At 40.1% G+C, this 60,948-nt stretch overlaps 1 protein-coding gene across 7 annotated transcripts; it reads left to right on the top strand.

The window, feature by feature from the left end:
• The first annotated feature begins 1,012 nt into the window (after positions 1 to 1,012).
• LOC107309995 (uncharacterized) lies at positions 1,013 to 24,914 on the top strand. 7 transcript variants are annotated; one of them, XR_014943707.1, is made up of 7 exons: positions 1,013 to 1,451; positions 19,098 to 19,156; positions 20,013 to 20,072; positions 20,167 to 20,251; positions 22,584 to 22,722; positions 23,043 to 23,214; positions 23,885 to 24,845. XR_014943707.1 is itself a non-coding variant. In XM_085540873.1 (6 exons), exons 1-6 carry the CDS (start codon positions 1,421 to 1,423, stop codon positions 23,071 to 23,073), a joined length of 405 nt encoding a protein of 134 aa, XP_085396999.1. In that variant the 5' UTR covers positions 1,013 to 1,420; the 3' UTR covers positions 23,074 to 23,266. The 7 variants fall into 7 exon arrangements, 1 of the variants encoding a protein (XP_085396999.1); XR_014943708.1 differs by lacking the exon at positions 23,885 to 24,845 and adding an exon at positions 23,324 to 23,859; XR_014943709.1 differs by having other exon boundaries at positions 1,016 to 1,451; positions 19,098 to 19,395; positions 19,936 to 20,072.
• The last annotated feature ends 36,034 nt before the right edge of the window (positions 24,915 to 60,948 follow it).

Genomic DNA, 60,948 nt, shown 5'->3' with positions numbered 1-60,948 from the left:
GTGCTTCAAAGACGTTTGCTCTAAAACATGGGCTCAACAAAAGCCATGCAGTTCACTCTCTCCTATCTGCTATAAGCAATCACATAGTGAGAGCTTTCCTAAAAAAAACAAACACTGCATTATAAATGCTGAGTACCTTTATCAAGGTGCTAACGGGAAAGTGTGTTTTAAAAGAAATCAAGTTAGCAATATTCTAAACCTAATTTTTAAGCATTTTGAATTTACAGCTCAATTTAAGTGGTAAGGCTGGAAAGTGAGGGTGAGGAAAAGTATCTCCTCCTTCTCTCTTTTCAGCTTGTTTACTCTGTCTATGTGCCAGCACAGTGTGGTATTCAGTTCCTCTCTTTTCCTAAGAGTTTATACGGACGTGCACCAATTTTATTTCTGTCATTATTCCATATGGCAGGAGGGGAGGTGAAACCTGTCATACTGATCTGCAGGAAATATCCGATGGGATGTGGAATTTGCTCCATTGTAAATCTAAAGATTGGGTAAAATTCAGTGTTACATAGAGATAGCTTTGCAGAGAGAGCTGCAACAGCCTGTACATCCATGGGCTGCTCCAAGGGTGGCTTTGGAGCATGACAAACAACTCCTGGCTCACAACAGGAGTAGGTTTACAACTTCTGAGTCCAGCAGCACACACCCCCTTCTCTTCGTGTATTCTGGGTAACACACAACCAGGGGAACAGAGTAATGATTCTCTAAATATCTGATCAATCACAGGAAATAGCTGGCACACAGTCGCTGCTAATCTTCAATCTGAGATCGGTTGCATGGGAGAATTTTCTTACTTCTTCTCTCCATGGTTATAATCTGGCCGCGAGGTTTTTTTTAACTTGAGATCACATCTGATATGAGATTAAGGACGTGATAAGAAGCTGTTTTATATGAAATTTAAGAGGCCATTAACATTCCATTGAATTGTAAAATTGTCAAGCTAAAAACAGCTCTCCTGGTGTTCTGCACAGATGCAATAGCAGATCACTGAGTCACAGGAAATGATTCAGTCAACATTTCTAAACTTTCAATGTGTGTTTTATGGAAGAAACTTGATGTAAATGTTTAGACAGTTATGGTTTTGGAGATAAATATTACAATTTTATGGAGTTTGGGGTCTGACGTACCAGAATTGTGATGCATGGTTGTCAATTTGCTGAACATCTAAAGCTGTTTGATTGTTGTATCCAGCTCCAGCGTGGGATGTACTTTCTTTGGCTAATGAAATACAACGTTGTATTTGTGTATAACAGATTACACATCAGAAAGTCCAAGCTAGATTAATGACCTGGGATTCCCTCTGCACTGCTTCAGGAGAACTTGTACAGACCTCCACACAGCTCCCTCGAGCTTCTTGTCACCCTGTAAATACAGTGCTTCAGTGGTACGACCTCCCACAGCAGGTTATCCTCGGCCCTCAATGTCCTCGCTGGGTAAACTGCTTCTGAAGGGTAAGTTAAAATGTTTCCTCTCTCATTTAAATTGCATTAATTGCAGCAGCTGGAGTTCTGAAAACTCAGAATTCATTTCTTCTGATGTCAGTTTCTTGCAGCTAGAATGTTTACAGTATTTTTCAGTTATTTTAATTCAGTAGGATTTTCTTAAATGCTTTACTTTGTAAGAAGCTGAATATACCTTCAGTGTGCTGTGATTTAAAGGACATGTAATCAGTGATATTATTACTGTACAAAACTGTTGTTCCTTTGTATATTTTTGTGAATCTGAAGCAGCTCATGTAGGATCTCTGGATCTACAGTGATTTACCTGAAAGCATTCTAGGCCTAAATGTTAATATGCATGATTACACAAGCAGCGAGACAGAAACTTAAAGTCCTTATTATTTGTTGTCATTAAGTATCCCATAGCAGGACACTCAAAGAAGACCTGCCAGCACCAACACACCAAACCAATTCCAGCTTCAGCCATGTAATTTTCATGCACCCAGCTCGTCCTTAGAGAAAAATAATCCCCTGAGACAGTTTGTGCAGGTGAAAAGAGAGACCCCTTTGAGTGTCGCATCAGTGCTGGACAATCGGGATATATCAGTCACTCTGAAGAGCATGGGGTGTGTGTTGGCCAAGGAGTTTGACTCAGTCCAACCATTGCTGTTTCGGGTGTGGGTGCTGCCAAGACCCTCTATGTGGTGAAGCCAGGGCTGCCTCATTCTGGACACAGCTAGTGCCAGTCAACTACAATGGCCCCACAGCAGGCACAGCCAGGCCTTGCTGCCAGCGTGACAACACCCTGGGGAGAACGTGTATAAAAGAGGGGAAAAATTCTGTAGTGAGGAGTGAGGCAAAGAAATACATGAGAAGTGGCCCTGCAGCTACCAAGGTCAGTGCAGGAGGAGGGTAGGAGATGCTCCAGGTGTGAAGCAGATGCTCCCTGCAGCCCAGTAGAGGCCCATGGAGAAGCAGGCTGCCCCTCTGCAGCCCATGGACACTGCGTGGAGCAGATCTCCATGTGCAGCCATGGAGGCACACATATTGGAGCAGAGGAAATGTGTGAGGGGGAAGGAGTGGCAGAAAAGGAACTGTTATGGATTGATGGAAGCACGCATTCCTCATCCTGCTGTGCTGTTTGGAGAAGTAGGGTTGTAAGTGAAGGAGCGAAGCTGAGTATGGGAAGAAGGTGGTGGGACAAGTCTTTTAGTTTCTGTCTTTGTTTCTCGCCAACATACTCTATTTTTAATTGGCAATACATTGAATTATTTTTCCCCAAGCTGAGTTTGTTTTGCCCATGATGGTAATGAATGAGTGTACTCCCTGCCTTTGTCTTGACCCATTTTCTCCTGCTGTCCTGTTGAGGAGGGTAAGCGAGAGTGGCTGGGTGGGCACCTGGCAGCTGCCCAAGGTCTGCCTGTCACCATTGTGTTTTATTATCTGTGCTAATTGTGGATATTTTAATTCGTCCAAATACCTGCTGTGTAATTTGGATGATGAGATCTTTGATGTCAGGCTGTTTTCAAGGAAAATGTAAAAAGAATCAGAGAAGGGAAGCAGACATAATGTTGAATAGATACTCAAATGGCAAACTGAACACAAGTAGCTTTCACTAAAAATTGTCTTGAAAGGATTGTAATGACAATGTTTCTCGATTTTTTTTATCTTGAGGGTGAATTTTAAGTAAAAGGCAATAAACAGTTTAAAAATCACAATGTCAGTGACGTAACACTAAAATCAAAGCTTCAAGAATGAAAATAAGTTTCCTTTGTTCGGCAGCCTGTAATGGTTAGCTTTGAAATTTCAGTCCTGAATCTTTTGCATTTCCTTTTTAAAAGTTTAAAGTAAATGCTACTTCAGCCATTTGGATTTGGTCTCCTTGAAGGGACAGAGAAATATATCTTTGTGGGGCTTATACCAAATGTCCTTTTGCTGTAACTTACAACATCTTCTTTGAAAACTATTACATTGTTTGTGAAGCTCCCCAGGCAGCAGGTGGTCAGAAATATATATATATATATATATATATTTTAACAACAAAATCAAAATCTCCTTTGTGGTCACTGAAATGTGTAATGGATGGAAACTTAATGAACCTACTATTAGTTTTTTTGTCACTTTCCTTTTTTATCTTCAAATCCTTTTAGATACACCTGTTTCTAAATCATGTTCGCTTTTCCTTGGCTTAAAGTAAATAATTTAAGGATTGTTATAACGAAGTTTTAATAGTGAAATCATTGAAAATATGTACATACAGAAAGTACTGTGACCTGCGGTTCCTTTGACTAGCTAAAGAGTTTGAATGTTGATTTATTTTGGTGTATGATTTACGCTGTAAATTCTTATGGGTCTATTAAAGCCAAAGTAGTTACAGCAGTAAATCTAAAATACATATAAGGCAAATGGAAGACAGTGAAAAAATAATTCATAATGACAAACAAGACAGGCTACTTTATCTCTCTTTTTTGTCTAATCAGATTTTAAATGTATCCGGAATTGTGTAACCCACCTTTCTAAGCTCATTTGTAGTAAGATGACTCTGCAACGGTAGAGCTGAACAGAAAGGAGAAAAATGTGAAACTACAGTTTCAAAAACATATAAGGAGTTATCTATAGTAATGAAATGACTGGAAATTCAGTAAGGATGAATGCCAAGTCCTGCACATGGGAATTAAAGGATATTCAGGTTGGAAATTAGGAACAATTTCTTCTCAGAAACAGCGGTGAGGCAGTGGCACAGACTGCCTGGGGAGGGAGTGGACTCACCATCTCTGGAGGTGTTCAAGAACCACGTGGATGTGGCACTGAGTGACATGGTCTAAAGTGGTCACAGGTATGAACTGATGATTGGCAGATGGTCTTGTTCTTTCCAACTTTCATAACTCTATGATTCTATAAAAGACCTTGTGTAAGAGTGCAGACTGGGGGCAGAGGAGTGAAAGCAGATCCATGGAGAGGACCTGGTGGGCAGCAAGCTGGACAGAATTCAGCAGTGTGTCCTTGCAGCACAGCTGGCTCCTGGTCAAGCACTTGTTAGATCATGTTTGCATAATCTGTTCAGTTTTGGGTCACCAAAAGCAAGAGAGAAAGTGGTAAGCTGGCACGAGTTTGGTGGAGGGCCAAAGCAAGGGGGCTGGAGGGAGGCTGAGGAAGCATGGCTTGCTTAGCCTTGGGAAGAGACAGCCTTGGGGGGCCTTAACAGCAGCACTCCCATGGCTGCGACAGGGTCATCAGGAAGATGGAGCCTGGCACTTCTCAGTGGAGTGCAGCATGGGAGAAACAGAGGGAATGAGCAGATGCTGATACTGGATTGGTTTGCAGTGGGGGCAAGGAGAAATCTTTTCACCATGAGGATGTTCATACTGGAACAGGTTCTTCAGAGGAGGTCGTGCACTCTCCATCCTTGGATGGTTGAAACTGGATGGGTTAAAGCCCTAAATAACCTTATGGCTTGCTCTGCTTGGAGAGGGACATTGGTCTCAATGAAGTTGTTAAATCCCTTCATCTGAATTTCCCTGTGAGTCTATGTGATTTTATTATTGCTATTTTTTTCTTTTCTGTGAGAAGATGAAAGGCTGCTTAAAAAGTGTCATTTGCAGAGTTCACATTCGGTCTCATTTCTATCTTAAAGACTTTTCACTTGTGCTACATTTGAGCTGATACATATGAAAAAGTTGCTTAATGCAGAAGACTTCAAAATTCTTGATTCTATGATCTCAAGACATTTAGATTATAACATATTTTTGCTCAAGTGAAAGTAACTCCCTTCTTATTTTGGCAAATAGTTATTCTTCTCTTTTGTTTTAATCGGGGACTGAAGGCATGAAGCGTGCCTTCTTTATGAAATAAAAGCTTATTTTACAAGTTAAGGGTGTAATTTGAAAATAAAAGACAGATTTTGAATGGCACAGATTACTTGTGTTGAATTGCTATTCATTACCTGTTTTCAATTTATGTTTTGGCTGTTTGCAAAGACCTAAGAGTATATTCCTAAACTCAGCGTTAGGTGCAGTAATTTCATTTACTGATTGGGAAGTTAAGTTCTCGAACAGACCTTACAATAGGCTCAAGTGAGCTAAAAATAAACTCCAGGCAGTTCGTATTAACTGGGTAATAACAAGCAACAGCAAAAAGCTATGATGAAAACAGGAAGTTCGTTACACAAGCTGCCCTTTCCAGATAGGTATGAATTCTTCAAGGCTTAACTAAAATAATAATCCCTCAAAGTTTTTAATAAAAGCGGAGAGTTGCCTATTGTTCATAGCTCAGTGGAGATGAAAAACATGCACCCCAGTACATTGTGAAAGATCTGCTGTGTTCTGGGAAACAACACTATTTCCATTTAGTTATTGGTAACCCTGATTTCAATTTTAAGTTGCTGTGGATTTGACTCTGCAGAAGGCTGAGCAGCTGAGTCCTATCTGGTAAAGGTGCATAACAGCATTTAGTCTGTGGTGTGCTGAGATTGAAATGTGGAAGTTGCCCCTGATTGACTGGTGTTCTGGGCTCTTCTTGATGCTGAAGCTATCCTCAGCACCGCCCAGGAGATACAGTCCCTCTATGAAGCCTCAGTTCCTTCTTCATTCTCTTGGCCAGCGGAGGTAATGCTTGTCCTTAGAAGTGATGAGTGATGCAAAGGTGTTATCTTGGCCCCTCCTAAAGATGTTTTGCTGCTTTTTTCATTCCGTGGCTAAAAGTTGTTAAAAGAGCTCTGGCCTTTCTTCTGTCCTGCAGCACTTGCTAATCCCTGGCACTCTTTCATCACCACACAACTGGGGCCACTCCTCAGTAAAGCTCTCCCATCTCTTAGGAGCCCACTTGTTTACAGTGTGGCTTTGCCTCTGAGGTTTTTAATGTGCATGTGATAAACATGGTGCAATGTACAACTCTCACTCACCCTGCTATGTTTGCATGACAAAAGAAATGTCAGCGTGTATTTCTCTTGCCAAATGAAATCGTGTTAGACTTTTATGTTTGCTCTGATTTGGATGCTTTTTATCTAATGCTGCCCATCCAATAAAATGACCTCAAATTAAGATTTTTGAAAATCAGAATTGACTATTTCCACTCAGCAGGACAGAACACAGTCAGATTATTAAATAATTACAATGTCGATTTACTGTTAAATTCTTCGTAGAGTCTAAACACATTATACAGTCTGTACAGATGATACTGGTATAAACCCATGGATAGACTGTAGCCATTATGACCTTATCACACAATTCTGGTTCTCAAACTGGAAAAAGCTGGTATTTCTTGTGTAGTTGAATGACTACATGGTCTGCAAAGCCCCCCTATCACATTTCAGAATACATTACTTTAATAATTTTTGCAATATATGACTGGAGAAAGATTCTTTGTACACCTATGATATGTTTCCTCGTGAAATCTCTTCAGATTTAAAAATTCAAAGTCATATAATTCTCTATTTGACTCTGTTCAGCTTATGGAAGGAGTGCTTCCACATTTAGAGTCCCAGAATCAAGTCCAACCATCAGTGCACCCCCACCATGCCCGCTGCCCACGTCCCCCAGTGCCACATCCACACGGGTTCTTGAACATCTCCAGGGATGGGGACTCCACCACCTCTCTGGGCCGCCTGTGCCATTGCAGCACCGCTCTTTTGGAGAAGAAATTTCTCCTAATATCCAACCTGAAAACCAACCAAGTTTTGCCCCAGTATTTCAAATTCAGTTGGAAATTACTGATTAAAAACAAAAACAAAACAAAACAAAACAAAAATCCAGCTTTGGAAACCTCCTTTTATTACATTCTCTAGTTTTGCATTCTGCAGTGCAGATTGATGTAGTTATTCTATTCCAAGCACTAAATTCTAGTCTTTATCAAATCTAATATTGTGTCAATTAATTCAATTCCACAGACTAATTAAAGTTTTCCCTACCATTGAACTTCAGTGCTAATCATTTAATGTTTTTCCGTGGTATTGGTGTAATACACTCTTATGTCTTTCTAAATGATTCTACTAATGAATGAATGTAAAGTTTAGACATTTTAAATATTGGTTGTAGATGTAATATTAACTTCGCTGTCATTTAGCCAGAACTGTGTAAGTATTTCTCTTTTCTTTTAGTTTAGTATCCTCAAATTGCTTTTGTAGCTTTTCTCTGAACTTAATCCAATTTGTCTACAATTTTTTTTCCCCCCTGGTAATTAGTTAGATATTGATAGCATAAAAACACTGGAACAAATTCCACCTGTTATGTGTAGAATCATCTCCTTTTACTTCTTTGAACCTGTCTCCTGCTAGCTCTCATCAATGGATCCTACTTCCTGTGTCTGCAAAAACAGCAAGCACTTGATGCCTAGCTGCCTTCTCTACACGTAGTGTGATGGTTTCATGTTCCATAACTCTCTTATGGATGAAGAGTGAAGTCTGTCACATTGGTAGAAGAAAGAGTTTGGTTTTGTTATTTTCATGTGTAGTTTTGTATTTTCTGCGATCTGAACCATATGAACATGTATATCTGCGTTGATTTTAGGGGTTGTCCTGAGGTTGTCTACAGAACCAGTGCTGGTCTCTTGCAGTGAGCTGCAAGGGTGGCTTGTGGTGAGGGCAGATGGATTCGTGCTCAATGTGCAGAGCTCTCCCATGCAATGAGTGTGTGCAACTGCCATGTTGGACTGGCAATGTGTAACCACTTTGCGTGTTCCCCATTTACTAACATACCTAGGTGATGCCACACCTAGGTGTGGTACACTTGCTCTGCTCAATAAATCTTGGACAATTTTAAAATAAATCTTTCCTTTTCTTACCAAGAGAAATACCTATTGCGAGATGGACTATGCTATGACGTGAGACACATATTGATGTTCTTTCTCCTCACTGGACCTTCTCTTTCTCATTCTGAATTCAGCCACTCTGTGGCAATTATATGCTTGGACTGTGCATGACTTTGCATGTGGTTACACATCAGTTTCACAGTGCTACTCTTGCTATTAAAGCAGTGCCTGTAGGTGCTTCATGCCTTCTTGCCTTCTTTCCCCTGTGAAACTGTGCCCCAACTGCTGGAAAGAGCTACGATGCAAGAGGAATGGGGAAGGGAAAACTTAGTGTCAGGTGAGTACCCACCCATGCAGTCAACAAAGTGCTTGTTTATAGAAATCATATGGTCATTTCTTTTCTTTGTTTGCAAAAATATCAGACACCATAATGGCAGAACTTACAAATTCATACGTAAAGCCTGGTTAGGGTCTGATAATGGAATGATTCTCTGAAGTGGTGGGATTTCTTTCATCCCACAGTGGTATCATGGCCCATGTTTTATCAAAGGTGAGATGAGAATCTGAAGCTTTGCTTCAAGACAATATGTTTTTCTCAACCTGTGAAAGACTATCAAGGTTCCAAGCAGTGCAACAAAAATTAAGAAGTGTTCAGAAAGGCTTTCAAAATCAGATATTGAGTACAACTCTATCACTGAGAAATCTGACAGAGAAACAGAACCTATTATAACTCCTACAGGCCATCATGATAGTCGAAGGAAGCCTCTGATCAAGATTGTTCCTTACAGATTATAGCCACAGAAGGAGTCTAGGAAAACTAGGGAAAGTTTGTATACAGTGACATTTGTAAGAACAGACAATCAAACAAGAACATTTCTCCACTTATTTTGTGAATTTTTCATTAACAAGAGTTTGATTTCTGTAAATTGTTTTTAGCAATGGAGATTTTGGCCATACCAAATAGTTTATGTTATTTTTCATTGCTTGTGGCTCTGCTGCAACAAAAGAACTTGATCTTTTGGCATTCAGTAATATTTTTGCTTTGATCCTGTAATTAGTTGATGCTAGCCACAAAATGAGTTTAATTTTGTTATGAATGCACTTGGGATATGCAGCATTCATTTTTACTACATCAAAACTTAACCCAAATAAACAATTATATTATTACGCTACTGTCAAATGATATTTGGCACTTATTTTGCTGAATGATTCAGGGAGGTGCCCAACAGTCTTCCTTGACTGCATATGGGAACAACTCTGAGTTTATGAAAATTGAATTGCAAACTAAACAGGAGGATCATAGAAACTATAGCCTTTCATTACTATTTGGGTTTCATTGGAAAACAATACATAAGAGATAAGAGGAGAATAACAGGCCCAGTAATTCCTATCAGAGAAGCTAAGATGGTGACTGAGTGAGACTTTTTGCTTCAGGCTTTACATTTCACCTTGATTCTGCTTCATGTTAGTGTATTAGCATACATAGCTGGTGCTTTGCAGCATCCTTGAATGGATTCAGCCTACTGTGGAATAAAAGAAATTGATTAATTGATGTGTGTTTCTCTACTTGAGGCCACTCATGTACTGTGATTGCAAGGGGAGAGAAAAAAGCCAACTAAAGCTGTGTATAACTAGGATGTATAAAAATCAGGTCTTGAACTTTTTCTTGACCAATGAATAAAAGAGAGATTATTTGAAAACACAGACATCCTGGGAGTACAGGTGAACAAACAGGCATGCAAGCAAAAAAAAAGTGCATTATTTTGAAAAGAACAATCAATTCTATTCAACTGAGCACACAATACACAAAACAATTTATGAAGAAAAATAATTATCTGACCATTTTTATTGATCTTGATAAGAGGTGAGCAATCGGTAATATTACTGGAATGTAAGAGTCAACAAAATGTGGGACAGAATTGAGAAAAGGTATTTGGTGAGGAGAGATGATAATTAGCTCAGTGTTTTTACTATGGTTAGACTGAATTTTAAATATCAAATCTTTATCTCTTCTCAGTTTATGTCTTTTTAAGAATCAACCAATATCAATTTTTATACACTATAGGTAGAATAATAGAGTGTTTTCTGAAAAGATATGTAGTATCGTCTAGGTGTTGTTAGGTGATGGTTTTAGTTTCATTAGTATGGTGATAGATATTACTATGATGATTATTGTTGTTACGTGCTAATAACTTCTTCCAGCTCCTAATAATTAAGGGTAGTGGGTAGGCGCACACATTACAGTTATTCAGTACTTTTCCTGAGCTCAGTAACTTCCATTTGAAGAGGGAGAAAATACAATCATTGCTGGAGACTGATTCTCTGAACTACAATTTACTGTTCAGTGTATTATCAGATTCATGAGTTTTGCTCAGCCTTTTTTCAAGGTAAAGATACCTTCAGTAACACCCACTGGAGATTATTTAAATCAAACGTGCTGAATCTCACACAGTTATGTGCTGGAGAGATACATGTTTTGCTGAAGGGGAATAGCCTTTAGAGTTTGCTATTTAAACATTTATTCAAATGTGTATAGTTCTGAATATTGTAACTTCCACATGGGAGAAGCACATTTATACTTTTAAAATATTATAGGAGACAAAAAAACCAATCTGCCTTCCTCAGATCTTTTCATGTGCCTTCCTAATTTTTGTCTTTTTCTTCATCTCCAGTAAATCATCCTGCAGAACAGAAAAAGAATGCTGTCTTGGGGGGTCTGTGCTTTCTCTGTAGTCTCATAAGGATGGTAGACTATCAAGTGCGAGAACTGCTTGCAGTTGTACTGGTGTAGGAGATGATTTATGGGTCAAAAAATTGTTGGGTGGTGTACGTATAGAGCCTATTCTTTCATGACCATTTTGAGAACTTAAATGGGGCTAGGCTGCACAAAAAAACTTTTGGGATAGTCTTCTAAAGACAGTGAATGTCCTCCTCTGCTTCTTCATTTCCTCTTTAATTTTTCTAAGGTTATTTCCTTCTTGATGCTTTTTGAAAGGTCAAGGTGAGTACAGTATTGATCTATTCTGGCATCCAAACATTTCAAACAGTATCTACATTCAAGAAGTCTTATTTTTCGTTGAAGTGTATTTGTTCTTTTATTGATACCTTGTTTAACACTTTTTCGATCATTCATAGTCAAATTGTTGAGTATTCAGTGCTCAGTATTGTTAAATTATCATATTTTTAATGTAAAGTTTTGAAATTTTAGTTTATCTTGAAGACAGAAATGCATTTATTTCATAGTTTGCAAACAAGAAAGTCATGACACACTATGTGAAATGAAGGTAAATCCCTAAATGAGGTGTATTCTCCATGGGAATGTCTGAATGGGGTTAGTTTTGCTGTGGTAAATTCTGAGTGTTATTTTTACCCAGTACGCTAAACATTTTATAAAAACCTTTTCCTCATGACCTATTTCAGTGGAAGGACAGGTTGTCTGAAACCGTATAGGTTAGCTTTTGCTGATCAATTCTTTTGATAGATATTTTAATTATCATAACTGTTGGCTCCAGGGCTAATCTTAGAAATCAGAAAAGAGACGTATGATTGTTAAATGATAGATGCTTTATAAAAAGCCAAACAAGCATTAGACATTGAATTAGGCACAACAAAACTGTGAGCGTTAGGCACCAAATGTATCTGCCTTTTATATACATGTACTTGGTGCACATGTAATTTTCAAGAACAGCTTTGCATATACATGAAACTGTTGCTATTCAGATAATACTTGTCTATGACCACAGGTTTGAGAAGCTTGTCTCACTTGTTGTGTGAAAAAGCCCTGGGCAATGCTTGCAGACATGGACGTGTCAAAACAGTTGCTTCTGCTGCTAGGAACAGCGTAGTTCCCAGTCTGCTCCCAGGTCAGCTCATTGACTTATGTAGTAAACCTCTGGATGGCCTTGAGCATCTTGATTATGTAGGAAAGATGATATAGTTGGAGAAGAGGTTACAGCAAATAACTTATCCTGCAGCAAATTTAAGATTCCCCGAACTTCAAATAACTAAATTATATATTACTTCAAATTGCAGTCTCATTGGACTCCTATGCCCATTTCATGAGACTTCTGAATATTTAACTTTTTTTTTTTTTTTTTTTTTTTTTTTTTTTTTTTAATACCAACAAGAAATTTTGGAGTCCTCCCTTAGGAAAAAAATTGTAATTGCTTTTCTGACATTAAAACCTCAGGTAGTAGTTCTAGTTGAATGTATTGCTTAAGAAAAATTGTTTTTTTAACTAGATTTCAAGAGTTTTGGAAGAGACTTATGCTGTGGCATTGTCTCGTCCAGTCAATTCTACTCTATTCTGAATTTGTTGGACAAATTCAACCAATTCTGAGTTACCTGCAAGAGTTCTGGGTTACTTTATGTCACATGAAAATTAGGGGAAGCATGGAAGAGAGAGACTTGAATTAACAAACTGCTGAAGAAAGGGCAGGTAGGGAGCAAACAAGGTATTCTGCTGGGTAGTTGTGGACTGAGTTTGGGTTTGGACTGTCTAAAGTACATGTGTTGTCTTGCCTGGTGACATGATGAAAAGGGTGGTGTCAAGCAGCTTTACGGAGTGAAGGGAACCATCCATTTGGCTGTCATTGCTATAGCTGCCTCAGTTCAAAAAGAGATCCTGAAAACCAATATCATATGCTTTATTAAACTCAAGTCTTAAGTAAGACTCTATATAATCATTTTAATTTCTGAGGCTTCAAAGTTATCCTGGTTAAATATATAAAGAAAATTTATCGTAAGATGTTAGCACCATTTTTCTTGATTATCACTTCTGAAGTCTCAAAGTACTCATTTCAAAGTGCTTATAAGCCACTTTTCCCCCCCCCACTTTGCCACAGCATCCAGTAACTTAATAAAAGGTAGATTATACTGATCTACTGTGAGGATTAACTAAAATATTTGTTTTTTTGCATGTCTACTCCATACGATTTTGAATAATTCCGGGACTACAGGTGGTGTATATAATTGTGTAGTACAGGTACAGAATGCACATTTCTTTAAAAATAATATTTTGTTTCAGTATGACAAAGGACATGCCAGAAAGCGAGCTTTCACACTTAAAGCCATAAAAGACTCATGCACATTTGGCTTTTCTGCCAGCAGAATCTCTCTAAAGATCTGGTCATTGATGAAGCACCGTACTTCATGGTTTTTGGTAGGTCTCCACATTGCTGTTACACAGCACAGTCTTCTGCTTCTGAATGTACTGCTATTTTATAGGTAATCTGAAGCTGATCTAAAGCTTCTAGTCTGACTGTACCTGGTGTACCGGCAAGGTACATAGGGCTTTTGCTGTGGAAACTGTAGTGCATTTATTTTAGTGGAGAAAATATTTAAAGTACAGTGGAGATTAGTGTGGTGACAAAGATAGATGTTTTTTAGTTCCTGTGAAAGTGCAGATACAGGCAGGTTAGAGAATCCCAATTACAGCTTAGGTTACATATGCAAACAAAGGGATAAACTTATCAACCAGATTATTTGAAGTTGCTATGTACTAGATCTTTAATATCCTGGTGGTTTGGAAGGACACGATGAATTTTCTAAAGCAGGTCTGCGAAGTCATTTGGAAATATAATTCTTATTAACTAAGCAGTGCTGCATGGAAGAAGTTGTAGTCCACCCTCCGTGTCTTCTGCTGCAATGTGCCTCTTTTGCTGCGTAACCTCACATGACTTTTGTTGCAAGCTGACTCCTCAGCAGGTAACATGTCCCACATAGGTGTTCCACAAAGTTTCTAGACTGATTCAGTGCTCCGGAGAGATTTGGGAACTGTAGATGGAAGAAGATTATCGAAGTTCTTAAACCATGTAGCTGGCAGGGTAAAAAGCCTGATATCAGAAGAGACAGCTTTCATGGAATCACAGAATAGTTGAGGTTGGAAGAAAGATTGCCTGGTTCAACTTCCTTGCTCAAAGCAAGGTCACTAGAGTAGGGTGCCTGGGATTGTGTCTGGTTGGGTCTTGAATATGTCCAAGCACTGTGGTTCCCCAGATGGCCTGTACTTAAACTGGAATTCCTGAACATATACACACAGATAAATTGTGCTCCCTTACCACCCTCCTCATCCCCAGTTTTTCTTCCCCAGGTAAAACCAATTCCTGCTCTCCCAGATTCTATTCTTATGTCAGACAGTCCAAACGGTTAATCCTCATGGGCCTTTGCTGGACTTGCTCCAGTATCTCTGTGTTTGCCTCACACAGCACTCCAGATGTGATCTCATCACAGCTCACCAGTGCATAATAATCACCCTCATCCTGACAGCAATGCTTTTCCTAAAGCAGAAGGCTGCTCCTGGTTGAATTTCCTGCAAGGGTGATTTGATGGTTCATTTTCCACCTATCAACCAGTAATTCCACGTTCTTTTTTTGCAAGGCTGCTTTGTAGTTGGCCAACAGTGTGTGCTGGTACATGGCATTATTTCTCTTTTGGGTGACTTTGCAGTTTCCTTTGTTGTTTGTCTGGACATTTCTGTTGGCCCAATTCTCCAGCTAGCTGACATACTTCTTGAAGGACAGCACACCTGTTGGACCTATCATCCATCCATCCCATCTTAGTATGGTCTGAAAATGCTCTGAAGGTACACACTATCTCATCCTCCAGATCATTAATAAAGATGCTAAACAGTACCAAACCTCATATTAACTCCTAGAGTACACCGCTGCTGACTGGCATCCAGCTGGACTTCATGCAGGCCAATGGATAACAACCTTCTGATCCCAATAGTTCAGCTAGTTTTCAGTCCAACTCTGTCTATTTATCTAGCCCCTACTTCATCGGTTTATCTCTGAGAATGTGATGGGAGAGAGTATTAACAACATCAACACTGCTGTTCCTTCATTTACCAAGCCAGTCATCTCATTATAGAAGACTATCAGGTTGGTTAGGCATGAATAGGTTTAGAAATGTCTCCCTGGGGGATTTAGTTCCTCAGCTTCCTAAGCACTGATGTGAAGCTCACAAGCCATAGCTTCCTGGATATTCCTTTTTGATGTTTTTAAAGATAGCAATGACACTGGCTTTCTGCCAGTCTTGAGGAACCTCACCTGATGCCCGTGATCCTTCCAAGGCTACTGACTGTGGCCTTGCAATGACATTGACAGATCTATCAGTCCTTCTGGATGCATCTAGTCAGAACCCACGGACTTGTGTATCTCCAGCTGCTTAAGATGCTCCCTAACCTGATTGTCCATGATGTACAGGAAATCTCAATAGCTTCAACTGCTCTCATTGTCCTGGGGTTCCTCAGGGAAAGTCTTATCAGTAAAGACCAAGGCAAAGAAGGCAATGTATATCTTGGGCTTTTCCATATCATTTATTACTAGGTGTCCTGACTGTGGATATTGTTTACTTGGCCTGATTCAAAGGCCTTAGGTTGTACCAGGGGAGATTTGGATTGGATGGCAGGAAGAATTTATTCACAGAAAGCAGGATTAGGTATTGGAACAGGCTGCTCAGGGAGGAAGTGGAGTTGCCATCCCTGGAGGTATCAAAGAGACATGAAGGTGCGGCACTGATGGGCATGTATTTATCATGGACTTGTAGTGTTAGGTGGATGGTAGGACTTGATGATCTTGAAGGTCTTTTCCAACCTAAATGATTGTAAGATTCTAAGTTGATATACGGAGTCAAAACCTTGTAAGACATTTGTGCTGGCCACATTCCAGTTGTTTAGCGGTAAGAGAGCTGTTATCCATTTATAGTTGCTGATAAACTGAGAATATATCACTTGTATAACAATTAGTGTAGAGTCTCCAGGGAGAATGGAATTCTCGGGAGAAAGGGACAAATCTTGAGATTATCCTAGTGTGTGGGAGGAGAGAAAAGCTTTGACACATACTGGTCATGCAAAGGAAGTCTATCTGAGACTGAAAGCTGGCTGAAGAGCTAGGAGATGGCTGTGGAGAGTTGGGAGTAAACACACAGCCAGCACTGAGTGATTTTTTAAGATCAGGAGGGCACTGCTCATGGTTTGCATGTTTGCAACCCAAAGGCAATGACATGTCAGGCTGTTAGAAAGCACACAGAAAAAGAATCACTGCAGAAGGGTAAAGTAACCAGAGGACTTTGTTTTGCAAATCAATTTAAGATTTCAGTTCTCTCTTACCTCATCTCATGGCTTATCTCTGTTTTAAAGACTTAATTCTTCCAGTTTGAATGTTAGAAGAATTTGGCTTTTCCTTTGATAATGTTCAATTTTAGTATTTCAAATTCAGAATCATAGAATCATAGAACCACAGAATGGCCTGAGTTGAAAAGGACCACAGTGATCATCCTGTTTCAACCCCTGTGCTATGTGTAGGGTTACCAGCTGCTAGACCAGGCTGCCCAGAGCCTCATTTAGGAACAGTGTTGTTAATTTTACAACCTTTACGCTAATCTGCATTACAATTCCCAACCAAACTGAACTTCTGTCCCTGGCTCACCTGAAAAAGTTCAATACCAGGTTCTCAGGAACTAGCCATAATTCTGCCCTTTTCTAACCACATCTAGACTGCATCACCACAGTGTAGATTTAATTCTGAGCCTTACAGGAAATTCTGTCTTTCATTAGTTTGCCACATGAATCAAACTTTTGCAGAGCAATGCTAAATGTATCCTGTTGATTAAACCTCATTTTCAGTATGGAACTCATCCTGAAGAAATATTAGTACTATCCAGCGCCATTCCTATGTGACAAATGATTAAAGAGGTGCTTTTTTTCCAAGGTTTATTTACAGCTGAAGCAATACTTCTCAGTAGAACTAGAATTTTAAGTACAACCTAATAATTGTTCCTTTTTCAGTCAAGAAAACAATTAAAAATCAGCTTGGAAAAGGTACACCTTTTCTCTCTGGCCACCATCTCAAACTGAGACAATATCAGTGTTTTGGATGGTCATTCATTATTGCATCTCTGAAAGGACAATAAGCTTCTTTCTCTTGATAACTTCAAAACAGCAGTGAAACTATTTGTAAATGGGAAAAGTGCAGAGTGTTCAAATAGTTTGGCTTTTCTTGAAAACTTATAAGCATTTATACCAAAAAAAGCAGACAAGGATTTTCCAGAAACAGTAGTAGGTTCTTGGCTCTCTTATGCTCTACGTAAGTCATCATTCAGTTTTAAAATCATTTGTAGTCACTTTTCATTTGCCAAAAGAGTTACAGAGTTATAGAAGACTTTTCAGTCTTAAATATTTGGAACAGCTGAAGCGTTGTGGAAAATTATTATCTGAACTATTAACTTAAAATAACTGCTTTGTCTTATGAACAGCGCAGTTCAAGGGATCTTGAAAAGCTTCTCCGCTGTTCCCCGTTACTTTTCTATGTTAGTTGATGATTGCTTAATTGCAGTTTTTAATTTCTTTGAGAATGGTGAGGTTGGAATCAGTGCTGTGAATGACTGAACAACTACTTAAAAGTTGTTTTTTTTTTTATGATATGCTCCTAAAATCACAACCACCTGCTCTTCTGTGTGTTGGAGTTAATGATGTAACACTTGCTCTGGAAGGCAAGCTCAAAAGTTGTCAAGTGAATCTGACATCATTTATTTCTTAAAAACATTTCATATTAAAGCAGAAAAAATACCAAGCATTTCATTCACCTTTCAAATACCTGAATTTGTATTTAACCTGAAACAACAAAATTAAAGTCTAACTGACCCATTTGCTTCCTTTGGAAAAATGTGCTGACCTTTCAGGAAACCACAGATTTTTATGACTGGCTGAACTTCCACGGGGAACCTTTGCTTCAGGAATGTTAGGGAAAGTTAAGAGTTTCAGCTCTTATACATATAACAGGTATAAGCTGTAACTTATACCTGTTATGTGAGCCTTGTATAAGGAAACTGTCCAATAATCTATCCTTAAAATCAGTATTATCAGTTTTATCTCAATAAGCTGAAGCTGATAGCATAACAGGGAGGGCAACAGGAATGCAGAATGAGAGAAAATTGGATGAGAAATAGTGTTTCCATTTGCTATTATGTTTTCATCTATGAAAGGTGATGAGCCAACTTCTGAGGCAATTAAAAGCTGGGTTGTCAAGATTATGGCATCCCACATGGATTTCTGGTATCTGTAGTTCTAGTCCACCCTTTAATCAGAACAAAACTGATCTCTTTAAGCTGTATAGGTGTCTGTAAAAAGTGACAGTAGTTTCAACTTTTAGAGCTTTCAGCCACAAAGCTTGTTATATTAGTTTTGCTCTTTGTCAAGAGTCTACTCATAAACATATTGCATTGTATTATAATGACAAATAATATATAAAGGCTCCTTTTGGACAGGCAAGAAGAATATATTGAGGTGCTTTAATAAACTTTAGAGGTTTTCTAATTGACTGCTCTTTGGTTTATTTTTTGGGGGTGGGTTTTTTCATAATCAGCTTTTAGAGCTGTGGTACTCAAATCCAACTTCTTTATTACAGTTAAGGTCTAGTCACTACTGTCTAGACTGGAGTAATTATGTTGGTTGTTTTCCTGTAATAATCCTATTGATATGCCCCAAAATAGCACTGGCCCTTTTTTTTTTTTATTATTTTTTTCAAATAGCTGATGTCAGCTGATCGTGCAAATAATGGACCATCATCCATTACAAGTAGTCTGATTTTTGCCATAAAGGGATGCTGTGCATTAAAGATAAAAAACTGTCTTGAAAGGTAAGGGAAGGTTTTAGTCTAAACGTCACTTTTCAGCCCCACTTGGGGGACCTGTCATGTAAGTTGTGTCTATCAGGCTATGTGGCTCTAGGGAATTGCGTCTGCTGTTTTCTTTGTCCCTTCTGGATAAAGGATGAAGGAGAGAGCTGGGTTCTAATGATTTTCAGGCCAGGGGTAAATTCATTTCCAGTAAAAAACTGCATTTTAAAACCTTTCCAATAAATTGGATATCAGCCCAAAACTTTACTGTGATATTTTCTGCTCTTTTGTCTTACAGAAAGCCATCTTACTTATCCAAGGCACCAAGAGGACCTGCGTCTGGGCACTGAGAGTTGTGTATCTGTGTTACATGTTGGAACAGCGTGACTGTAAGATTAAGTCCCTGTCTGCTACTGGTTGGTCTTGGACATCTTCAGAGATGATTCCAGAGGGTCGCTGGCTATCTGCATGGCAAGAAACACTTCTGTGTTAGCTGTCAGCACACAAATTGATCTGTCAGATGTAAAGGATCTTTAAATGATAATGTAAAGGAAAGGACTGGATGGCATAATTTCAGGAAGCTGTCCAGATGCAAGGTGTGTATTTTGAAATGGAGCTTTAGTCTGGTTTTGAATAGACTCAAACATTTGTGATTTAGTTGGGAATTGTATCGGAATTAATTGATCTGGCTGTTTTCTTTCCATGTATGTGTGGAGAAACTTTCTTTACCTCTTTAACAGAAGATTTTTGGATGCCTCTGGTATGTCTGGAGGGGTTACAGCACTGTGAAATTGTATTAATTGATGTTATGTCCTCTTCCTCAGAACATGCCAGTTTCATTAGAATTCATGACTTGAAACAGCAATAGGCCACAATATGCATGCATTTGCAATTGAAGGACTTGCTGTAGCTAAAGAATTCACACTAAATCATGTGAGAGGGAGACAGGCACATGACCAGCTTTGAATGTATGCTTCCCACACAACGGAAGCCGCAAATATGTGCAATTGATGAACAGCTAAACCAAATGCTGTGTTGGTGGCTGCTGCAATTTCACGTATGGTGCTCTGCTTGACCACTTGCTCTGCTTGACCACTTGCTCTGTAAGTTCTGCGAGAAGGCTGTATTTGTTTCAGACTTTCCAGACCTTCCTCTGGCACAGTAGTCCTACAAACAACTCCTTGTTTTCCCATTTCCTTGACCCTATTGCCAGGCAGGCCAAGGCAAAGGGACTACCATGGGCTGTACATCTGAAGTTGACCTCTGCTGTCTGGTGAGTTCATCAGGCTGGGAGATGGGAGACCAGAACTCTCTTCCTGACTCTGCCAAGCTGCTGGTGTTTCATGGCGAATCTCTTTATCTTTCAGTTTCCTTGTCATCCCAAGCAAGAGATAATACTCTGCTGGGAATGGATTCACCTAGAAGAGACAGGAAGTGTCTCAAAACAGTATGGTTAGTGCTATATATGTTACTATGAAAAGTACCACATACTTGCTGAAGAAATAAGAGCTCCTTGTCTCTAACACACACATTTGCTTTTTTCTTTTATTTTCTTTTATTAATTCATTTATTAATTTATTTTTCTTGGGCTTTTCCACAGTATTTGTTCCTGGGTTTCAGCTACTCAGTTTTAAAGCAAAGCACGGCAGAGTGGCTTCTATTAAGATACATTCAGTCAGAGAGAGACGTGGTTGGAAACTGTGCACAGTGCGGTCATGCTTTTCAGAATATTTTTTGCTATCAGAGAAACATTAAAAAAAACAGCAGATAATACTGTTTAGGCCTATTTTTATTAGTGAGATTTGTGCAATTTTAAGATTCTATTGTTTTGGGTTTTTTTATCTGTAAAACTAGTACTCTTCCAGAGAGAGAAATGAGGTTGATTTCTGCTGGCAAGTCCCCAGAACTTGAGGGAAGTGTGAGAGAGAAAAGACACTCTGAATTACATAAGCAAAGAGAGAAAAATATAATAAAGAAAGAAGAGAGAAGAATGAAGAACGATGGCTCATTTTTGCTTATGTATTCCATAGTAATAATTTACTGATAGTGTAATGCCAACACTAATAATGCATATGTATGTATTGAAATGTATGAAATTAACTCACACAGAGGTAATCCTTCTACCTGTGTCTATGCTGAACAGTAAGATTAATAATCTTACCCAGAACAGTAAGTTTATGGCTAGTCCTGAGTGTGACAGCTGTGAGAGCTGCAAGCAAATGAATAGATCATAGTCTAGATTCTGGCCTGAAATTATGTCGATGGAGCAGAAATTACTGGACATGATACAAAAAATCAAGAAGCTGAAAAAAGTTGCAGGTATTGCAATGTCAGTCACCTGGGTTTCTGTATAGAGTGTGTTTATTTCACAAACCTCTGGGAAAAATAGCAGTTAGGGGTGATTGGTGTTTATCTGGGAGAAAATGAGCATAATAAAGAAAAAAAGAGAGAGACTGAGGGGATAAAAAAGTATTTACAAGGCACAGCAAGACTTAGCGCTATCTGAGGATTGCTGTTGGGCAGTTCTGTGCTTGACCATCATGTCTCAAACCAGGACAATCAAACAAACCTGAGCTGACCATTCCACGTGCATCAAACCTGATTCCCTAGTGAGAAGGACCAGGGGAGCAGCTTGCTTTCCTTGGCCATCCAGGGACACTTGAGACAGATCAGGCATCCTGGTGTCACTGTGACCATGGCAGTCTCAGGCCTGATGGTGTTGGCATCCTCCTAACTACGTCCTACCAGCATCTAAATGTGCTGGTGGAAAGCCTGGGTGTGGAATCACATCCAGCAGAGGCTCCTCCTGAGAGCAGTAGAATGAACTTCAGAAACTATCTGAAGTAGTTGGAAAGACTACTTGAAAATTAACCCTTCTCCTCTGTGAATGGACCAGAAGGGTATTTTCCCCACCAAAGAACCTAGTTTTCAGGACCAGGCAGCCCTGTCTACATTCATTTATGGGCCATACTCATTGTACAGGCTTAGAGATAAGTGCTGTTTACAAGCACGTATTTGTAACCCTGTTGGCCAACAAAAATGCTTTTAACACTTGGCAGGTAGCTCTGGACTACTTGCCCACATGGGTACATGAGTGAGAAGATATGCATGGAAAATTTATTTCTTTTCCCCATCCAAAATCACATCACTTCCCTGTAATATTATATATATTATATATATATATAATGTTTAATATGACTTTCAATTTGTATTAAATGTTAACAGTGTTCATTCTTTTTCCCTATCTCCAGCATTTTAAGATCAATTACAGAGCTTCTCACAATTTAATTGAAGTAAAAACGTCTGACAGTCATGGGGAGGAAGTCTCCCTCCTCCTGTTTTATTCTGTCACTGTTGTGACAGACTTTAATGGTTTGTAGGATGGTGGGAGGCAACTCTGAGGAGCACTGAACTCGGGAACAGTGTATTTATTCTCTCTGAACTCTCTAACAACACCCCAGTAGACTGATGGAAAACTGCATCCTGAGACTGAACATTTTCCCTTCTGGAGATGAGGGGATGCTTGATCTCAGTATTTCTGAGTTCAGAACTCAGATTCTATGCACAAATCTTGCAGTGGTCTGCAGTCACAAGATTCCAAGTGTGGAAGGGTCCTCTGTTATTTGGATTTATGTCTTGTTTTCATTTATACCGTAAAGATCCAGAAAGTTTATCTAATGTACATGTTTTTAGCTGCAATAGTGCTTTCTTATCAGGGAAATGCAGAGAAGAGATGTGCTGTGAGCTGCACCGATGTTCTCAGTGATATTTCCAACTTTTCTAGGTAAATCTTCAAGAACTTGTCTGCCAGCTGTCTCGCAGGAAGCAGAATCAAGGAATGGCCTGGTAATCAAGGGTGGCTGGCTGGAAACCTCCTCTGCCTTCTCCTGTACCACTGGCACTCTTACTATGACTTACTTAAGGTAGATATAAGGTCCTTATAAACATCCCTACCCCACTGACCTGCTTGGTCTGGAAACCTTGTGCTTGTGTTAAGTTGGTATTAGCAAGTTATTTTATAGCTCTGGCTATGCAGGCTGTTGCTCAATACATACTTTTCTGGCCACGTGTACCCATTTTTGTATGTGAGGCCTCTGCCTCATCTCTTCAGATCAGGGACATTAGCTAGCTGCTGAATTGCAATAGTTGGCAGCTGTCTTGTCTTTGAACAGAAGGTATAGGTATCTGTTTGATATTACTGACACTGTCTTCTCCTTATGGCTTTCTCACCTCTTACTTGCAGTGACAGGAGCATAGCTCTGTTCCTAGGATAGCTGCCTCATCAGTGTCTCAGTGAGTCTGCAGTAACAGACCTGTGATCCAGAAGGAAAAACAGAGCTAAGGAAATGAGATACAGGAGGCTTGCAAGGCTGCTGCTGAAACATCAAATCATAGCTACATCGTACAGGCACCATGTAAGGAACATGCTTACATTGCACGATTTCATATGCTCCCTTAATAATTGAAAAGAAAGCATTAAAAATATAGAATTGAGTCTACAGCATGTGTTTCTTTTTTATTCAGATATCTCCTGGCTTGGAGTTTAAACTGTTAACCAGAGTACCACAGGCAAGCAAGACCTGCTCTGTGCATCTATGTGTTTAGGCACATGTGTGTTTGTAAAGTACTGGAAAAGCCTGGGACAAAAGGAGTCACACCCTGGCCACATACATAGGGAAGGGAAGGGCAGCTTGAGTTGTGTTTTCCCAGTCACATTCAGAAAGTTCTGAGGCACCAATGCTCATTAGGAGGACTTCTCAGTCCCCTCTAACAGTACCCAGAGCTCCTGAGGAATGCTATGTCACTTACCCTTGCTGCCTGAAATACAGTTTTATGTGAACTTTCCAACCCTCAGGTGGCTTCTATCTAAGGACTCAGTTGTGTAATTAATTGTTACCTCTCCCCAATTAAATGGATGATCACAAAAGCAATGGTGTTTAATCACAAAGCCGTTAGGAGCAGTTTGGCATGAGGTGGAATTATTTTGTCAGATTTCTTTCTAAAATGATAGGGGATGGAAGCTGTGAAGGTGTGACACACCAGCTGCACAGAATAAGCCTTCCTGCATCTCTTCTTCCTGAGCAGGTATGTTCTGAACCAGTATGTTCTGAACCAGTGGAACAAATGTTCTGTGCTCTCAAAGGCAAAGACTGCCTTGGAAACCAAAGTCAAACCCAAAGAAAGGAAACGGAGGCCACCCATTTTGCTACAGACCTCCATCTCGTTTCTGGTGTCCTGTCTGAGATTTTCAAATATATGGTAAGTTACTGCATGGTGGCTGGAACTTTTAATTCATTGAAAATCTAGTGATCACTTCTGATAAGGAACAACAATGGGTACTTCTTTCTGTGGTTTTGAAGATCTCTACTTCCAGTATTTCTACTGCTGATGAGATTTCAGTCAACTAATTTGCTGGTTTTAGCCTATGAGAAAAGGAATTGCCTTGAGGCAAGTGAAGCAACTGTTCTTAACAGTTTTGTCTTTTAACACTTCAAACACTCTTCAGAAAATGGACAGATGAAGTACTTGAGAGAAGTGGTGGTATTTTAGCTGAACTGCTCTTTTTCATTCTTGGTGAACTTAAGGAAAGGGGTCTGCACAAATGCCTGAAAGAAAACTACTAGCTTCCTTCAATTACTGTCCCCTTACAAGAGCTGCACTTGAGTGACTAAGTTAAATAACACAAGCAAAAGATGATGATTCATGCTGCTTTTCCTGATAGTTTCTAATGCTCAAAAGCCAGTATCACAGCTGCAGCTTTGAATAATTGCGTGGGGAAGAGAATAAAATTATAGTAGGTATGTTAGCGTAATGTTCCCAATGTGCAGCCCGTGTATGTGATTACCTAATATTCCTTACCAGCTGTTTCTTAACATTAGTCATAGTGATCTAAAACAACCACCCTCTCTTCATTTATCTCAGTAAACATTGTTCTTTTTGAAGAGGTAAGCTGTTTAGGAACAAAAGTTGTTCCCTTCAGCTCTTTCGTGTGCATGTCGTAATTGTCTTGAATTGGATGCATCTATAGCCAACTTCATAGGTAACGAACAGCGAAGAAGCATTTAAATATGGTAATAGCTATATTTGAGTAGCGTTATGAACGTGTTTCATAATGTGGTGGGGAAAAAAAAAGACTTTGTTCTCGTGCCAGAGGAAAACAAAAATAAAATAATTAAATGTTTTCAGCTTTTTGTTTAACACTGCATTCCTGTCTTCCCAAACAGCACTGAGATTTTGCAGTTCATTCTTTGCCTTCTCATTGGAAGTTCCTTATACTGTTTAACTGTTTTGGCTTTATTCCAGACTTGTATGGCCGACACTCATAACCTGCTAGCATCTTTGTATTCGTTTGCTTCTACACCGCTTACTGATGATGAGCTGTGCTTTCTTTCACTTTACCTCTCAATAAACTCAGTGGTATGTGCATTCCCAAATGCACTGGAACACATTCAGTGCAGCAAAATACTGCTTAGGGAGAGTAGAATCTGTTCAAGGTGAGTCCAAAGGGGAAATGGCAGGAGTGCTGGTGAGACTGAGGAGGAAGCAAGTGAAGACAGGGCAGTGACCTGCCTCAACAGGACAAGTTGCAAACTGAAACATTCTTATAGCTGAACCCACAAGACTTGTTCCTTCTTCCAGGAGAAAGCCAGAGTCAAGACATAAAATGACATTCAGGGTCATAAGCTGATCATAAGTGACCTGGTCTGGGCCATGTGATCTCTAAGAGGGCTTTGTTTTTGTGTTATATATTTGTCTATATGGGCAAGATTGTGGTTTTGATTAGCACTAAAGCGATTATTTCTCACTGCTTGGTCTCAGGAAAGACCGGATTAGTTCATATTGTGATAAGTGGAAACTGAAATTTCCTACCTGTTCTAGAGGACAGAACAGATGGATAAGAATGCCTTCTTGACAGCTACCAGCAGTAAGAAAGAACTGGAAAAATAAGGCGTTCATGAAACAGAATTTAGTGAATGTTTGGATTTGTTTATGAAAAAGCATTGAGGAAATGTTGTTTAAAACCTTGAAAAACAGTCAACCCAGAAGGCAAACCATTGTGGCAAAATCATCAAACTTGTAATATATGGAGGTAAAATGTACATTATTTGAAAGTTTGAAGGCTAGTAAGTAGTAGTATAAGCCAAATATCAAGGAAAAATACAGAGAAGGGATCATTTGGGGTTTAACTCAAGGTGGGGAGGGCTCATTAATATGTGATGTAGTGTATGCGTCTCTTTATCACTATACAGATGGCATGAAATTGAGGTTGATTTCCATACTGGAAAAAAGAAAGTGTTTTCTTTTGTCTTTCTACTTGCCTACTGAAGCAGTATCTGCTTCTCCTTCCATTGGCATTGTGTTCTGGCCCAGCTGATGGGCAACACAGAAGAGCCTTCTGATTTTGGACTGCGGTTTTATGTACTTTTAAAATGGTTGATAGAACAACCAGCAACTAAAAGATATTCAGGTCATTTTCAAGTAGCAGTACCTGCTACTACATGGCTGAATAGCCAGAGCTTTTCATTCATGATAATGCCTGCCTAGAAAATGGAGTGTGCCATTTATACACAGCTTTCAGAACTGGAGTGCATTGGTCAGTGGAACACATTTTACTTTTAAAGTTATTTAATATATGGTGGGTATCAATATGAAGTATGGTCAGTATTTCTCTTTGTGCTTCCCATTAGCTGCTTGCTGCAGCACAAGAAAGGGACGCGTCAACTGAAGCTTATGTTAGGAAACCTGACAGCCTAAAATCCAAGGCATAGTGCTCAAATACAGAACTCACATCTTTTGTATAGGTAACCAGCTGTTATTTAACAAAAAGATACCAGATAATTATTCATAGTGAAAATATTTTCAGTGAGCACATAAGCAACGAGCATATCTGTTCTGGAATACTTTTAAAAACAACTGTGTAAAGGCAGTTTGTTTTTGAGGACACAATCCAGTGTACTCACACTCCCGCTGTTGACTCTGCAGTATGTTACATGAAAAGTAACAACGATAGCATCTGTTGTCATCACAGGATATTTTCAGCAGACCATTAACACACATCCCATACACACAGCCTTTCCTTCTCCTCACCTCTTCCTCTGAGATAACTGCCCCTTCTTCAGTGTAAACATGTTGTGTTTACATAACCTGAACTCCAGAAGTTGAAAGGCATTCATAACATATCTGGATCTTCTGCCAAATCCTTCTTGGCTGGAAGCATGCAAAATGCTTTGGTTGGGAAATCCTCAGCGTTCAGGGCTCTTGAAAATGAGTAGTCACTTCTCTTTAGTTTACCTGATTCAGCAAGGAAGTTCCCTGTAAACAAAATGTTAATATTTCTGAGATGCCAGCAAAGGCAGCAGCCTACCTCCTGCATTTCTACAAAACACTTCCTTTTAATCTGATTGAATCAAAGAAGGGATTAAAAAACTCAAATCTCAATTCTTTGCTCTTTTTCTTTCCTTTTGTACTAGTTAATAAGTTAGTGATAGACTCATAAGACATGCTCCCCCCACTCAATGCCCAAATAGATAATCCTGCTGTGGAATTTACCTTTTATTGGTGGAGACTTGCCTCATAGAAAAATGATGAAATAGCAACTATTTATCATCAAGCTAGCACAGACTGGGAGAACCTACTGCGAGGGCATATCTTGGCCTCTTTTTCCACTTTTTGTCATCCAGTCTGTGGGTGTTTGGTTATCACTCAAAGCTCGACTGGGTTTGATTCACCAATCACTTGATCTCTGGCTTATCAGCCCTTTCTATCATCAATCTCAATGCAACACACAGGGTTACATCTGTACATCTAGTCAGCAAGGTCTTCTACTGATTCACACATCCTCTTTCCTTATAGCCGGAATTAATTATCAACAGTAGTGTAACACAGTGTGTCAAGACCATTCAGAAAATAAGAATTCAATGGCCTGTGATTAATTGCTGGTACCTCGGGTGATTCCTTCCGCCAAACTGTATTTCTATAAATTCTGGTTGTTTCCTAGGGCATAGTGCTTGATAGTCATTGACAATCTTGATGATCATTGACAGTCACCTGAAATTGCTGTCTGTATTGACCCCCATGTAGGCAAAACTGCCTATTCAGTAACCTTATCCTCCATCATCTGGAGAGAGTGTAATTGATATGTCTGTACTGTGTGACTGCTTGAAGTGACCATAATGTTCAAAAAAGCTTTTGGGTCACTACTTCTGTCTGTAAAATAATGGTAGTACTCAGAACCTCACACTAAAATAACTCTTGTTTTTACACTGATCTGCCCTGTCAGTATCTGCAAATCCCCTTGTTCTTGACAGCAACTTGCTGGATGAGGGAGTAACAGGCTCTTCGTGATACAGTTCAACCTATGCATCATTGCAAGCTGTTTGTTCCTTTGTTACTAATTGGTGGCTTACAGTGAAACAGCATTACATCAGATGTAGCGCAGCTAGAGAAAGTTGTAGAAAGACATCTTAGTAATCATATTGCAGGGGAATCATAGAGTAAGAGCATGAAGTTTACAGACCATCTCCTCTGCAGTAAGGAAACAGACGGTGTTCTCACCGTCACTTGCTGAGGCTTTGTAGTCTGGTCTCATCTTCAGCAGCAGTCTCCAAAAGAAACAGCTGTTGTTTCATCCAATCCTGGTCTCTGGTAAGTAAAGCACTGACCAAGATGAACATTTCTGATTGCTCACACTGCCATGTAGATCTCCTGTATTCATGATACTGTTGTAAGAGCAAAAGTCCTTTTTGAAGATGTTAGTGAGCGGTTCAGTTTTGCTCACAAATACATTACAATTAAAGGGAGAAGAGGCAGTCATGCATTCAAGCCACATTTTAGCCTGGCAATGAGAATAAACAGCCATCAGGAGCAGTTATTCTGTGTGACTTTGGCAAGTGCCAGAACTGTAGTGCTGGATACATAAATTTCATGTAAATGAAACAATAAACCTGACAGGAAAGGCAATATAGCTAAAATGAGGTCTTTTGATAATGTGCCCTCACTGCCAGATAAGGAAGATACAGAAAGCTTCCTGGAAACAGTGAATTAGGTGGTAAAATGTGCTTAGGCCTCCTGCTCCACAGCTGCCAAGTGTAACTGTTGTACTACTGAGCAAAGACATTCAAAATGGAACAGTCTGGGAGGTGTGATACGTTGGAATGGGATGGAGGAGGTGCAGTTTCTTCCCTGTTATGTGTCCCAGAACATATCTGACATCTCAGGTGGGTATCTGCAGTGCGTGGTAAACTAGCTCTAACACAATATGTAACATTTTGTCTGCATTCAAGTTACAGATTAACAGTGAGAATTAAAAGACTTTTTAATGTTTTGCAGAATGACTGCCACATTTTGTATGGCAGAAAATAAAACACCAATAGTGGTCATACAGTAGTTGGGAGCAATGCTGCCCTTTACCCTGAAACTTCATGAGCTAAAGTTCTGTCTTTAGTGCCATGTCAGAACTCATGGGCCCTTTTAGCCTTATAAACCTATGAATTACTTCAATAAATGTAACACTTGGCACACTGTAGTTGTTAATTCCAAAACCAGACACAGAGTTCTTTTTTATTGTGTTACAGCATACAGATATAACGAAATGAGAACAGGGCCGACAAAAGTAGTGACACTTAGAAAGTAGAACGTATAAGAAAAGAGACAATAAAAAGTTATAAGAACATATTAATCACAGAGTCTCACCATCTGTTGACTCCATATATATACCCCATCCTACTGTTCCATATGGTACTTGAAGATAAATACATGTATTGATGGATAACAAGTGAAAAATAGCACACAAAAGGTCTCACACACACATAGTAAATAAGCATATGGCAGAATGACCCCGTTTTGGTTTATCTGGTATGACCTCTCAGAATACACAGAGAAGGGAAGAGAAGTGATCAGAAAGTGAGCAAATGTGGCATTAAACAGACCTAGTGACTTCAGCTGGTGAGAGTTCAAAAACACAAGCTATAGAAGGAACCCTAACTGAATATACAGTCTACAAATATTAAACCTCAAAAAGAATGGGATGTCACACAACCACGGAGCCCTGCCCAAGTGCTCTGTCAGTGCTCATCTATCACTCTCTTCTATACACAACCAAGTGCAAGTGACTTTTTCTATAACAGAACCTGTTTTGTTTTTTATATAAAGACTTCTAAGTGGTGTTGCACTAGAAGTCATTGAAGACGCTGTTCTGTGGACTGTGGAGAAGAAGTCTGAGGTGGAGAGTCTCTGCTTCCTCTTCTTCTGCAGAAAAATGCCAAACACATAGTTCTACAATCTTTCGGGATTTGTTATACTTGTAATTAATGAATGGATAGATTGTTTAGAATTGTTTGCATTTCATTCTGGGGAAACAAACAAACAAACAAACAAACAATGATGGACTTTGTCTTCTGTAAATGGTAGCAGTTCCTGAACAAGTTTTCAGATGGAATCACCCATCACATCAAGGAACTGGGGTGTGCTGTACAGGTACACCCTACTTCCAATATCAGCCTGTTTGTAACAGACTTTTCTGAGTTGGAAGGGATGTCATGCAAATTTTATTGTTTTAGGGACAATTCTTTTCATTTGTTCTCTCTCTTGTGCCTATGTCATTTGTTTTGACTTCTGTGCCATGCAGAAGTGATGAGCCTCTGGCCATTGGTTACCGCAGTTTCCATGGCAGCTGCAGAGATTAGTTTGGAAAGCAGTTGACTCTTGCTGAAATCTTTGATCTTTATTTCTTAATGAGTTGAACTCAGTGTTCAAGTATTTACTATATTTCTGTTCCTATTACAACTCAGAGGATTCCCTTTGCTTTTTATGGGGATATTTCTACCTCACCAAGTTTTGTGCCTGCAGGACAGACACTGTGAACTGCCAATCTACCAGCTGATCCCTAGGTTTGCTGCCTTCATGTCAACATGAGGGGAGGTTAGCATGTCACAGGACCAAGTGTTCTGCATCCATTGCCCTGACCCTGCATACATCGCTTGTGCTGAGACTCTTCTGAAGCATGGAAGTAGCAGAATCCCGCCTGAGTACTCTACCTTCATCTTTGTGCATCTCCAGTATTAAGGCCAAGTATCGTTATTACCCTTATACAGGCACCTAACAAGTAAGGAGGTGATTAAACATGGTCTGGTTGCTATGTACTTTTGTGATTAAAACCATGAGCTCTTGTCAGGCTCTGTTTACTATCCTTAGCAGTATTTCCTGCAGCTATGTTGTCCTGATGGATGCTGACCACTGCAGAAGACCTGTTTATCACTCCTACTGTCAGAGCAGTGATGTGTGTTCTGCCAGGTAGAATTTAGGGGCACATATCTCTTTGTGGCTAGAAGGATTTCACAAGGGAGATTTTATTAGTGCTTTCTATTTGTTGACAACAGGTAACGGAAGAAAGATCTGATGTGAATGTTCATTTCTCTTTGGAAAAGAGACCATTCAGGAGGTTCAGCTTTTTATGGGTAATCCTTTTTCTTATGTTTCTGGTCATCTGTCTGCTTTCTACTTCGGGCTGGAAGTATTGCCCTGCCATGAGAAATGTTTTTTCCTGGGGTACTTTTGATCCACTGAGGTAGTGACATGCTGCAAATCTTTGTGAGAAATTTTGTTCTCATGAAATCTGGAGCTGTGTTTGGAGCTGTTTTCTCAGCAGCATGTCCTTAGTAAGAAGATAAAGAGGTTGGTGAGCAGTGTAACCTTGCATCTGTTTTGTGCTGAATGGAACACAAATAATGAAATAAAAGAGAGATCAGTGCAGTGGAGTTTGTAAGCAGGTAATGGCAAATCATGGTATCTTACTGTGTCACTTCTCCCACTTAGACATAGGGCTGTCTATTGGCTAGAACGCTTTGATTTTTTTCAATACTTAATAGTGACTCATATTGGTCTATAATGACAGGATTTTCTTCTTTGAAGCCCAAAAGCAAACTCGAACCTTATTTCCAATCCAACATAGCCAAAGTGAGTAAGCCTTCATAATCAGCTGAGAAGGAGAGAAGGTTCAAAGATTAATTGAGCTGGCTCAGATCAAGACTAGATAATCTACTCTGATCGTTGGATCACAAAAACCTGATATCTCCTCTGTAGGAGTGACAGAATACAAAGGTAGGAGGTGAAAGCTCCCTGTGCAGGTGGCACGGTTGTCCCATACAAGGGGCCACAAAGATGATCAGAGGGTTGGAGCACCTCTCCTGTGACAGTAGGCTGAAGGAGCTGGGCTTGTTCAGCCTGGAGGAGAAAAGGATTTGGGGAGACCTCATTGTGACCTTCCAGTACTTGAAGGGAACTTAAATACAGAAGGGAGACCAGCTTTTTACATGCACTGATAGTGACAGAACAAGGGGAATGACTATAAACTCAAAGAGTGGAGATTTAGGTTAGATGTTAGGAAGAAATTAATTATTCAGAGGGCAGTGAGGCGCTGGCACAGCTGCCCAGAGCACCCTGTGGTGCCCCATCCCTGGAGGCGCTCAAGGCCAGGTTGGATGGGGCCCTGGGCAGCCTGAGCTGATGGGGGGTGGCCCTGCCCATGTCATGAGGTGGGACTGGGTGGGCTTTGAGGTCCCTTCCAACCCAGCCCAAACCATTCTGTGATTTTATGATACAACTGGTATCCATTTTTCCTAGCGTGCTGTGGGGTTAGGCCTTGGTGAATCTATCTGGATTGAAGCCTTGCCTTTATTTCTTCCTTTCACACCAAACATGTAGGTATTTATTTATTTGTGTTGTCTTAGCCTTTGTCTCAATCTGGATCTGGCTCAGTAGGTACCATTCTGTTTGGTTTGCTAGTTGTATGGTTTGCAATAGTCTCATTTTCTCACTGGCCCAGTTTTCAGAGGTGCAAATCTAAAAAAGGTCAGAGGACATCCAAGTACTCTGAAAATCTTGCCATGGATTGGTATGTTCAGTTGAGCAAGCAGAACAACTGCAGGTGATTTACGCTCCCTTTACCTGCTTTTCCTGCCACATGTTTCTCTTCTGGCACTCTTTGTGACTAAATTATTTTTACAACTTAATCAGCTGCCTGCTTGGGAAGCTCTTTCTCGTGGATCCTATAGATTAGTTGAGGTTCCAGGACTTCTTCTTTATCCTCTCATTTCTTAAAACAAATAGCCAGTTTTGAAGAAAAACCTAAGCATATGCTGTTAGGTTGCTTAACATCACCAAGAAAACTTGTAAACAAAGTCAATTATATATTAAAGGGATGCTGAGCATTTTCTAAGTTAACTGGTTTTTTTTTTGACCCCCAATAGTGATTAGTAGACACTATAATTTGATGAAGGTTTTACCAGTTCACCTCCATTTTTGTGTACAGTCTGGAACAGATTCAATTACCCAAACTGGGCACATGCATGTGTAGAAGTGGGTAAGTCTTTTAAGACACACTCCATGAGGATTAGCCACATTTTCTCTCTGATTAGAATTCACCCCCCAATATATTTTGCTATCTCTTTAAGTCTTAAAAACAGGGTCATGATTTTTTTTGCTCTACGAAATGGGTACTGTTGTTTGGCTAAATAATGTTGCAGGCAGAGGAAGAGACTACTGAGTTATAACTGTAGTCTGTTATATCAAGTGCCTGATTTTATGTTTGCCAATGCAAATGTTGTTTGTGGTTTGAATGGTCAAGCATCAACTGAGTTAACAGGATTTCTGTGAACTGTTCTGAATCAGTGTGGTTAACTTGCACTTCGTGGTGCAAGCTTGCATCCACAAAACACTCGATACTTGTATTGATCAGAGTACTACCTCTTGAATATATTAAAAAATTGCTCCTCTAGCAAGGGCAGCAAAGTAAGAGTCCACACACTAAGTTTCCTTCAACTCTCAGTCATAGCAAAGAAACTGAGAAGGGCCAGAATAAAAATAAGCTGGGTTCATAGCACACAGATGAGCCTGACATGTGCAAAGGCAGATTCACCAGACCCTTCATCTCCTAGCCAGGGTAACTAATGTGAAGTTACACAGTTTTGGTCTAAATGGAACAACAACTGATGCTCAGAGTTATGTGTAGATGAAAAGAGTGCTCATTTGGAAATAGCATCATGCAAAGGCTGAGAAGATGGCTATTGTGTGTCAGCACCTTCAGAGGAACCTTTAATTCTGTTCAAGCAATAAAGGAAAAAGAAGGCCCAGGTCCATTCATGCAAAAGAGTGAATAGTTTCCTGGCTTTGGGGAACATGCAGCTCATGCTTCATGAGACTGTCATCTTCTCCTCTGAGAAAGCGCAGTGGAAATACCCTGGAGGGAAAAGTCACATGGGAGAAGATCAAAGCAACCTGATAACTGTAAATGAATGGTATCAGAGAGGCAAGGGGGAGGGATGATTTTCTTTTTTAAAAAAAGCCTGAAAAAAATGCCTGCTACCTCTATGCTCCGGCATTAGCAGGGTAAAGGAGAAGGAGCTCAGCTGGGATGAGTAGAAGCAAGAAAACATTTGCCACTATGTGCTGAAACCATTCCCAAAGTTGTCTACTAGAGTACTGTTCACATACGTGTAAGAAAGCAAAATAGACTATTGCCCCATGATTCTTCATTTTACTTCACAATATTTTTTTCTCTCCATGCTTAAATAAAATAAAGCTGCCTGGCAACCTATGTGCCTTTTAGGCATCGGGACCTTAGGAGAGACACACTTTTCAGCTACAGGATCAGTGACACAGAAAGAGCATATAGTTGGAGTCTACCCTGCCCATAATGTGCCAAACAGAGCACAGACTATGGACTGTTCAATTGCTCTGACATCTGGGCTATGCAAAGCTGGCCAGTGCAAGTGTGTATTCTTATAGTCTCTGCTTATAATCTGCAGCCCATTTTTTCCCCCACCAGTAACCTGACAATTGTCACTTACATCTGAATTTTCTAGAAAAGGATCCACTTATCACAGCATTATGCATAGTGTAGTGTATAGCTCAGAGGCCCACTGGGCGTGTTGGACCATTAGATTCTAAATTTGTAACATTAACAAAAGCAGTAAGTAAGTATCTCGTGATTACAAGTGAAATGTTTTCATATAGGTCTGAAGTGACACTTCCTAGCCAAAACCTTTGAGGGGCAGAAGAGGGTGGCATCACTTCCCAATTCCTTTTTATTTGAGACATATCTGTGGTCAGAGCCTTTTCATCCACCGTGAACCCAAGACTGTAGCTTAAGAGAAGTGGCTAAAGTGGATTTTTATAAATTCAGTACAAATGTCACTATTTTGAGGAAGTGAATTTCTGCTACAAAGATGCACTCTTCTGAACTTGCTGCTTGCTATCCAGGTTTCATGATCTAAATGATACACTGTTTGTTGCCTCTTGAGAGGTGAGAAATTTCATTCTTATGATGAAAACTCCTGGGGAGATGCACTCATTTGTAGAGTGCTTCAGTTCAGATGAACCGTATGAGTGTGTGAATAATACTGGCGGTGGCTGAATTATTTCGATATATACTTGAGTTCTCTTTTAAGTTTTTTACATTTGAGGCTCAGTGTCTGGGGATTATAATCTTGATCAGGACTTCCAATTCAAAAAGGGAGCAGTAATTCTTTCCTTTGTTAAGCTGGGGTTTATCAGAGTAGTGCTTATTTAACCTCGTGGGCGTTGTCGTGTGATACCACTTTTAGGCCTGACAGGCTTGGGAGATTTCCTTCCCTACCACCTATGACGTAGTTCCCTGAATGAAAAAGGGAACTTACTTTACTTCAGGGAACAACTTGCTTGTAGGCTGATAAGATTTGGTGTCTCTCACATCTAAGCTTACCCAGAGTTCCCAGAAATTAAAGAGTGAGGATAAATCGATTCCAGATTAGCTGAGCCAAATGAGGCTTTTAATCCCGCTGTTTTAAAAGTGATACTGAACAAGTTAGAGTTTGTTTGTTTGTTTTGTTGTCGTTTATCTAGTGATCAGGAAAGCTTCTGAAATAAAGTTTCAGGCCTGGAACTGGTGCATGGGTGTGCAATTGCAGGTGCCTTTAGAACAGGTTAATTGTGGTACGCCATCATCAGACAGGCCAACAGGAGCCTTGTGCTGGCACTGGATGTGCTCACATGGCTGTGCTGCTGTAGGAGAAAGCAGGACAGCAGGTGCTGCTGAGCAGGGCTTGGTGTGGGTATAGCTGATTACAGAGGCCAGCCCCAGCTCATAACACAGTAAGACTGAGACCTCTGAGGATCAGTTGCTACCTGTGACTAACCATAGAGCTGCTCTTCCCTTGGCTTTTCACTGTGTGTAGTAAATGTCTCAATCACTTAAAATTTTGGTGTGAAACTCAGGGGTTTTGGAGGATTAACCCTCCTGAAGCCCTGCCACCTCACACTTGTTCTGCAGCTGATGGGTCACGGCTGGGAGCCATGCTGTGCCAAGGCATTCATTGCACAACACTGCAACTTGTGGTGGCACTGCTTGCATAAAGTTGTGTGTGATACATGCTCAGTGTAGGCACACTCATTCCCTCTACATGAATCTCTGTGGAGCTTTGGCTTTATCAGTGTGTTAGTTTGGTTTCTTAAGGAAGTTCCAGTTATGGAGGTGTACTGTGTGGCTGCCTCCTTTCTCCATACCTTCTCCTCCTTCATTAGCTTCTTACACAAAGACAAAAAGTTCAGATCTTAAAGAAATGTACTTCCTACAGAAGCTGTGAAGCTGCCTAAAATAGAACAAGCCTACCCGTGCCCTTGCTAAAGGTCTGGTGCTAGTGAGCTTGTCTCCTTCTGGACACCAGAAAGTCAAAGAGAGGGCCCTTATAAGGGCCTCAACCATTAGTAAAGTTTCACCTGGATCTCTTACCTAACTGAATGCTACAATCAGGCAACCATGAAGTATGTATCCACAGACAATGTGACTGCTTAATTCTGGAGCTGACGGAATGACACTATTCTCTGATGCTCTCTGAAGGCACGGTCTTAGCTGAAAACCTTCCCTTTACCACCTCCAGGCCTGTCCTCTCAGTCAAGACAAAGAAAAAGAGAAGGCCACTGCCTCATCTTCTTTTGGCTGCTCCCTAATGCTGTCTTCTGCATGAGTATCTGGGGTTTCTGAGAAAGTCTTGTGCTTGCAACAATGCTGGTGCTCTTTACTTTGGTAGTACAGGACACTTACTCATGTAATAGGAGGAAGGGCTGTGAGATAGGGGTATTTTGGACTGCAGTGCATTTCAGGGTCCATGGAAGGCTTGGCATGTTCTTTAAAGTTATGTGGAAAATGCAGAGAAAGATGTTTAATGCATGTAATGCATCTCCACTTTCTGCCCTATGTGGAGAGGAAGTATTAAGTCTCAGCTAAGGGACTTCATTTTGAACTTTTCCTTTCCAGGCATCCAGATGAAGAGTGTATATCAGCTGTTCTGTGTCATGTTCTGTACATATATACAGGTTTACATAGAGAAACCTTGTCTCTTCACTTTGAAAATGCTGCAGGTTAAACCCAAATTGCTGTTAATAGAAATGATAATACATCTTAATTTCTCACCTTGGAAAGCTCTCTGAAATTTCTGCCAGAAATCCAAGCTGTCTCCCACTTCAGCATAGTTTTAGTGTGGGAACCTAAAAGGAAAGCAAGAGTCTGGCGTTTTACTGGCACTCTAGTGAAGAAGCAAGTTACCGAAGAATTTGTGATGTACTACGGCCACTGGGAACACATCTATCTTTTTCAGTTTGCATCCACAGTGATGTCTCTGTACTTTATAAGCAATTTTAGTAGGTAGAACTCTCTAAATGTTTCACACATGCACAGAAATTGATGAACTTGTTGCTGGTCAGCTTGGGATGGAAAGTGATGGCACATCAGTAGTCTCTTCTGTGCAGAAACGGTGAGGAAAAAGGAACAGATTCTTCAGTTTTCTTTGATCAGTGACATAAATAAAGAAAGGAAAAGCACTGGATTCTTCAATTTTCTCTGATTTTTGGCATAAACAAATAGCAGGGGCCCTCTGAATGTACGTTTTGAAGAGATCAGCCTGGGAATAGAGACGATTGCTCTCTCTGTCACATTCTCTCTGCTTCTGCAAGTTTCCTACAGCAGAGGAGGCAGGGCTTCTGCTGAGGAAAGCAGTGCTAACCCCACTAATGAATGGAAAGTGATGTCTGACCATGTGATACAAGAACAGCACTTTCCATGTTTGCCTGATTATCGAAGAACTGGAATCAGCATTGACGAAGATAATGTGATGTCACTCTTTAATCTGGCAAGCCTGTAAAACCACTTCCTCTCTGTGTAGGCTGGAGGTCTCATGATTGCCATTTCACTCTAAAGCATTCATTGAAAATGATGTAAGACAGTAGAGCTTTGACTCTCTCCCTTAAAAAAAAAGCAACATAAAAATGAATGAATGTTATTGTGAAACTCTTTGCAGCTATATTAGGAAATACTCTGGTTATTCAACAGCATATACTGATTATCTAACAAAAAGAAAAAATGAAGATCAGATTAATCACAAAATTTAGAGTGTTTTTTTTAAATTTTCCTTTATCTTTTCTTTCATTTAATTTAACATAGATTAACACATCAGACATCAAGTTAAAATTCGTGATCTGAAACACCTGGAGCCTGAGCATTGACAGGACTGGGGAGAAGTTGGTCCTTTTAAAGATAAGGGGGGTTCATTTTATAGCATGAAGGTCTTGTCCGTGACTTTCACTTTATATGGTTTTTATAAGTTCCCCGGGGTAGAACACTTGCATTTCTTGTGGTTTCCACATGACTAGGAAAATCTTGCAAGGAGGCTACTACTTCTGTCAGGATTTGCACTGCTCTGACTTGGGAATTGGGGTGTTTGCTTCTGCAGCTTGCCAGTGGCAAGGGGTCAGTAAGACATGGTAGTGAGGTCTTCAGGTCCTTTGGCTTTGCACAGGTAATGCATGCAGCTACTGCAGAGGTGGGGTGGGGAATACAAAACCTGCAGAGATCTGTTCTTTCAGAACATTGTTGTTTTTGGGAAAGAGGTAGGCAGGCTATTTTTTGTTATGGTGAAAGAGGTTAGGAAATGAAAAAAGAAATAAAAAATGATGTTTTGTTCAATATGATTGTAACCTTTTCTTTTTGCTTGCTTGTCTTTAGGTGGCTGAACTGAAAAGTATTAATTATTGGCATGTCCCAGTTCAATACGGATTTATGTGTGTGTAGAGCAGATTGTAGTAGTCTTTATTACCTGGATATGTATCCCAACTCTTACACAACAGGACAAGCCTTCTTAGAAATATTCTGTACTCTGTTTGACATGAAACACAAGCATGCATGCACACAGATTGGGACAATATGTGTCACTGAATATGATGGTGAGGCATGATGTATGCAGACACCAAAGCTTGAGGGCACAACTGAACCTTTCGTGGTCACATGGTATGTGATGCTCTTATTCTGCTGGGGCCTGACACTGGCTTAAGGGTGACCTGGAAAGATGAATTCTTGGAAGAAAGGACTTTGTTGGGGTGTTCTACTGATAAACAGAAAACACAGAAGGATCTTGAGTACCAAATGAGAGGTACAGATTGGTTTGGCAGTTGATGCGGTCACTGCTTGTCTTAGAGTTACAGAATAGCTTTGGTTGGAAGGGACCTCAAAGCTCACTCAGCCCCAAACCCCTGCCATGGGTAGGGCTGCCTCTCACCAGCCCAGGCTTCCCAGGGCCCCATCCAACCTGGCCTTGATTGCCTGGCAGCCTGTGCCAGTGCCTCAGTGACCTCCATGTAAAGAATTTCTTCCTAATATCTCTCCCAAATTTCCTCTCCTTTTAGTTCAAAGCCATCCCCCCTTGTCCTGTCAAAATCAGTCCATGTCAAAAGTTGGTCCCCCTCTCATTTATAAGCTCCCATCAAGTACTGGAAGGCTGCAGTGAGGACTCCCTGGAGACTTCTCTTCGCTAGGCTGAACAAGCCCAGCTACCTCAGCCTATTTTCATAGCAGACGTGCTTCAGTTTTTTATCATCTTCATGACCCTCCTCTGGATCCACTGCAAACAGCTCCACAGAGTACAGTTACTTCTGTAACATCAAGGTGAACTACTGGGTTCACGTTGGGCAGGAGAGTAAATTAAGACCTTGGAGGTACTTTAAAATCAGCATGTGAAGGATCTTCAGGTGCATCAAAAATTGATTTACAAATCCATTCCTGTCTCCCCTTGTCCCTATTCAGACTGTTGTATACTGTCCTTTGCTTCCGTGGTATGCATCACACTATGTTCTGAGCATGCTTAAAATTATATTTTTGTTTCTTCTTTTGCATATGAAAATCAGGTTACTAACTTGCTGTAATTAAAGGTTTTGTATCAGTCTGGAGCTTGAGAGGGAGGATGCTAAGAATGTGGATGGATTGGGATCCCCTCTTCTAGCATGTCTGGATGACTCATTAAGACTAATTTTAAATACTGATGACATATCTTGTCAGATTGGCTTACTTTGCCATTATTCTTTATCCCTGCACCCAAGGGCAGCTGCAAAGTCTATGCCCTTCTTTAGTCTCACTGTAGGTGTCAGAAGTTCATGTCACTGTGCTCTGTGGCAGTTGTTTAGCTGCAGAGAACCCTAATAATGGTCTTCTGAGTCCAAGATAACACCGAAGCTCAGAGAAGAGGTCAGATGCTCAGCTTTTATATCTCAACATTGTGATTGGCAGAGCTATGTTGATTTTTACAAGGGAACAGAATATCCAGCAGCACAGGAAGAGTGGCTGTTCTAATTTCTGACCTTTCCATTAAGGCCTTTTGTTGTGCTCCTCTTCTTCCAGAGAACTCTGAGAGGTATCTGCTCTGCAGCAGATCCTAGTTCTGATCTGTCACTGAAAAAAACATTTTAAAATGCTGTTTCCTTCTGTATTTAATTTCACTACTTCTGTTCTAGGCTTCTTTTAAGGCTTTAATATCACGGTCGTCTTACAAATGTTAATGAAATAATCTTGGCTATTTCCTGTGAGAAAATTTCAGCATATGTTTAGGTACCTGTTACAGAAATCTGTTTCTTTGAGTTACTGGATTTACCACGCTTTCTTCTGCTGAATGGGAGAGCAGATATTTATTTGCTTCTGAGCATATATCCCAGTTCGGAGGCTGCTGTGTTTCAGCAGGAAGCAGAATGCAGAGAGAGACAGCAATTTGTTTATTGTGACATTGGAAGCCAGCAGAAACACATAATTGGAAGCCAGATCTCTCTTCTGCCCTCAGACCTTTTCCCCAGCATTTAATACGTTGTGTCTGAAGGCCAGATGTCAGGACTTAAAAAAATGGAAAGCTGTCATAATTCATTACTACAGACCATACCAGATGAGATGAGTGACCAGTGTTTCCTTTGGTCCAGAAATGGTCATCATCTTCTGCTGTCATCTGTCAGATGTCATTTATAGTAGGTTAACTTGCAAGACAGAGAAAGTGAGCTGCGAGGCTTTCCTAAGGAGAAAAGAGATAAGAGGCTGCATAGCACTACTCTTCCAGTTTTTAAATTACAGTAGGGAGTAAAGTCTTTCCTGTCTAGCATCTGTCACTGGCTGGGGTGTGGGCCTGCCTTCTGGAGCAGGGAAGTTGAGTGTGAGATCTGCGTCTTCCTAGGAAGTACTGGGGGACACTGCCATCTACTGTCTTCCTTACCTGAAGTAGTAGCATGGTTATCGATTTTGCTGTAGAGACAGGTTGTTTCTCCTGTTGCTACTACTGTCTTTCTTGCTTTCTTGTTCTCTTTAAGTAACTATTTTCAGTTTCTTGATTTTCCTATTGGCAGATGGAGTTTTATGTGTCCCAATTTGTACCCATTGCCTCCTGTCCTATCACTGGGCACTATCAACAGTTCCAACTCTCTCAGCCTCTCTTCAGGTGAGAGATAATCCAGTCCCATAACTGTCTTAGCTACCTGTATGTGAATGTTCTCCAGTGGGATTTCTCAAGCAGAGAATTATAAAAGGTTCTAAATACAATTATGTTTAATTGTAGCAAGCATAAAATATTTATAGAACTGAAAATAATAATTATAGCATTTTAGTTAGTTCTCTAGAGCAACAAGTATCCTCTTTTTCATCCCGGGGCTTCTCCCCAAACTACAGAATCTCTCTCCCACCAAACGCCCTGCCCCTTCTCTCCTTACACTCTTTTGTCTTCTGTCTTATCCTGACCACTATAAGCCCGCATATCAGTCCCACATACTCCTTATGTTTCTCTCAGTTGCACTTTCCATATCTTCTAATGTCATGATTCTTTCTTTGGTCTTTCTGCGGTGCTAATCCGAGGGAAATAAGAAAACCTTCCCTGAGATTTAAGTAATTCTGTCTTTCTGATTATGCTATTGGATGGCTTTCCCCTTGAGAGGTAGGCTTGTAGGTGTAATTCTCAACATGGATCATGAGAACCATGATAACAGACAATCTTAAGGCTCGAAAGGTCAGATAGTCCACAAAAACAAATTAGATTTTGCATTTCATAGAACTATCTTCTAACCATTAGCACCAATTTCTGCAACGCCAGGGCTTACTGTCTGTCTTCGCTGAACTTTGACTTCCTGTTCATCTCTAGTACAACATGATGTATCAGGAGTTCATGCAGAAGCTAATACCTGATGATCAGAAATGTAAAGCCGTGCTGTGGTGTTCAAAGTCAATCAAGACCAGTCATGATAACCTGTATAGAGTAGAACTGGGAAAAAGGAGTAGACTTTAATCTATGATAAATTAACTCAGGGCTGTGGGTGTCAGCAAAGTCACCTTATGCTATTAAATACTGCTTTTCTGTTTACTGTGTCTTTAAAGAGAGTGGAAAATGGAGATTAAACACAGAGCTGATGTACCTATCTGAGAAGAATCTATTTCTTTTTTTCTGTTAAGCCTGCAGAATTTATAATAATAAAATGGCAGGCTGCATTTATAGTTGCATAGTAGATGTGGTCAAAAGCGAATGAGTCATGTAGTTCAGAATTCATTTACTGAACTGGAGAGCTGTAATGGCTGCTTGAGGGTCTTCCTGTATCTTGTGGAGTTATCTGTGCATCTAGGGAAAATGCTCTGTCTCTTAACTCCGCTGCCATAAACCTGATCTGACTTCCCAGAAACTTCCCTATTCCAGTACATCAAGTGAGGTCTCCAACCACTGGCTGGTATTGCCAGTTACAGATCATTTTAAGTTAGCAGTTTTTTAGACAGATACAGCCTGTTGTAAGTCTTTATGAAAGTATTATGAAGTATTTATGAAGTATTACAAAACCCCATACAACTGTGCTATCAACTGTGTTGCCAACTTGAAAACACTTGATATCATTCATAGTGAACCCTGTGATATTTCCATCACTGCACAGAATTATTCAAGTAAATACTCCTCTCATCCCTTGAAGTGGTTTGAGCCAAATACTGTTGTGATGTAGGAAGTTATTTAGCCAATGAGCTGATTATATCCTAAGGCATTTGAGACTGAATGAACAGAGGGAAAAATCATTTGTATTGAGTCCAGACGATTCACCTAAGAAAAAAACCTCAACTGAGGAGCACAGCATATTCTGATGCTGAGGACTTCTGTGTGGTAAAGTCAAAGTAAGTTGTACTGATGCACACAGTATAGTATTACTCAACACCAAGTGAGAGGGCGATGTAACATTCACCAAGATACCATGAAAGGATTGTTCACAATGAAACCTGGACAATGATCTACAAGGCAAAAGTGGAAGAAGCCATAAAGAATAAGCTAGTCAGCATGCCACATAATCATAAATAAAGCCTGAGGCATGATGGAGACTCAGTGTATATAGTACAATACCACTCCTCACAGAAGTTAGGCCAGATGAGCTTGGCAAATCAGTAGCTAGGAAGAAAGCTCTAATTGTCTTTGTTAAAGAAAAACAGTTTTAAAGAGTCAAAGGTGTAACTGAAGTAGTCTCAGCAGTGCTTAACAGTCTGTATAACTGTTACAAAAAATGCACAACCAAATTATAGCAGTTTCTACTTATAAACCTTATAAAACTTGCCCATGCAAATGTTCTCCAATATCTTTAATAGGGGATGTCTCAGTGTTCAGTTCTGCATTGCCCAGCTTAATAAAGGCAAATCTCCTCAGTTTCCATCTTACTAGTAAGTTGTCCTATTGATTCGAAAAGTACAGCCACTGCAAAATAGAAGTTTGTTCTCACTGTAGAGATTGCAGTGTGCATGGGCCTTGCTGGCTGTCAGGAGTTGTCACTCCTGTCTCATCTGATTGCCACTTTTTGTCCTCTAAGTGTGAAGGCTGTCACTGATGATTCAGGACAAAGGAAGACGAGATGTTAACGTTTTTCTTGCAGATGTAAACATTGAGTAGCTACACCTGGATGTTGGTGGTGATACTTGTTTTCATTTTGTGCTGCAACCGTTAGCTGTACTAACTGTACTGAGTAACCCTTTATGGCAGAGAGTTGCTCAACATGTAAGTATGCAGTATGCTGACATTTTTGTTAGGTAGCAAACACTCACCCAGAAATACTGACTGCTCATTGCTTAGCCTAAGGCTCTGCAACTGCTTCAGCCAGTGACTGCATTGTTGTTTAACACAAGGCAAGAGGACTCTCTAGATTAGTCTTAGGGTAGACAATAATAATGTGTGTGTGTTCAAAATGCACTCTAAGTTGTTTCTTGCCATCTTTTCCATAAAACACAAAGTACCAGAGCTAAGAAAACAGTGTTTCTGAGACACTGCCACTGCTTTTTCCAGCCATAACTGAGCTCTCCTGTTCGGAAGTAAAGCTTATTGTCTGAGGCTTCAGCTGAACGGTGGACAGCAGTTAACTATCATTGCTTTTTTGTTCTTCCTTGCCTTTGGATGCAAGAAGCATGCTCCTCACACTGACACAGATCATAGAGTCTCTGTCGGAACTGATAAGCTGTGCATCCCAACTCCTCCTTAGCCATGGGGAATGACAAAACAGCCTCTTGCTCCTGTTGGCTGATCTCTAAGAATAGCTGCACCAGTGGCGTCTCTCTTCCACAACCAAGTTCTCTGTACAGGCATGCTTAGTCACAGGCAAGAGAGCTGTAGTCTTATTCTCTAAACATATTTTTGATTTTGTGGCCTCTCTGTACTGAATTCTGAACTGCAATTAAGTTTATCTGAGGACTTTGTGGATGGGCAAGGAAGGATGTGACTATATTATGCTTTGCTGACCATTACAGAGGAGCCCACAGTTATTCAGGAGCTGGAATTATGTGTGATATATTAACACTGCAATATTGTCTCCTGCTGGTCACTGGCAGTAACAGTCAATTTTTTTGGCTCGTTAGCTAACGCCAAATCCCACTCCATTCCTCTGCATTTCAGGAATACACTTGGAGTGCATTTTCTTGGACTCACAGTGAAAATGAAACATTCCCCAAAGAATACCTTCTTCATTTCTATGTCGTAAGCACTAATGATGTAGCAATAGAATGGAGATAAGTTTTAATGTTATTGCTCTTTGGTTAATTTAGCCATTCTCTTTTGCTTTCATCTTGAGATGGAGGACAGGAAATAAATAAGATTTACTTTGGCCAACTGTTCTTCAAATGTAGTGTTTGGTGGCTCTGATGATTGCCTCCTTGTTTGCTGCTGTCTACCAGAAGACTCTTATGCATATCCAAACTTGTGTGATCTGGAACTAAGATCTTCTGATTTGTTCTTTTGACTCAAACCATCCCAGATATGAAGCTTCACATACTCTAACAGGTATGCTGGATGTTTGGTATGCTACAGCTTAATATATTTTCCATATACTAAATAGCAAATGCCCATAATTACTGACTCTGTTTAAAATTACTCTTAATTCATCATAAAATAAAAACATTCATTTTCAACTTCCAGACTAAACAATGTGATTGCAAATATCAGCGGCTCTTGCTTGTGTCACAGTTCTGAAAAATAACTGCTTCAGACTGATAGGAGGTTGAGGGTGTTTATCACCTATGGTCTTCTTCTAGACCTACTTGAACAATGATTAAAAAAACATGGATTCTGCTATCTATCTTTTGATAGTTTTCATAGCTTAGGCAAAACTGAAAAATTAAAATAAGAGAGCATGGTTCTCCCAGTTGTGTTTTCAGCATTGCCTTTGTTCTCTGCTCCTTTCATTTAGCAGGACTGGCATTGTTCATTGCTGCAAGATCTACGCCTTGGACTCAGAATCATTGGCCATATTTTATCTGTGAGTGAATGATGAAATCATCCGGTTGTCTCTGAGAAAGTGTTAAATGTAGGGGTAGAATAAAAGGACCAGAGGGCCAAATTCTGCCCAGACTAATACCTATTTGCTGCAGGGATTCAAATTAAGACAGAATTTCTTTCCTAAGCTAAATTCATCTCTTTTATGTGCAAGAAGTTTTCACTTAAGCAATTTTGAGTGTTGCAGATCTAGCAAAACAAAATATGGCTTTTTGAGAAGAAGCGCCAGGTTTTATTTCATTTGAAACCCCACTGACTTCATTTGCGCTACACACAAGAGAAGGAAGGCATTTTAAACTCCGCATCTTATTGGCAGATGCACTGTGAGTTGGAATATGTACACACTGTCACTAGGTTTTTCTGAAGGAAGATTTTCTCAGCCCCTTCACCAGAAAGTAATTGAATGAGTTACAGCTATATATGGCTCAGCTTTAAAATCTCTCCTGCTGCTACAAAGAATAAAAGCAAATGAGGAAACTGCATCTAGACTGGAAGCGGTGGTAAACTGAGTTTTACTTGGAAAAAACAGAAAGGATGAATTTACTTCCCTAGTTCAGAGAGTTCTATGAACTGAAATATCTGAATGGGTCCTGGTGTGTCAATTTTCAGACTTCCTTTTGAACTGAACTATATTAAGAGGGCAATTGCAAAGACTGCAATGAAACACCAAACTTGTAAGGTGTCTGAAGAACTGATTGGCTATCAGTCTGCTCTCTCATCATTTAACACTGGCTCTAGATACTGTGGGACAGTATACTATCAAATGCTGCTCTTGTGCTAACAGCTGTTGAAAGAAACCATACTGAAAATAACTACTGATCTCCTTTCTAAAGGGTGACTGAACAGCCAGATACTTGTGTAACGTAGGAGCATAAATAAAGGTCTGGTAACCAACACGTGCATCTGCTACGAAGTACACTGTTGTGGGCTTTGGTAAAGAGGTTTTAACTAGATTTGGACAGCTGTTGGAAGTCTATGTGGGAAGATGACTTCATATGGAGTGTAAATTAATTTAGGGATAGAGTTATGAAGATATGTCCATCTCCTGGTGTAACCGACAATAGGGTAAAATGTGTGTGGGGGAGACAGATAATTTTGCTCATATATTAAGTCTTACACCCTAATATCCTTCTATTAAAGGAGCTATGAACAGACATTGTTTAGTTTGTGATTGATGTCCTGAAGCTGCCTTGGATAAGCACAGTAGCTCCAGTAAGTCCTACATGGACCTGGGACTTATATGTGAGACAGAGGTGCTCATGAAGCAGTGTGCTACAGTAGTGGTATGGTCAGTCCTATCTCCCAGTGGGTTGGCAACTCGTCTGATCATGGGCTCTGGTCTGCTGCTTGTCTCACATCAGTCTGTACTTTACCCTACAAATCAGCCCAAATCAGTGCTAACAAAAAGGAGGGAGTGGAGGCAACCTTTACAGTCTTGACTGCAATGTGATTTCTCAAAGGAAGGGTAAACTGCACAGCTAAACAATACTTTCACTTTTTCATACTATACACTTTGTCTGTTGACTTAGTCATGAACTGGGAGGTCAGCCAGGCTGCTGGGCAGCATAGCAATGTCAGATAAACAGTCAAGCCCTCCCAGGAAAGAAGCAACATTGCTAATACTCATGGTAACAGGACCGTATCAACCCATCCATTTCATTGTTGGAGATTCTTAAATTAATTTGTAGATATAGTATTGAAAGAAAAATGAAGCCCTGAGAGCCAAATGGAAGAGAAGTTGCTTTGCTATAGTTTTGCCTTTGCAAATCAGTTCTGAGAAGAAAAAAAAAAAAGAAAAAAAAAAAGCCTCCTAGTCGAACAACATTGCTAAAATTATTTTCTATTTTGAGCTTGTGTTTAAGCTAATCCTTTTGTTCCATTCAGAGCTCATCCGGTGATGCAGTGCTCCCGTTTTTAGTTCTCAGAATTGTTGCCCATAGCTAATCTGTGCTCATATCTAAGCTTCCAGAGTTTATATCCCTTAATGTGGACACTTCGGATTTCAACCAGCTGAACTGCACCCTGTGAAAGTCTGAATGAATGGCATGAACAGGACCCTGATGGCAAAATGTCTTGTAGGACATGCAGCCAGCAGAGAGGCGTAAAGTATTCACAGAGAATACATGGGTTCATCTCTGCTCCCATTTATACTGCAGCTCCCCAGTGGTTTGGGCCTCTGTGGTAGAACTCTCAGACCCCTTTGAATCTTCCTTATACTTTTCTAAAGCAATATTTTGCTCATTTCATGGTGGGCAACTGTCTTCTTCTCTGATCTGGTCTTGACTGGTATGTTTAAAACACAAAAAGGCATTTATTATTATGGTTTTTTTTTGTTGTTGTTTTTTTTTTTAAAAGGGGGCTGTATTCTTCTCTCATTCTTCTCTCTATGCAACCTACTCTATCAATTATGTAAGATTAGTGCCTCCACGTGCTACTTTATTTTCTCATCCACGTGATGCTACTCTGCAAGCCTGTGTGGCCTTAGGTCCTGGCTGCATCCTATAGCATTTTGCCACTCATCCCTCTTACTACTCTGTTATCTAAAAGTTAAATGTGAACAACCTCTGGGTTATGATTCTTTTCCTGTTCTCTCCAGGTGTTGACTCACTTCCTATCCAGCCCATGGGGCAGCTCACAGCAACACAATCTCAGCTTTAAGGAATGAGCACGATAACCCCATATTTCTAAGAAGCAAAACGTCTGTGTTCTGGGATCGGTGGAAGGATCAACAGTGATGAAAACAGCGTTTCCTTCCCCTTACGCTGTGTGAGGGTAATACTAAAGGAATCTGTAGAAGTAGATGTAATGCTGCACCAGCCAACAATTACCTCACATACTGTGAATTCTTTTTTTTTTTTTTTTAATTTCCTAGTTAGTTTTGAAGTAATCAGGAGCTCTTTCCAAAGCACAGAAGCCTGTCCCGTAATTAGTCCCCTTTAGTCTTAGAGACTCCCATGTTTCTCCAATTTCCAGATTTTCTGAGCATGTCATCACGGTGCTTTTGTAGCACCAGGAAGCATTTGATCTCTGCCAGCCCCTGCTAGTGACTTGGTGCTTACCCAGGGTCTGCCACAAGTAGGACAATATGTGCCATTTTAGCAGTACTGCCGGTTTCAAACTCCTCATGCCAGAGACAGCTGCAGCTCACTGAAAACATAGTCCTTGTCCATGCAAAATCTGTTTTGGGTTGGGACAGGCAGTGGGAGCAGCGTTAGCTATTCCCTCTGGGTGCTCTTTTGTTAGGAAAGGGCATGCTGGCGTTCTTATTCTGTGGGGTCTTCTATATTATCTTGAAATTCCCTACAGCAGTTGAAATCTTCCCCAGTTGGGCTCCCAAAGAGGTTTTCTGTGAAAACTTAACTTTGTCATTACATCTCTTGATAGTTAAGACTCACCTCAGTAATTTCACTGGTTCTGTCAAATGCCTCCTTACACTTATGAGCCAAAATTGTACCCCAGCAGGGAAATAAGAGCCAGTGATGTGCACAAAGGACTAATTTCTTTTCATCTGCTGCAGTCTAACACACAATGCCACCAAGACTGTGCTCGTTTGAGGTCAGATCAGGGATGGAGGCTATCCATAGCTGAGGATATGGATGACCAAAGTGATGTGATGGGTGAGAAGACAGGAGCGTTATGTGAAATGTTAAGCAACTCTGCAATCTTCTCTAACTGAAGGCATGCACCTTCCATTCAAACTGTAGAGTGTATTGAAAACACTCAGATATTTTATACTGAATAATATAGTGTTTTTTGTGTGCTCTCTGTCCTCATCTGTTGTATTTCTGGGTTTTATTACTGGCCCATTTCATGTTTATCTATTGATTGTGATAATAGATTATATGTGTTCTGCTAGATTCAAGCTGATTTTTTTTTTTTTTTTTTTACCACATTCTCTCTATTATCAGCTTGGAACAGTTTTATAGAGATGGAAACGCATTCAAATTGAATTAGTATTGTAATGTAGCCACACCTGACACATGGGGAGAGGAAGGAAGGAGTCAACTTTCAGAAAATCCTGTTTTTCAGAAAGCTGAAAATGAAAGACGCTTTAGTTCACTCAGACTAGGAAAACTTTTTTGTCTGTTGCCTAGAAGGTGAACAAAACCTTTGAGGACCCACGGTGAAGTGATGGCTTTGAGCAAGAAGCCTACTGGCATTTATCATATAAAAATGATTAAAACCATTTTAGTAAGTGTATCAATATTATAGTGAACCAAGAATTACTTTTAATTGCATTCAATAATGTAAATTCTTAGAAGAATTTAAGAGTGGAAGAGATCTCTGTAGGTCATCTTGCCCAGAGCAGGACAGGCTTTGATGAGGTTGCTCAGGACCTTCCACAGGTAAGTTCTGATTGTCTCAAAAATGTAGATAACTAATTAGTTAAACCTATTATACACAGAGAAATGAGGAATTATGTGGAAGGCTTTGTGGTAATTTTCTTTCAGTGCAAGAGCATAAAATACTATTAAATTTATCTGACTATAGTAGGTCTTAACAACAGTCTACAAAAAATCATCTGCATAGTTAGGATGAATGACTGATATGCGTGATAACAACAGCCTTAGAGAGAAATGTAAAACTAGTTAGTTATCAGCTCACTGGAAATGAATGAAGTTCTTTTGGTGAGCATAAAATAAAAATAAGAGATCTATTCAGGCCTTCCAGCTTAAAGGTCTTGATATTAATACTAATGTATTTCACCAAGGGATGCCCTAAAGAACATAATATTCAAGTTTAGAGTAGGTACAGCATTTTGTGTTCACACTATGATACTTCTTTTTCTGTTAGTAAAATTGTTAAAAATAAGCAAACAAATTGAGACGATACATCTGTTATGTCATGAAAGACACAAAGGAAATTCAGCATCAAAGATTCAGCTGAAGTTGAGTCATTGATATCAATTTAAACTAACACTAGAAATATATATATATATTCTGTAAGCATAGTGACTGAATATATTTAGATAACAAATGCAGGATTAAAAGTCTTGGAAATGGGTATGTTCAAAATCCCATACTACATGAATATGTAAGCTCTGGAATTCTTAAAAACTCCCTCAGAAATTTTAGTAGCGATAATATTCAGCAGGTATACTTGGAGAAACACAGATGATGGTTAAGTGCCTGAAAAGGATCTTTACATCATACACTGAAATACGCCCAGTATCTTAAAAATGATGTCTATTTATATGCACGTAATTTGATGTCTATGCATGAGAATCAGAGAATAGATACATTTGTTTTGTGGTACAATATGTCAAGGATGCATTCAGAAGTGATTTTTCTCTTTCCTTCACTGAGGGTTTGTACTGCAGTTATGTCTAATGTATTGTGAGTTCCTATTTAACACTCACTGCCAATACCCTTTCATCGATTCTGCTTTAGTTAGTGCAATCAGCTGCCATTGCTTTTGCTGCTCCTGTAGATGTTATAAAGATCTGTCTGAAAAATAGCTCAGTTTTAGATATCTAAGTGGTAGAAAAATGTTTCTTTTTTTCAGCAGTTACTGAGATTTGTTTCTGCACAAGGCATTTATCCTCACAAAATTTCTTCCTTTACTAGTGAAGGCATCGCTTACAAATACAGAAAAATTTGATGAGAACAGAGTAACTCAGATTTTTATGCCACAGAATTAATGTTCTCTAATATGCTTTCATGTTTCTGTAAGGCTGTAAAAATGAAAGGTGAAGATAATTCCTGTTGGTTTATTTTTGACTTATTTATTTTTCACCCAGGAAAGATTCCCTCCACTTTTGAAGTGGACTACAGAGCCGGGTCAGGCTCTCTCATAGCATTCCTTGCACATACTTACGAACCTAGGGATTCATATGGGGCAAAAACAGTGCTCAGAGAACTCAAGGAGATACTTCTTTTTTCCTCCAGAAAAATCAGAAAGCTCCTAAAGCATACTCTTATTCTTTTTTTTACCTGGTAGAATGTGGAGGCAGACAACATATTTCTGCATCAAGATGCTTATTTGCATTCCTTCTTTCATATCTTCCTCCATGACAAGGCACGATTTTCTGATTGTTTCCCACCATACTGCCTGTCCTAGTGATTCTCTCTTAGTAAGGACTACATGAGCAGGCGCCATTTGCTCTTCTCATTTGTGTCTACTTCAGTCACCTGTCCCTTAGAATGCTTTTAAACTAACCATTAGTTTCTGGGGTATATGAGTAGCTTTTGTAGGGTTACATGTATTGACTTATTTAGATATTGAAAGAAGTTGTCCGTGTATACTGGGACTTTTTCACCTCCTAAATATTTTTGGTGGGGTTACAACATAAGTCCTGTAGCAAATGCTCTGCAATCTCAGAAGAAAAGGGGGGACAAAATGTGAAATACAGAACCACTAGTGTTTCATAGAGCTTGGTGAGATATTCACAGAATCACAGAATCACAGAATTGTAGGGGTTGGAAGGGACCTCTAGAGATCATCGAGTCCAACCCCCATTATGAGTACTTAAAAAAATAAACAAAGCAAATAAAATGAAAAGTAAAAAAAAAAAAGCCCCCAAGTCCCATAGGCCAGTCCTTTTGTTATGCAATCAATGGCAAGACTCCAAAAGTGTTCAGTGAAAGGGAATGAAACACAAATTCAGGGAACTTTTATATGGTTTGACTTGCTCTTGCCTATTAGCTATGGAGGAATCTCCCTCCAGTAGATACACACACCATCTTCCAAAGCTGCTTTTGTGCAGTGCAGACTGTGAGCCTCTCCACAAGGCTTTGGGTACAGTGCCAACAGAGTGCCTGAGTGAGCTTGTTGGGACAATGTGACGCTAAGCTGGTCAGGGTGCTTGATCTTCACCCACCCAGGCAATAGTGCTGTGGATGAGTGAAGCATAGGAAGCCAAGAGTGCTATGCACCTACAGAGATTCTCTTGCTCATGATGTGCCACAGCTCTTCCAGTTCTTGTCTGCATGTATTTGCTCCTCTTTTTCTTTTGTGGCTGGTCAGCTAAAGTGTTATCAGAAGGTCTGCTGGTAGTATCTTTTAAAAGAAGAGATCAGCAAGTTTTCCAAGCCTGAAACCAGTCACATTAAACCAATGTATTTTTGTTCTAGGCTGATCCTTCAGATTAGAAAAATAATCTACTTACAACATTTGTATACAATCTGGTTGTTTTGTTTGTTTGTTTTCAAATTGCAGGCAGAGAGGACCACCAGTATTTTGTTCTCACTAGAAATTACTGGGGATTTTGACAACATCCATCACAATCTGATCTCTTGTTTAGAAGAATAAAGCAGTGCAAACACAGACATGAAAGGGCAAATAGATATGGTTTGTCCCATCCTATAGTAAACTCTGCAGGCAAATAACAGTGGCAAAGTGTGACTGAGTGAGTCCAGCAAAGTCTCTCTGAATTCAGTGAGATCTGCTTTGGTGGAGATTTCAAACACTTTTTCCTCTTAGTTTATTTAGTGTTTTTTTTTCTTTCTTTCCTTTTTTTTCTTGTCTGATGACGAAGATCTCAGCAACATGCTCAGTTCTCTCTTGGTGCTGGCGATTTCAGTGCCTATTTCAGGCTCTAGCATGATAACGTCACTTCTGTATGGTTCCAGGAGAGCTGAAGTAAACACTCCCATGCAGTGCTCTGAGAGCCCACATACAGTGGCTCATGCTCATTCTGCCAACAGAGCTGTTTCATCCCAGACACTATATTGTCTGCATAAATAAACTGTAACAGGAATTCATACACCAGCCATTCGTCAGAGATTTTATTTCTATTTTTGCAGCTTGCAGTAATTATTTCCTCATAGGGAAGCTAATTCTGCTTATATGGACTTTTCTTAAGATGGAGCATCTTTTCTGTACTTTTCTTACGCTTTTTATAAAGAAAGATTATTCATCTCTAAATTTATAGCATCTAGACATGTTCCCACTTGCAGCACCCAGACAGTTATTCACTTACTTCTTCTCAATAACCATTTTAAAAACCACAACCCACTAATATTTTCTTTTTGAAAATTACAGGATTCTTTTATTACCATCCATAGGAACACCTTTTTGATGTAATGGTATTACAAATTGCCATTTTTTCTTGCTACAATAAAGGAGCTTATTTAGATTTGTTTACTCTCTTATGTAAATTCTACTATTACCATGTTGTTGCCCAGAGAAGCTGTGGTGCCCCATTCCTGGAGGTGCTCAGAGTCAGGTTGGATGGGGCCCTGGGCAGCTGAGCTGGTGGCGGGCAGCCCTGCCCATGGCACAGGGTGGGGATGGGTGGGCTCTGAGGGCCCTTCAGACCCAAACTGTTCTGTGACTCTGTGCTTGTGACCAAAATCTAATAAATTTGTGTAAAATAAAATATGAATTAGCAGAATTTATAGATAGAAAGCTTATAACCTGAACAGATACAAACATTTGTATGTTTTGTTTGCCACTAAGATGATCAGAGGGCTGGAGCACCTCTCTTATGAGGAAAGGTTGAAGGAACTGGGCTTGTTTATCTTGGAGAAGAGAAGGCTCCTGGGAGACCTCATTGCAGCCTTCCAGTACCTGAAGGGAGCATATAAGCAGGAGGGGGAATGTCTGTTTATGAAGTGTGGATAGTTACAAGGAGGCACAGAGGCATTCAAGGCCAGGCTGGATGTGGCTCTGGGCAGCCTGGTCTGGTGGTTGGCAACCCTGCACACAGCAGGGAGGTTGAAACTACGTGATCATTGTGGTCCTTTTCAACCCAGGCCATTCTATGATTCTACGATCTTTAATTAAAGAACCTTGTAAAACTTACATAATAAATCTTCTTCCTGGGTTCTGCAGTCAAACTTCATGGGACAAATCAGTGCCAGTAACATTTTGAAGCTAAGTTGTCCTTCACTGAGAAAGTGATGCTGCAAAACTTTCAAGGTTTTTGTTTGTTTGTTTGTTTTTTATTTATTTATTTTGTGTGTGTGTGTAAGTGAAGAAGGTGAACCTGAAAGCTTCAAATTAAAGAGGGAAAGTGCTGAGGTCTCCTTTTTTGTGCACTACTCTTCTAGCTCACTGTTTTGGTGAAAAGTGTAAAAGATTACTAGCAGTACATATGGGAGTGTAAAGGCTTGCCACAGTGGGAGGAAAAAAGTTAAGGCAGGTTCTTGTTGCATCAGGTCTGACCAAGACTAAATCCATCCTCTGATTTAACTGCTTGAAACATACATAAGGTGCGGCTGAGGTTCCTTTGTTGGCTCGGTGCATAGCAGAGGAGCTGAGGGGAGGCCTGATGGCAGCTGCAGCTCCTCACAGGGAGTGGACAGGCAATGCAGAGCTCTGCTCTCTGTGACAGTGACAGAGGTTGAGGGAATGGCATGGAGCTGTGCCAGTGGAGAGTCCAGTGTGCAAACTCCTACAAAGCTGCCCTGAGAGAGTGGTGAGAGCTGGGCTGCTCCATGGGGGAAGATGGTATGGCAGCTAGGGGGTGATCAGAGAACACAGGGCTCACTGAGTATGAGCGGTGACCTCATGGAAGAGGAACAGTCCAAAGCAGGGCAGCTTGACAACCATGGCAGGTTCTGTTAACATTCTAGTAATCACTGGGCCAAAACAAGGCAACAAGTCAGGTCTAATGTTAGTGCAGGAGAGTCAGGATCGGGGACAGCCAACAAAGGCCACAAGAAACCAAGAACAGGCCTACCAATCATAGAATCATTTGAGTTGGAAGGCACCATTAAAGGTCATCTAGTCCAACTCCCCTGCAATGAACAAGGACACCTATAGCTAGAGCAGGTTGCTCAGTCCAGTCCAGCCTGACCTTGAGTGTCACAGAATCATAGAGTCATAGAATCATAGAATGGCCTGGGTTGAAAAGGACCACAATGATCATGTAGTTTCAACCCCCTGCTGTGTGCAGGGTCACCAACCACCAGACCAGGCTGCCCAGAGCCACATCCAGCCTGGCCTTGAATGCCTCCAGGGATGGGGCATCCACAGCCTCCTTGGGCAACCTGTTCCAGTGCGTCACCACCCTCTGTGTGGAAAAACTTCGTCCTCATATCTAACCTAAACCTCCCCTGTCTTAGTTTAAAACCATTCCCCCTGGTCCTATCACTATCCACCCTTGGAAACAGATGTACCCCCTCCTGTTTATATACTCCTTTCAAGTATTGGAAGGCCACAACAAGGTATCTCCTGAGCCTCTCTTCTCCAAGCTAAATAAGCCCAGTTCCCTCAACCTCTCCTCATAGGAGAAGTGCTCCAGCCCTCTGATCATCTTAATAGCCCTCCTCTGGGTCCATTCCAAGAGCTCTACATCCTTCTTGTGCTGGGAGCCCCAGGCCTGGACTCAGTGTGTTTGTAGGGATGGGGCATCCACCATCTCTCTGGGCAACCTGTTCCACTGCTTCACTACCCTTACTGAAATAAACATTTTTCTTACATTCAGTCTAAATTTCCACTGTTTTAGTTTGTAACCATTTCCCCTTGTCCTATCCTATATTTTTGGACATACTTGGGACCACTTTTTGCTGAAGCTGCTGATCACCTGTTTCTTAGCTGTGAGGTTGTCTCTTACGCTGAATTTCTGCTTTTCCAGATTCATTCTTCAGGTCAACACACTTCACTTGCCGTAATTAAATCTCATGATTTTTTAAGCCTATCTCCTGATTTTTGGAGTCTGACTCATGGTTTCTGTGCAAAACTTGCTTGGCAAATGCTGAAAGCAGTGGGAGTATTTGCAGCTTGAAGACACTGTTCAGTGAGAGGAAGGGTGGAGGAATCTGCCCCTCAGCAATTAGTAGAACTGCTTTCTACGAAAGGACGTGTCATTTGGTAGGTTATTTTAGCATGCTGTACAGATGCAGATTATTTTTTAGAATTTTTAATTGGTGATACCATAGCAACTTTATACAATGAAAAACAGTCCAGGCCAGACTGTGCCTGACAACCAACTGCCTGTTTGGGGGTGGCATAAAGCTGTACTGACCCAGGAGGACTTTGAGAGGCTCTGGATGCTCTGAGTCTTGATGTGCAAGCTTGTCACACAGGTACAAATGTAAGACAGGTGCAAGTTCATAGTCCCACAGCTAGAGGGGACAGACCTATTGTCTTGCCTCCCCTACTGACCTTCTGCATCCTTTAGGATTGGTCAGGACATTGCAGCTAAAGTTCTGAGATGCCAGAAAACGACTGCAATTTCAGTGTTGTGTTAGGGTTTTTTTTGCCCTCTGTGCAACAGTGACAGAAGAATACCTGAAGAAGCAGTGAACAGTGGAATATGTGTAACAGATTGCTTTGTTTCTAGGCCTACTAATGCTGCAGCACTCTAATATCTGTTCAGTGATCTGTGAGAACTATTTTTTTCTCTCTGTATCCATCTTAAACACTGGCTTCCCTTTGGAGGACAAAAAAACTAGATGGGATGTGTCCAGTTCTGGCCTAACTTCCCTTGGTATCAGTCTGGCAATGAACGGCATTCTCCAATGACTGAGGTCCTGTGGTGTTCTCTCCTTAGCTTGAGGACTGTTTTCCATTTTTGAAAATCCCTTTACATGCAGGTAAAAGATAGAAAAGTGTCCAGATAGCAAAGAGATAAAGAAGCCATATTCAAATCTGTGGTTTCATGTGTGAAGATTCTGCCTTTCTGTTGCATATAAGACTGATGTTTCTGCATGACTACGAGATGTTTTGAAGTCATTGACAGAAATGAAAGTGGGCAGTACTTGACTGGCTGAACAGGCTAGGGACCACCGTGTATAGAATAAATATCTGAGGTAGACTGAGTGGAAGTAAGGGTGAGGAAATATGTGAATGTGGAGGAGTCTGGTTAAAAGACAGAGATTATATGGATTTTGATGGTATTGTGGTTCCCAGACCACCTAGAGAAGACAAAGAAGGATAGTAACTTTTGGACTCATTGAGAAACAGAGTAATGTGAAAAAAAAACAAAAAAAAAACTTTTGAGAGCATTGAGGAGAGACTTTTAGAAGAAAGTAGTATGCTATCCTTCCACTGTGATATGCAGTTAGGAGAGGAGAGGCTCAAGGTAATATCTGTATATGTACTGTTCTTGTGGACACATTACAGCAAGGACAGTCTTCTAGTGAGTTTAGTCTTTTCCTAGAGACAAAATTCAACATGATTATTTGTACCTCGTGTGGTGAGTGATGATTCTAGGAAAGGAAGATAATAATTAGAGAGAGATTTTACAATCTGTGTTAAGCTTGAATGGAAAAACTAAGATTGGTGTAGCTAGCTGAGACATGAGGGAAGTATCTGACACACAAATTTTCCCTTTCTGCGTGAAACCCGGAAGGGAGGCACAGGAAGAAGGTAGTTGCCTTGATAATATCAGACTTTCTTCTGTGAGGGGCCCAATAGTACTCTATTGTACACAAACAGGTGTGTGGGACCATGGAGGAAGAGAAAGTCCATCACTCAAGAACTTTCTGTTTCATTCCCTATGTAGATTCATGAAAAAGCTAATAGAGAACATCACAGTGCTAAGTACTCACGTTCAAACATTTTCCCACCCTTGTGTGTAGCCTTATGTCCCTGGTGATTCCCTAGAGATGTACACAAATCAGCACTGAAAATACAGCGTAAGAGGAATGTTGCCGAGTATCCCTTTATTCAAACTACTTCCCATGGGATTTTCAATGGCAGAAGGCCACCCGACTGTGGGAAATTAAACATTCTTGAAGATGTGAGCACAGTTTATCATGAGCTAATGCTAACACAGTAGAAAAACACCTGAAAATATCCCTTGGGATCTTTTGATAAGAATTTTTAATGGACTTTTCTTTGAAGGTGGAAGAATATACTGCATCTGTACATATATGTTATGATTCACCTACAAGAATTTAGCATTATTTACCACTTTAAACTTAAAGGAATTCAGGAAAGACTAGTTGGATGTATATTTGTTAGTTTCTGTTGCCAATGAAAACAGAGTTCAGCATTTTGCATTGTGGTCTATGAATCATACAAGTGCTTACTTTTTAATTAAGGAGATGTTAAATACTGATGCCCCTTCAGCCAACGATACCCCTTCTGTTAATGTTACTTCATTTAACCGTGCTTCCATCGCTGCTGGAGAGTTACATTTTAAAGATATGGTGGAGGTCAGTGATTTTTCAGAATGCATTCATAATAATGAGCTGATTTTTTTCTCAACGCCGAATTGCTTTTAATGAGAAGCTACATATGAAATACCTATAATGAAGACAAAGCTTATGTCTCTTCTGGATAACGCTATGCTCTACAAACCCCTTATCTGCCTTATTAAATTGTAGATAACTCTTCCCCTTTCTAAGTAATGTTAGTTTGGTTGAAAACTTCGTATGTGATTATGACAACAAATTCTCATTTTCTTAAGGAAAGATATTACTTCACCTTTCAAAAACATTAATTAAGCAACTCAGCTTACGTCAGTACCAAGATTTGTTTCAGCAGTGCAACTTGTTATTGTAAGATTAGTTCTGACACATTTCTTCCAGCACAGCAAGCAGTGGGATCCTGTGCAGTATTGGGAAGAAGTCATCTCTCTGGAGACTGCCAGTAGGTATCCAATAGGAAGGAAGACTGCTTTCTTTAACGAGATTAAAAACTCTCTGCTGTCATACGCCCTAACTGAATCATCTCAAACTGTAAGTCTCACCATGCAGAAGGAACGAACATAACACTTAGCACCCAATCTTTTTCCTCTACAACACTGTTAGGCCATTTGTATCAAAACATCTACAAATCTACATACATTACATCTACATCTGCATCTGGTGTGTGGCCATAAGGCTGGCTTAAGGATCCTTCTCCAATCTGGTCATGGATCATTCACAGCTACAATAATTGGCAATGATTTCTTGACTGCAAGAACATCAAACAAGCTTTGTTCCTTTGAGCAATTACTTGCTGTGATAGAGATGCGAGGGTGAGAAATGACCTTATTCTGTTCAGCTGGCATGTACGTGGCTGCTTCAAGGGCATTCACCGGGCTCTGCTTACAGGGGTGCTGGTAGTGGTGTCAATGTCTAAATGTGACCATTTGAGTTAGCTATCATTATTTCAATGCCCAACAGAAAACTAAGTAGAAAAGATGAGCAGAAGAGCTAAAAATACACTTCAAACGAAGTACATGTAGTTTCAGCAAATAAAATGAGAGTGCAGGAAGTAATGCCACCTCATTCAATTTGCAAAATACTTTTCATAGTTGTTGTCCAATGTGGAAATGTTTTATCAACATGCAAACACTGGTATTGTAAGAGCTCTGTAAAACATATTTTATTAGGAGAGGTAACCCTCAAAAGAATTGTTTTAATCAGTTTCACAGGAGTTCTGCTACAGCGCCTCTTGGATGCTATTGTATTTTACAGAGAATGCTTGTGAAGTTGCAGACTATGGTGCCAGGGAGATACAGACAGATAATAGTTCAGTGTGATACAGAAACTGCTTGCACAGCTGTGCACTGCAAACCAGTATTTTACCATATTTCACAACATGTTAAAACCCAGATTTTCAAACTGTATAAGCACTTGTGTGTCCAGTTGGCATACGCAGTAGCTGTGAGCGTGTGAGAAATTGAAATAGAATGTAACTGTAAGGGAAGGAATACAAACCTAATGGATCACTTGTCTGTATGTCTAAAGTGATTCAACTGAGTAGTGAGCTCACACTAAACTGGATTTTCATCATACTGCAGTTCTGAAAACCAGTCTGGCCTGAAACCTTGAATCCTCACAAGGGCTGAGGCATACACTGACATTACTGTCTATACTACATATTGTTCTTTCACTGTTGTTTTTTTCTGGTTGCATCAGATTATAACATGCTGGATAATACATTTAGATCATATAATATTGAGATTTTGAGACAAGTGCTATTTGGAAGTGCGTGCATCAAAGCAGATACTGTCCTTGGTCATTTTTTCTGACTTCATATTGGAAAAAGCAAAGAGCATGAATTGCCAAGTTGTATGTCTTCCAGGCATATGGGGTGCTGTTTTGAGCACACTAGTGAATGGAAAAGAGATACAAATGTGGGAATTAACAGAACTAATTTTACTTTCTGTTTCCATCTTACACTGCACATCATGTGGGAGATCAAAGCACCTCTAGAGAAAACAAG

This window comes from Coturnix japonica, chromosome 2, assembly GCF_054131305.1.
Source record: "Coturnix japonica strain WE chromosome 2, WE-NBRP24, whole genome shotgun sequence".
Lineage (NCBI taxonomy): Eukaryota > Metazoa > Chordata > Aves > Galliformes > Phasianidae > Coturnix > Coturnix japonica.
The sequence above is the reverse complement of the archived record's forward strand: the minus strand, read 5'-3'. Positions and strand labels throughout refer to the sequence as shown.

Bases quoted from the DNA above. Each gene is read 5' to 3' on its own strand.
- LOC107309995 (XM_085540873.1), top strand. From the start codon at position 1,421: ATGTCCTCGCTGGGTAAACTGCTTCTGAAGG. The intron at 1,452-19,097 runs GTAAGTTAAAAT...TTTGTCTTACAG, and splicing joins GGGTAAACTGCTTCTGAAGG to AAAGCCATCTTACTTATCCA. The intron at 20,073-20,166 runs GTGAGTTCATCA...TTTATCTTTCAG, and splicing joins AAGTTGACCTCTGCTGTCTG to TTTCCTTGTCATCCCAAGCA.